At 36.3% G+C, this 72089-nt stretch overlaps 2 protein-coding genes and 5 non-coding genes across 8 annotated transcripts; 5 read left to right on the top strand and 2 right to left on the bottom strand.

The window, feature by feature from the left end:
* Nucleotides 1–9187: 9187 nt before the first annotated feature.
* Nucleotides 9188–10209, bottom strand: LOC111789318 (RPM1-interacting protein 4-like). The gene is made up of 3 exons (XM_023670044.1): nucleotides 10109–10209; nucleotides 9452–10016; nucleotides 9188–9258 (listed from the first exon to the last, which is right to left on the bottom strand). Exons 1-3 carry the CDS (start codon nucleotides 10111–10113, stop codon nucleotides 9232–9234), a joined length of 597 nt encoding a protein of 198 aa, XP_023525812.1. The 5' UTR covers nucleotides 10114–10209; the 3' UTR covers nucleotides 9188–9231.
* Nucleotides 10210–25762: 15553 nt separating this feature from the next.
* TRNAS-CGA lies at nucleotides 25763–25844 on the top strand. Its single transcript has one exon. It is a non-coding gene; the product is annotated as a tRNA-Ser (tRNA).
* Nucleotides 25845–26245: 401 nt separating this feature from the next.
* TRNAS-CGA lies at nucleotides 26246–26327 on the top strand. The gene has a single exon. It is a non-coding gene; the product is annotated as a tRNA-Ser (tRNA).
* Nucleotides 26328–26402: 75 nt separating this feature from the next.
* On the top strand, nucleotides 26403–26484 carry TRNAS-UGA. The gene has a single exon. It is a non-coding gene; the product is annotated as a tRNA-Ser (tRNA).
* Nucleotides 26485–27449: 965 nt separating this feature from the next.
* Nucleotides 27450–27531, top strand: TRNAL-CAA. The gene has a single exon. It is a non-coding gene; the product is annotated as a tRNA-Leu (tRNA).
* Nucleotides 27532–40304: 12773 nt separating this feature from the next.
* LOC111789174 lies at nucleotides 40305–41156 on the bottom strand. Of its 2 annotated transcripts, none has more exons than XM_023669837.1 (2): nucleotides 40767–41156; nucleotides 40305–40554 (listed from the first exon to the last, which is right to left on the bottom strand). In XM_023669837.1, the coding sequence occupies exons 1-2, from the start codon at nucleotides 41128–41130 to the stop codon at nucleotides 40541–40543; spliced, it is 378 nt and encodes a 125-aa protein (XP_023525605.1). In that variant the 5' UTR covers nucleotides 41131–41156; the 3' UTR covers nucleotides 40305–40540. The 2 variants fall into 2 exon arrangements, with proteins under 2 accessions (XP_023525605.1, XP_023525606.1); XM_023669838.1 differs by lacking the exon at nucleotides 40305–40554 and adding an exon at nucleotides 40595–40706 and having other exon boundaries at nucleotides 40777–41156.
* A 22493-nt stretch (nucleotides 41157–63649) lies between these two features.
* On the top strand, nucleotides 63650–63788 carry LOC111789453. Its single transcript, XR_002814351.1, has one exon. It is a non-coding gene; the product is annotated as a small nucleolar RNA Z247 (small nucleolar RNA).
* Nucleotides 63789–72089: the final 8301 nt, after the last annotated feature.

The raw sequence follows: 72089 nt of genomic DNA on the forward strand, positions 1-72089 counted from the left end.
GTCATTCATTAATAAATATATTAATCATAATATGACTTAATTTTTTTAAAAAAATTGAAGTGGAAGAATGAATTATACATGCTATATTTTTTAATTAAATAATTAGAGATGAAATAAATATTTTAATAAATTATTATTGATTTATTAAATCAAACAATTAATTATATTTTTGTTAAATTAATATCAACGACCCTATTTTTACTACTGAAATAGAGTTTTACTACTGAGATTTATCGCTACTACATGCATGTCATGACTACGATGCGCGAAAACATTTTTTAAAATACATTTGTAAATGATGTCATAGACTTAAAAAGTTCAAAATTTGAACTAACGTGAGAGCTACTAAACAGACATAATTGCGACTACTCTACCTTTGGTTTCATGGCTTTCATCGCGACGTCGTCATCCGTACATGGGTGCCTTATTTTTACCTGTAAAATAAGAGTAGCACGTGGTTTGAGTATTTTAAGAAATACTGAGTAGCTAACCTAACTATTAGTGTAGAAAAATGCAAACACATGCAATATGATAAGACATATCCTTCTAAAAACATTATGACATGGTCTTAGGCAACTTTCCAGTTCGGGCAAGATTGAATGTGTGGTACTTCCCTACACATGGCCCAAGCACGTGCACATGAGCTCACACACTGAACTCGCGTACCTCCTGGGCCTGGCTCATCAAACTTGCACACGTTAACGAGTAACCAGATGCACAATAATACTATGAAGATAGTAGATTGTGACTCTCACGTTGAGACAAGCAAAGCGGTGACCCTCAAGTGGTGCCCATCCGACCACGTGAGGACAAAGATAGATGAGTGCCATGATAGAACCGAGGAGGCAATGCATCATTCATGATAAGAATCATGGTGTTCCAAATGTTCCAACTTGACCTATTACACGATCCAAGGCTGATAAGAATCACAGTATTTCAAATGTTCCAACTGGACCTATTACACAATCCAAGGCCAAGAAGCTTCAACAAGCATTCATTCTTCATCTACAAAATTGGATAGACTCGGTTCAACCATCGTTTCATGTGTTACAAGCTGATTCGATTGAGGAAGGACCATTTGGAGCTTTAGAAGTGAATATTTGCACGGTTGAAGTAGTGGATGAAATTGTGAGCATCATCTCATGAGTTGTTAGAAAACTCTATTTATTATTTTTAATTTCATAAAGTTTTTAATGGTCAAGTGGTTAAATTGACTTGTCTTTTGTGGAGATTTAAGGGGATCGAAATTAAATCATGGCCACAAACGTCTTTTCTGGGAGGACTATAAATACTCACAAATTATTAGGTAAAAAGCAGATTTGTGATGAATGAAATTGATCTCTCAAGTTGTGACGTTCCTCCTTAAAAATCCAAGCATCATCTTTGTCATTTCTAAGTTTCATGCAATTCTGAGCCATTTAATAAAGCCTTGATCAAGTTCGATTGTGGAGTGACTCAATCTTCTAGATCGTAACAGGTAACCTAATTCTAGCCTTATCTATTGGTTGATCTGAATTTTGTATAAGGAGGTGTTAATTTCTTTGATTCAAGGGTTCTTGCTTCAACAAAAGCTTGGATCGTTGGGCTGAGGATTAGGGTTTCTTATCAATTCAACACACCATATAGAGTAGGTATTGAAGCTAAGACGAGGCATAAATAAGTAGGGGCAAAGAGTAGACAAGAGTGTCAAAGATAGACTTATTGAAAGGTCGAATAGGGTCCCAGGCTATAACCTTAAAACTTGGACTCGTAATCTACCGCGTGAGTTGGGTCATTCACATATATGTGAAGCATGAATACGTGGAATACGTTATGCACCACGAAGAGAGACAGTGATAGGGTTAAATCTATATGTCACCAGTCCGATTCAATCCAAAATGTTGAAAGGTCTGATAAAGTGTGGGCTTAGCTTGCCCTTTTGTCCGAACCTCAAAATGCCTTTCATCAAGGAGACCTTCAAGAATGCCTCATCGGCTACCTCAAACTCCAAGTTTCTATGTCTCACGTTGGCGTAACTCTTTTGTCTACTCTAGGTCATGCACATTTTTGCCTCGATCTTTTACATGGCCTCATTGATGGTTTGGACCAACTCTCGTCCTAACAGCCGCGTTTGCTTACCTCGTCTCAGAACACGGGGGCCTTCATTAATATTGTTAAAAATGAGTGAATCCAACATTTGGGCATAGGAATCTTATTATTTTGTTACTGGAAAGGTTCACGTAAGTAACATTAGCAAATAAATTTCAACATAACCGAGTATAAACAAATTACTGAGTGAATAATCATACAAAATTTGTATATAATAAAATAACAAAAACTAGAAATAAACGAAATTAAAAGTAAACAACAAATGAGATAGAACCGATCAAGACAAGAATGACATTCTATCTGTTAAAGATATTTAGTAATAAATTATAGTTTATCATATATATTATATTTGATATTTTATTATAAGGCAAGTATTTAAATATTTGTCTTATAGTAGTATCTTTCCATTTAGTGTTATTTCTGTTTATTACTCTTTCCATATCCTTGTAATTTATTTGAATATAAATAAGATAAAGTTCACACCATTTAGGTGGGTGGATTAATCAAACATTCTTATGATATCAGAGCCATTTTGATTTAGCAACCCGGATTCTTTTTTTTCAATGGCTTTTGAAATCTTCTACTGTCCTTCTCCACCACCACTGCTGGCTTTGACGCCGCAGGGGCAGTCGTCATGGCTGCCACATGCAGAGCCGATTGATTACTCTTCGGCTCCACCCTTTTGACCTCCAAATCATCCTTCGCCATGGTACTTACAACCTCACCTTTTCCAACACAATCGATTTTTCCTCAACCAATATAGTCTCTTTCATTTTCTTCCCAATCTTCCCTTCATCCTTCACATAAACCCCTAACCTAAACCTATCAACCTTCTACAGAGATTTACCTTTCAAATCTGCGCGCTGCACTGGCCTCTTCGCCAACCAAGTCGCTGCTACCCTTCTAGCCAAAATTGGCTCCTTCGCCCACTGTGGCGACTCTTCCGGCTTCAACATTGTCTTTATCCCTTGCTCTAGGTTTCCCCTTCTACTTTTTGGGTTGACATATTCTCACTAGAGCCAAGGTAGCATCGTCGGTAAGCGACGATCCCTCTTCATGGGTTAGACATATTCTCGCCGAAGTCAAGGTAGCATCGCCGCTGAGCGATGATCCCTCTATAGTTTTTGATGGCCAAGAAAGTATTTTTCTATGCCTCATCTGAACCAGGTTGTTGACATTTTCACGAAAAGTGTTTCTCAACCTCTTTGAATTTTTCAGATTCAAGCTTCACGTTCATTTAAATCCGACGCTTAGCTTGCGGTGGGGTGTTAAGGATATTTAATACCAAATTATAGTTTACCATATATATTATATTTGATATTTTATTATAAAATAAATATCTAAATATTTGTGTTATTACATAAGTATCTTTCCATTTATTGTTATTTTCTTTTATTACTCTTTCCATATCCTCATAATTTATTTGAATATAAATAAGATAACGTTCATACCATCTAGGTGTGGTGGATTAATCAAACATTCTTACTATCATAATGTTGATCGTAACAAACTTTAAGGAATGTTTCAACATGATATAACTATCTTCCATAGAACTACAACCTTTGACTACACGAATATATATAACTTTTAGATAATTACCTTGACATTGACATTTTCTCCTTTTTCCTTCTTTATTTATTATGTAGTTAGAATTTAAGATGAGGATGATAAATTTTAATCTGTTGGATCTTCGACTATAGCAAGTTCTCTCTCTCTCTCTCTTTTTTTTTTTTTTTTTTTTTTTTTTTTTTTTTTTTTTTTTTTTTTTTTTTTTTTTTTTTTTTTTTTTTTTTTTTTTTTTTCTTTTTTAATTTTAATTTTTTAATTTTTTTTTTAATTTTAATCGAACTTAAAATTGGATTACTTTTTCTAAAAATCTAAAAATCTAATGGGTTAACAAATAATTTATTTTCAAATGTCATTGTAGTATAGTTGTGGGTATTCTTACTTTTCATGAGATCGACCATGATTTGATCCCTAACAACGATTAGTTTAATTTTCCTTTGAGAATTTTAACGGGATTGCTTTTCCTAAAAAATGAACAATAAATCTTCTATGTTAATGAATAATATTTTTTTCAAAGGTTTTGACTCATGTTTAAATTTTATTAACGTGTAGTATAGTTAATATTTTCATAACATGCGTGACTCATGTTCAATCCTTTACAACTAAGTGTAACTCGATTGCTTTTCTAAAATGAATTTTTAACCGGTTATTATAGTATAGTGATGAATATTCCAGCTTGTTACTCAAAAGTTTGATCTCCAACAAAAACAAGTTTATTCTTTTAAAAATTTTAGTTAGACTCGAAATTGAATTACTTTTTGTAAAAGAATGTTCATAAAATCTTGTGTGAACAAATAATATATTTTTTAAAGGTCGATGTAGTATAGTAGAGAGAATTCCCACATGTTATTGAGTTATTCTTTTTCGGAGGTCATTGTAGTATAGTGATGCGTGTTCCCGCTTTGTCACTCGAGAGACCTGAGTTTTAACCCAACCAATAATAAGTTTAATATATTTTCAGAGATCATTGTAGTACAAGGGTGAGTATTTATGCTTGTCAATTGAGTTATTATGTTCCCAACGTTCTACAAGGCTTAGTAGTATTCTCGCTTGTCAAATTTAATTTTGTTTTGACAATTTTAATAAGACTCAAAACTAGATTACTTTTTCTAACGACAATTGATAAATTCTGATGTGTTAACAAATATTATATTTTTTAAAAGTTGTTCTTGTATAGTGGTGATTTTCTCGTGTGTTAACAAATAATATACTTTTCAAAGGTTGGTGTAATACAGTAGTGAGTATTCCCGCTTGTCACTCGAGAGACCTGAGTTTGAACCCCAACAATAATAAGTTTAATTTTCTTTTGACAATTTTCACCGAACTTGAAGTTGGATTACTTGTTCCGAAGACGATTGATAAAATCTAGAGCGTTAACAATGAATTACTTTTTCTAAAGACGATTGATAAAATCTGGAGCGTTAACAAATAATTTATTTTTGATGAGTTGTTGTAGTATAGTGGTGAGTATTCCTGCCTATCACGTAGGTAACCTAGGTTCGATCTCCGGCCCGGTAGTTTCGGTTTGATCCCCAACAAACGGTAGTTTGACGAAAGTCAGAACTGGATTGCTTTTCCTTAAAAGGTGGTTTATGAAATCTCGTGTGTTGACAAAAATAATACATTTTCAGCGGTCGTTGTAGTACCTGGATTGCTTTTCCTTAAAAGGTGGTTTATGAAATCTCGTGTGTCTTTTCCTTAAAAGGTGGTTTATGAAATCTCGTGTGTTGACAAAAATAATACATTTTCAGCGGTCGTTGTAGTGGTACTACAGTGGTGAGTATTTCTACTTGTCACTCGAGATGTTATAGTCCAAAGGTCGTTGTAGTACAAGGGTAAGTATTCCAACTTGTCACTCAAGTGACTTGAGTTTGATTCCTAGCAATAACAAGTTTAATTTTGTTTTGGCAATTTTAATCGGATTACTTATAGTGGTGAGTGTTCTCGCCTGTCACGCGGGTGACCCGAGTCCGATCCTCGGCAGCGACGATTTTAATTTTCTTTTGGATAGTTTTAATTGAATTCAAAATTCGGCAGTGGTGAACCAGATGGTTTGGGTTTATTCCCCCAACAACGAGATTCGAAATTGGACTCCTTTTTCTCTCGTGTGTTAACAAATAATATACTTTTCAGAGGTCGGTGTAATACAGTAGTGAGTATTCCCGCTTGTCACTCGAGAGACCTGAGTTTGAACCCCAACAATAATAAGTTTAATTTTCTTTTGACAATTAGTTGGATTACTTGTTCCGAAGACGATTGATAAAACTTAGAGCGTTAACAATGGATTACTTTTTCTAAAGACGATTGATAAAATTTGGAAAGTTAACAAATAATATTTTTTTGATGAGTTGTTGTAGTATAGTGGTGAGCATTCCTGCCTGTCACACAAATGACCTAGGTTTAATCCCCGGCAACGGCAATTTTAATTTTATTTTGGTAGTTTTAACGAAATTCGAAATTGGACAGCGGTGAACCTGTCATGCCGGTAGTTTGGGTTCGATTCTCAACAACTGTAGGTTGACGAAAGTCGGAACTGGATTTCTTTTCCTAAAAAGTGGTTTATGAAATCTCGTGTGTAGACAAATAATACATTTTCAACAGTACTACAGTGGTGAGTATTTCCACTTGTCACTCGAGTTGTTATGGTCCAGAGGTCGTTGTAGTACAAGGGTGAGTATTCCAGCTTGTCACTCAAGTGACCTGAGTTTGATCCCCAACAATAACAAGTTTAATTTTGTTTTGGCAATTTTAATCGGATTACTTTTTCTAACGACGTGGTGTGTTGACAAATGTTATATTTTTCGAAAGTCGTCGTTGTATAGTGGTGAGTGTTCTCGCCTGTCACGCGGGTGACCCGGGTTGATCCCCCGCAGCGACGATTTTAATTTTGTTTTGGATAGTTTTAATTGAATTCAAAATTCGGCAGTGGTGAACTAGATGGTTTGGGTTTCTTCTCCAAACAACGAGATTCGGAATTGGATTCCTTTTTCTCTCGTGTGTTAACAAATAATATACTTTTCAGAGGTTGATGTAACCAACCCAGTCCAGCTGCAGCGTCCCATGCCGCAAACCCAAACCGTGACCCGCACCCGTTCCGCAACCCAAGTTCTCTCGGCCCAAACCAATCCAGTCCTGTAGCCCAAGTCCAAACTCACCTACGGCCCAGCCCATGAATCGAGGCCTAGCGGCTGTCGATGACCCATGAGTCAACTTGAACCAGTCTTCGACCCGAAGCACCACGTGACGTGGCTCGTCCTACTGCTGCAACGAGGCAACTAGTGGCGCGAGCAGCCCCTTGGCTTGGTGGCGTGGTGTTGACTCTAACGGCTCTCCAGTGACTTTTCCGGCAACTCTCCGGTGACCTTTCTGGCGGCTCCTCTGCTGTTTTCGGCACGACTTGCCATTTTTAGCCCGGTTTCCACTGTTTCGACCCCCTCATATCTATTTTCAGCTTCAATTTAGGTAATTGAGGCCGTTTTAGAGTTGTATTTCACATTGTCAGTTGGATTATTAATTAAAATGTTAAATACTAACGAAAGGTGACTTACTATGCGATAGGAAGTAAACCTCAACAACGTTTGGAGTATCTTTCAAGGAACAGGAGCTTACGTTTAGCTAATTAGTGATTACATCGGTTAAGGCCAACCAAGTAAGTACCTTTACTGTAGGATAGACTAGAATTGTTTGCGTTATAGTTTTATTTACGAGCATGATGATATGAGTATGATGATGTATGATGTTTATGACGATGTATGATGTTTATGACGATGTACAAGTATGACTTGAGTTGTGATGCATGTTGTACATGATTTATTTTTCGATGCATGGCGTACATATTATGTTTGATGCACTTGATGGTTTATTGATGAGTATGATGTTGCATGACATTTTCCTCAATATGATGATGTTTTCGAGCATGCTATATGATGATGATTGCCTTACTGCATCGTGTCGTTAGATCGACCTAAGACACAACCCTAAGAGCATGAAAATGATATTAATATAAATATTCACGAGCATGTGTTACCTAGAGTAACAAAAAGATGAGACTAGAGGGTTGTATCAGAAGAGACGTTATGATGGGGTTTAGAGGAACCTCATGCATGTTGTATGCTCAGAAGCATAGGGGAATCTCCCAGAGATGATAAGTGTGGATGCACACAGTATGATGATGGGAGTGTTCATGAGGCGCATGATACCAGGGGTTCCGCTGACCTCCAGACGTCGCTACAGATTAGCTTGACTAGAGAGGGTCCAAGGGGTGTGCGAGCCCACCTGGGGATTTACACTCACACGTGTGGGCCGTGTGTAGAGAAGTATTACATATCCAATTTGTCCGAGATTGGAGGCCACCCCATTTGCCATATCATCTTTCAGGTAAAGGCAAGACGCAATTGTAAAGATGATGCCGACATCGCGAGCAAAAATTGTGACCCGTTCATAGGATAAACTCATATTTAAATTCCTAGTCCTAAGTTAGAATAGGTTGTTTTGCATTTCATCGTTTTAAATTATTTTGTATTTTTTTTTATTTTCTCTAAATTTCAGCCTTTCGAATTTAAACACATAACACCATGACTGTGTTTTCCACATATCATTTTTCAAGTAAAGGCAAGGCGCACTTGTACAAATGATGCCGACATCGCGAGCAGAAATTGTGACACGTGAATAGGGTAAACTCATATTTAAATTCTTAGTCCTAGGTTAGAATAGGTTGTTTGCATTTCATTGTTTTAAATCATTTTGTATTTATTTTTATTTTCTCTAAATTTCAGCATTTCGTATATAAATACTTAACACCATGACTATGTTTTCCACATAAGAGGATGTTTTAAATGTTTTTGACATTTACGGTATAGATGAATTTTTTTTAAGAGTTATCTTTCCACATTAAAGACAAACACGAGACTTTTGTAATGACTATGAGTATGTAAAAATTTAAGGTCGTTACACTCTCCTTTCAATCGTGACCCGACCATCTTAGAAATTGAAGGTTTACCAGCTTGGACTTCACCATTCAATGAGTAAGATCAATGTTGGGCCAACTAAGCAAACATGGGAACTCTAAAAACTCGGGCGACTCGCAATTTTCCGACGACTACTATTTATTATTTTTTATCTTATTGTTACAAGGACTTTTGGGTTGAGTCAAACGCTTATCCCACACAATTTCTCTCCTGAAATTCTTCCATAGCAAACTCTATTTTATTCTATTTTTGAACATATATGTTTTAATGGGTCGAATATAGACCTAAAAATATACTTTATCCTAAGGACCATTTCCATACAAAGGCAAAACAACAATACACAATTCCTTTCTTCTACATCCAACTATATATAATTATCGGTCACAATACAACACCTACATGAAATAATTTATGGAGCGGGAGGTTCGACCTTAATATACGAATTATTATATTAAAAAGAAGAATCATACACCAATAATATATATTATTTAAATTCCGAGAGACATCTATATCCAAATACAAGAAGAGATGAAATTTTTTGAAAGTGAAAACTATGGAAAATCAGCAAAACACTTCCATGGTTCTATCATCGAGTAGTGATGATAGTGCTTCACTTTGTACGTAAACAACAACATATCTGCATCAATAAATAAATATTTTACTATTTTTAAATCATAAAAATAATAAAACATAAATAATTATTGACAACATGAATAAAAAAATCTCATCAAAATTTATTGCAAAATCGTTTATATTTAAAAAAAAATAATAATCATAAAGTTTAATTTGTTGTAAATTTGATGTATTTAATTTTAATTTTAGGTGGGTACCTTGGAAGCAAATGAAGTGAATCCACTAGTAGTGTTCGTGTGAGCTATGGGTTGCTTGCTTTTGTTCATCAATGGCGGAACTGCCTGAGGATTTGAAGCTGCAATTTGCTTCTCAATCTTCATTTTATTGAAAATCGCCGTATACCCATCTCCCGATTTCGGATCTCTCGCATCCCAGCTTCCAAATTTCGGCACCGACGCCGGGTTTCCGCCATGTCCGGCCACCGCCGGAGCTAATCTACTGATTCCTTCCACTCCATTTTCCTTACTCTTCTTCAGAAGTGCGTAATCGGAGCCGCTTCTCTCGCTGCTCAATTTCTCCGATCCGGAGTTTATTATCGCTCCCCGCTCGCGATTTGGCTGTTGGCGTGGCCGCCGCTGGTGTTCTCCGCCGTCGTGCGCGGCTGGCTTGAAGACCTCCGGCGGGTAGGTGTCGGGATCGTTGGGATCGAAGTTGATGCCGGCGGCTCGGAGTTCTCGGGCGTTTTCGAAACAGATGGTGTAAGGTACGTCGTCGGTGTCCCAATTTCCGAATTTGGGAACGTGAAATGACGAGTTTGCCCCCTACCATATGAATAAAAAAATTAGTTTCTAATAATCTATGAATTAATTTTAGATGAAAAAAAAAAAAAAAAAAAAAAAAAAAAAAAAAAAAANGCCATGATCAGCTGTGGCTCGGTGGTTGCTGCGGCTGTGGACACGGCGGCGACGGCGGAGACGGCAACCCTATCGAAATTTGGAAGAGGGAAGCATGGAGGAAGAAAGCTGAAAGCTAAGATCAAATCATTATTATTATTATTATTATTATTATTTGGAGTTTGAGACAATTTTAGTTTTCGACAGTTCCCAAGTTTGTTTTCGATGTGATTATAGTATTTTGGCTTTTTACTTCCTTTGTCTCTATTGCTGGTTATGAACTCTGGTTCTTTTTCAATAATTGTCCAATTATGATGGTATTTTAACGATTATTATGAATATTAGGAACGGGAATGTTTGGAAAAACACATGTTTAATCATTTAGCTTTCTCGGATTAAAATGAAGATAAAAATATAATGTTGTGACCAGCTATAATAATATCGAATGGACTTAGCCACAATATATTTGATATAATATGAAACATTATATAGTTTGAAGGCAACCGAATAAATTTGGAGGTTTTAGTTTAAAAAAATTTCCTCTCACCATTAAAAGTTTTAGGTACACCAATGTGTAGGAAAAGATGAAAAATAGGGTCTTAATCTCACGATCAAATAATGAAAATTAGTGTTTCTTGATAGATTTTTTACCTTTAAAAGAGTAGAGACGAGAAAAAAATTTAGCATGAGATATTTATTTTCATATCATTAATATTTAATGGTATCAAATACAGTAATAAATATATTTCTTTCTTTTCAATATATCTAATATATTAAATTAATTTCAATCTTCAAATAAAATATATGTTTCTCTATTTATTTAATATATTAAATATTAATTTGAATATTTCAAATTAAATTTATTTTCTCCTTTATATGAGTTCTTCACAATTACATCTGGATCAAAAATATGTTTTATTTCGATAATTACATCTTTAATCTTAAGTACCATTAATTCTCTAATGAGCACTTTGTTTATGATCCAATCATAAATCAAGTTCTCTCGGGCCAATGAGAGGGTGAGGTCCCATTGTTCCAGTCCCAAAATCAGTACTTGATAGAACGAACTCATCTACTTTTTTTTTATGGAAACAAGTGAATTCCATTTCATGATATTATGTTTCCAACTCCCTATTTGGTCAAGTCCCCAAAATGGTAGGCAAATTGAATTGGCTAAAAGAGTCATTTTCACCCATGCAAATGAAAGGACAAGCCCTCACAAGCAGGAGTAACAGGTGGCTCTTGACACACCTCATCTATGGGCTTCTCTAGGACCTTGGTCATCCGTAGTTCATCTTCGTAGGTGGTAGGTTCTATGGCTTCCACCATGCGGCAGATCTCCGAGTCCAAACCCATGATGAACTTCTCAACAATTCTTTTTATCTGTGTTCACTAGTGAAGGTGCGAACCTCTTCAGTCTCATGAATTCTTGGTCTTAACTGTCTACAGGACGTCCACCCTATGTTAGATGAGTTAATTCCTGTTGTTTCTTGAGTCAGGCTACCTTCGGATAATACTGTTTTAAGAATGCCTCCTTAAATCGCGTCCATGGCACAAAACTTCCATCAGGACTGAGAATATCCTTATTATCCATCCACCACAATTTTGCGTCCTTCTTCAGCATGAATGACACGTAAAACACTTTCTGATCGTCCAGATATTCTATTAACTTAAATATTGCCTCCATGGACGAAATCCACATCTGAGCTTCTGTTGGGTCTCTGACTGTTCCACTGAAAGTGCGCGAGTCATACTTATTGAAGTCCTGTAAATACCTCGCTCCTCTGGTAGATTCTGAGCTATTGGCTTATTAAGTGGCTATCATCGTATTCATCATTGTCTAATAATGATTCCCACATCAGGTTTGTAGTGGGATCTATTCTAGCTGCCGATGCTACGAAATGTGGTGTAGCTTTAGGTGACATATTTTGAGGTGGCGCAGCTGTATCTGTCCTAGTCACTGAACCTTGACAAGGTGGTCGTCCCCTAACCTCATCGTCATCTAATAGGGGGTCGTCCCCTTCCTCTTCGTCATCTTCTGTGTCCTCTGGACAACATGGTTCTAAAACCAATATATCATTTTTCTTAAGTCTATAGCTCGCTAACATAAATTGCATCAAACCGCATATAATCACAACATACAATTTAGCAAGCATCACGTATTCATAAACATACACCATTCATGACCCTCGGAAGTGGGCTTGAGAATCTATTAAAAGAAACTAAAATCTACCTCAAAACTTAACAACTTATCTATTTAATCTTTCTTAGCCCAACCTTCCTCATTATAGTTGATTTTCTCATCATTTTCTGTTTTTAGCCCAACCTTCCTCATTATAGTTGATTTTCTCATCATTTTCTGTTTTTCGACAGCAATGACACTCTGTTTTAGTTTTTTTTTAAGTTGTTAAAATCACCAACACCCATTTGAATGTTACTTAAGAACTCACTTAATGTCCAGCAATAAAATTAACCAAAAAGATAGGTTCCCTGTAGAATCATAATTTACTTATTACTTGCTACTTGGAGTTATTCTTGCGAAGTTTTCTAAGATTAGCACGGTACTATAAAAAATTCCTTATATGGAATGAAGCATTTGAGGCAAGCTTCCAAGATCTAAAACAAAGGTTGGTAACAACCCTTATGCTCACCGTACTAGAGAGTTCCGAAGAGTACGTAATTTATAGCTATGCTTCCAAGAAAGGATTGGGATGTGTCTTGATTCAATACGCAAGGTTGTTGCCTACGCATCCCAAAAATTAAAGGAATATGAGAAGAACTAAACCACCCACGATCTAGAGTTGGCCGCGGTAGAGTCAAGACCCAAATTTACATCGACCACAAGACCCAAATTTACATCGACCACAAAATTTTTAAATATTTCTTCACATAGAAAGAGCTGAACATGAGGCAACGAAGATGGTTGGAATTGGTGAGGAATTACAACATAGACATCCAGTATCACCCTGGAAAAGCAAATTTGATCACGGATGACCTATGTCAAAAGACGACACACTCATCGCCCTCATTACTAGAGAGGTATGAGAAAAATGAGATTTTGAGTGAGCTAACATTGTTGTAGTGATCGAGGGAGTCATAGCACAGATGACTCGGCTCACAGTACAACTCACACTCAGACAGAGGATTATTGAGTCCCAACGAGGACCCTACACTAGATTCTGAGTCAGCTAGTAGAGAGTGCAATGGATGGGTTCTCAAAATCTTCAAATGATGGACTTTTGTGTCAAGGATGTCCATGTATTCCAACAATGTATGAGTTAAGGAAGGAGATATTGACGGAAACCTACAACTCGTCATTTTCTATGCATCCAGACAGTACTAAGATTTATCAAGATTTGAAACAACGTTACTGGTGGCGGAGTATGAAGAAAGACGTAACAGAGTTTGTAAGCAAGTGCCTAGTATGTCATCAGGTAAAAGGCGGAGATGTTACAACCCTTGAGTACACTTTAGTGGTGGGAAAATATAGTCATGGACTTCATAGTACAACTACCTAGAAAGCTGAAGGGCTATACCGTAATCTGGATAAACGTCGACAGATTGACAAAGTCGGCACACTTTCTACCAAGAAAGGCAACGTATATAGTGGACAACTGGGTCCAACTATATGCTAAAGAGATAGTAAGGCTGCATGGAGTCCCAGTGTCGATAGTGTCAGATCGAGACCCACGCTTTATATCTGCATTTTGGCGCGGACTTTAGAAAGCGTTGGGTACTCACCTCAATTTTAGAACTATCTACCACCCTCAAACATATGATCAAAAGGAATGTTTGAATCAGATCCTAGAGAACATGCTACGCGCTTGTGTACTAGACTTGAAGGGGAAATGAGATTCTAAATTACACCTGATAGAATTTCGTACAACAACTGCTTCCAGGCAACCATCAGAATGGCACTATTCGAGGCCTTATACGGAAAATGGTGTAGATCCCCGTTATGCTGGGACAAAATAGGCGATAGAAAATTGGTAGGACCCGAGTTGGTTCATGTCACCAATGAGGCGGTACAAAAATTTAGAGCAAGGATGTGTACTGCTCAAAGTAGGCAAAAAAGCTATGCAGATGTGAGGCATAGGAGCCTGGAATTCGAGATAGGGCATATGGTATTCCTGAGAGTGGCACCAATGAAGGGTGTCTTGAGGTTCGAGCGTAAAGGCAAACTAAGTTCTCGATTAATTGGGCCCTTCACAATACTCTAGCGAATCGGACCAGTGACATATATACTAGCCCTACCACCCTCCATCTCAGGTGTACATAATGTACTCCACGTATCAATGGTGAGGAAATACTTGATGGACCCTATATCCATGTAATAGACTACGAGCCCCTTCAGCTAAATGAAGATTTGAGCTACGAGGAGAAGCCTATAAGAATCATAGCTCGTGAAGTGAAAGACCTACGCAACAAGGATATTGCTTTCGTCAAAGTACTATGGCGGAACCATCACACTAAGGAAGCCACGTGGGAGTGGGAGGATGAGAAAAGAGAAAAGAGAAAAGAGAAAAGGGAAAAGAGAAAAATACCTCGTATTGATACAAGAGAATGAGATTTTCGAGGATGAAAGTTCTTTTTAAGAGTATATAATGTAACGTCTAGGAATTAAATATATGTGTGTGTATATATATATATATATATATAGTCATTAAAAAAGACGCAAAAATTCCGGCGAGGCGCCGGAGTTTCCACGCCCCCAACTAAACCACGAAAAATCACCCTCCGACCAAACGCTCCCCTCAGTCGTTTCCCTTCCAAAAGTCACCTACACAAACAAAAAGCGAAATACAAAGATATTATCACGAAGAAGACGAACTATATTTCATTTTTTCCATCAAGAATTGACGCCGACGAGGATAAGGGAAAAACCCAACCGAAAGCAGAATGACAGGCGAGATGCCAAACGTGTTTCTCGGCTAGTGACACTGCGTACGTACACGATAAGCTACTCCCAACTACCTTAACCTTGTTGTATCCGTTCTGCCGTCGGTGCGCTTGGACTTCCATAAAAACCACAAAAACAGAAACTAAACGAATGTATGGTGTAGGTACATCTGAGACGTACAACACTGTGGGAGCGTGAGACGAATCAACCACAACATACAATAAACCGGGATAAACGAGAAACATCAACGAAAACAAAATCGGTGAGTTTTAAAGAAGATAGAGAATCCTTGAGAAATCTCGAAGAAGTCGGGTGGAGAAGCAGAATCAACCGGGTCGGACTCAAACCCGAGTACCTAATGGCTACATACTAGCCCAAGAATACCTTCCAACCCAAAGTTCGCTCCAGTGTTGTCTCCAACTCATCAAAACATTCCCGCCGAGTAACTGAATTTCAGCATTAAACCACTCGGCTGAAATTACAAGTCACTGTTGGGTTTTATGTCCTAAAACTCATAGTTTGTAAACAAAAATATATTCTATTTTCAATAAAGTTATTATTGTTGTTTATTCAGTAAAGATTGTTATTGAATAAAGTGAACTTTACGATCATTAATCTAAATTCAATAAACTAAGAACACTCTGGCTACAGTATGATTACTTGAACTATATGTTGAGACATAAGAGTGGATCAAGTTCAAGTATATATAGTCAAAATGATCTATAGTATAAGGATAAGGCTGAGTACCTTATTCTGGAGACACTATGGATGCGGCCCACTTTTGTCTATGATATAAACAATGTGATCACTAAATTGTACATGGGGAGACATGTGAGTGGGGGCATCCTATGCAATGAGTATTGCATAAGATCGGACCATGAAGAAAACCACTCTCACTTTATAATGTCATTTATTGTTGAGACTGATTTTCTTTTCATTCGATAACCTAGGTAACTCGGTTTTAATCCTGAGCTAACCATGAACTCCTATTTATTTGGAATTATCCTTAGATTTGCATGGGTGAGAGTGGCTCTAGTTCGCCGACTCAATAGGCCTCCCATTTCAGGGGTAAGACTGGGTGAATGGCTGGGGACGTGGGGTGCAAGACGGAATTCACTCCTACCCACTTTTAGGGATAGAAGAGAGGTAGTTCCCTTAAGCACCGACTCCAGGTCTTGAATAAGGGGCCCCACCCTCTCATTAGCCTGAGAGGGATTCGGTTTACTGGTTGGACCACAAACCAATTGTTTATTAGAGGATCAGTGAGACATAAGGAACAAGAAGTAACTTCAGGGGTAAAACGGTAAATTGACCCAGCTCTAGTTACGAACAACCTGTGAAGGATCGACTTACTAATCATGGTTATATCAGATGGACAGAAATATATCTATAGTGAGGGGAGTGCAACTACTAGGCTATAGTGGAGTGTCCTAGTAGTTAACGAATGTTGGTTAACCAGGTTAATGAGTTTAATCGGTTAATCTTGGATCGTTGGAGCCCATGATCTATAGGTCCATTAGGTCCCTCTGCTAGCTCATATCGGACTAAACCATAGAACAGTGTGACGAGTGAGTTCGAAGTGTTCGAATTCAAATTAGGGAATATGCGTTACATATATACGATATATTTAACCGCAATTTTATTTTATTTACGAATTAAACGAAAAGAGAGAATCTGAGATATTTAAATAAGATTTAAATATCTTAATCAATTATGTGTCGGAATTGATTGGGATTGACATTTGAATTAACATTAAATATTAATTAAATAGTTTAATTAATCATTTAATGTTACTTTAATTTGAAATTCATTATTCAAATTAATTGTTGAATTAAAATGAAGAAAGGCAAAATGTTGACTTCGTTTAATGGAAAATTCTATGTTAGTGGAATTTTGAGGTGTCAAAATTTGGTTTAACCAAACTTGCATGCATGCCAAATAAACCTCACAAGTTTGAGTGAAATTTTGAGTGTCAAAATTTTGTTAACTCAAACATGCATGCTTGCCACATAATCTCAAACATTTGAGTGAATTTTAAGTGTCAAAATTTGCATGAACATGCAAACATGACTTTTTAAATAGAGTGATCATGGTACATGGAAAGTCTTCTTCTTGGTGAAAAAGTATAGGTTGAATTTCATTTGCGTTATTAGTATAGGTTAGTATAGGTTGAATTGTAATTGCATTAATAAACTATAGGTTAACATATGGTTTTTAATTCAGCATTGTTTTTCCTTTCTTTCCCTTGTATTTGTTTATTCACGAGGTATGAATTAATGTCGAAACTATAAAGTGTCCATGAAAGCAATTCCGCATTAAATGTAAGGTTAGAAGTATAGGAATGACCTTAGATTAAATGGAGAAAATTCAGGGTCGTTATAGTTGGTATTAGAGCTTTAGGTTACAGATCTTGTAGACTACCCTACGATGTAGGCTTGGCATGTTCCATGGTCCCATTTTCATGCCCCGTCACCGTCGGGTATGTCCTACATAAGATAAAAAAAAAATGTTATTGATTGTTAAAAAAATGTTATTGATTTTTTATGCTAAGATTTCTTCCTATGGTTAAATGCAACTTAACATGAAACTTTATGCCTATTGATATTTTATATTACCAAATTATATGTTTATAATTATATGTATATGGGATGAATGGTATAGAAGTAGTAGACTTCAGAATGGTTACATGTTAGCCTGGAGGGCATGATATAGAACGTTGAGGAAAGGGACGACACCCTATTAAAGAAAGTAGTATTCTCACTAGTATTCGTACTCAAAGCCCTTGTAGCATGACATCAATAGGATTAAAGGAATATGAGGTGTAATTACAAGCCTTATTGGGTAAGGGTTTTATCCGTCATAAATTCCCTCCTTGAGTTGCGCCAACATTAATGGTCAAGTAGAAAGATGACTCCATGTGTCTAGACATCGATCATAGGAAACAGAATATAAGGACCCTAGCTTAAATGAAATTTTGAAGACAAATTAATGGAAGGTTCGGTGGCACATAGACTAGTACTATGTGACAAACCTCATTCATGTAAATAGACTGTGAACCCTGTCAAATTAATAATAACTTAAGTTACAAAGGGAAATCTAGGAAAATCTTAATCTACGAGTTGAAAGCCTTCACAAGAAAGAGATTGTCTTCGTCAAAATATTGAGACGAAACAAGTATATGAAAGTGATCACATTGGAATACGAGATAAGATAAGAGAAAAGTACCCCGATTTAGGATACAAGTTTTACACTTTCGAGGACAAAAGTTCCTTTTAGGGGTATATGATGTAAGGATTCACAAAAAAAAAAAAAAAAAAAAAAAAAAAAAAAAAAAAAAAAAAAAAAAAAAAAAAAAAAAAAAAAAAANCTCGAAATCTGTTGGGCTATGCCTGCGTGCGTAGGTTCAATTTTTAGCTTTATTAAACATTCCTGTACGGCTAACCATGACACATGCACAAGGTAGTCGTATTTATTTTCTTAGACCTAGGCTAGAATAGGACGTTTTTAGTTTAGTACGGGGTAGTCGTATTTATTTTCTTAGACCTATCACATTCCTACTGTTGACGTATTTTTAGCTTTATTTCACATTCCTGTACAGCTAACCATGACACATGCACATGGTAGTCGTATTTATTTTCTTAGACCTAGGCTAGAATAGGACGTTTTTAATTTAAACGTGCATTCCTGTACGAGGTAGTCATATTTATTTTCTTCGACCTAGGCTAGAATAGGACGTTTTTAATTTAAACGTGCATTCATGTACGGCTGACAACGGCATCGCATCTTTACATTTACAATTTTTAGGTTAAGACAAGACATTTCTGTACAATTGACGACGACATCGCAACTTTACATTTTTCAGGTTAAGACAAGGCATTCTTGTACGGCTGACGACGACATCGCAACTCGAGACCATGACACATGCATAGGGTAGTCGTATTTATTTTCTTAGACCTAGGCTAGAATAGGATGTTTTTAATTTAAACGTGCATTCTTGTACAGATGACGACAACATTACAACTTTATATTTTTTAGGTTAAGGTGTGTCAATATGTTCGAGTGGTTAAGGAGACAGGCATGAAATTTGTTGGGCTATGCTTGTGTGTAGGTTCAAATCCTACTGTTGATGAATTTTTAGCTTTATTTCACATTCCTGTACAGCTGACCATGACACATGCACATGATAGTCGTATTTATTTTCTTAGACCTAGGCTAGAATAGCACGTTTTTAATTTAAACGTGCATTCCTATACGTATTTATTTTCTTAGACCTAGGCTAGAATATGACGTTTTTAATTTAAACGTGCATTCCTATACGACTGACAACGACATCGCATCATTACATTTAAATTTTTTAGCTTAAGGCAAGACATTCCTGTACGACTGACGACGACATCGCAACTTTAAATTTTTCAGGTTAAGACAAGGCATTCTTGTACGGCTGACGACAACATCGCAACTCGAGACCATGACACATACATAGGGTAGTCGTATTTATTTTCTTAGACCTAGGCTATAAACGTGCATTCTTGTACAGATGACGACGACATTACAACTTTATATTTTCCAGGTTTAGGCGTGTCAATATGTTCGAGTGGTTAATGAGACAGACTCGAAATCTGTTGGGCTATGCCTGCATATGTTTGAATCCTACTGTTAACGAATTTTTAGCTTTATTTCACATTCCTGTATGGCTAACCATGACACATGCACACTCAAGACCATGACACATGCACAGGGTAGTCGTATTTATTTTCTTAGACCTAGGCTAGAATATGACGTTTTTAATTTAAACGTGCATTCCTGTACGGCTGACAACGACATCGCATTTTTACATTTGTTGGGTTTTATGTCCTAAAACTCATAGTTTGTAAACAAAAACATATTCTATTTTCAATAAAGTTATTATTGTTGTTTATTCAGTAAAGATTGTTATTGAATAAAGTGAACTTTACGATCATTAATCTAAATCCAATAAACTAAGAACACTCTGGCTATAGTATGACTACTTGAACTATATGTAGAGACATAAGAGTGGATCAAGTTCAAGTATATAGTCAAAATGATCTATAGTATAAGGATAAGGCTGAGTACCTTATTCTGGGGACACTATGGATGCGGCCCACTTTTGTATATGATATAAACAATGCGATCACTAAATTGTGCATGTGGAGACATGTGAGTGGGGGCGTCCTATGCAATGAGTATTGCATAAGATCGGACCATGAAGAAAACCACTCTCACTTTATAAAGTCGTTTACTGTTGAGACTGATTTTCTTTTCATTCGATAACCTAGGTAACTCGGTTTTAATCCTGAGCTAACCATGAACTCCTGTTTATTCGGAATTATCCTTAGATTTGCATGGGTGAGAGTGGCTCTAGTTCGCCGACTCAACAGGCCTCCCATTTCAGGGGTAAGACTGGGTGAATGGCTGGGGACGTGGGGTGCAAGACGGAATTCACTCCTACCCACTTTTAGGGATAGAAGAAAGGTAGTTCCCTTAAGCACTGACTCCAGGTCTTGAACAAGGGGCCCCACCCTCTCATTGGCCTGAGAGGGATTCGGTTTACTGGTTGGACCACAAACCAATTGTTTATTAGAGGATCAGTGAGACATAAGGAACAAGAAGTAACTTCAGGGGTAAAACGGTAAATTGACCCAGCTCTAGTTACGAACAACCTGTGAAGGATCGACTTACTAATCATGGTTATATCAGATGGACAGAAATATATCTATAGTGAGGGGAGTGCAACTACTAGGCTATAGTGGAGTGTCCTAGTAGTTAACGAATGTTGGTTAACCAGGTTAATGAGTTTAATCGGTTAATCTTGAATCGTTGGAGCCCATGATCTATAGGTCCATTAGGTCCCTCTGCTAGCTCATATCGGACTAAACCATAGAACAGTGTGACGAGTGAGTTCGAAGTGTTCGAATTCAAATTAGGGAATATGCGTTACATATATACGATATATTTAACCGCAATTTTATTTTATTTACGAAATAAACGAAAAGAGAGAATCTGAGATATTTAAATAAGATTTAAATATCTTAATCAATTATGTGTCGGAATTGACTGGGATTGGCATTTGAATTAATATTAAATATTAATTAAATAGTTTAATTAATTATTTAATGTTACTTTAATTTGAAATTCATTATTCAAATTAATTGTTGAATTAAAATGAAGAAAGTCAAAATGTTGACTTTCATCTAATTAAAATGAAGAAAGTCAAAATGTTGACTTTCATCTAATGGAAAAATCATGTTAGTGGAATTTTGAGGTGTCAAAATTTGGTTTAACCAAACTTGCATGTTTGCCAAATAAACCCCACAAGTTTGAGTGGAATTTTGAGTGTCAAAATTTGGTTAACTCAAACATGCATGCTTGCCACATAATCTCAAACATTTGAGTGGAATTTTAAGTGTCAAGATTTGGTGATCTCAAGTTTGCATGAACATGCAAACTTGACTCTTTAAATAGAGTGATCATGATACTTGGAAGGGATTCTTCATCTTGATGAAAAACCTCTCACAAGCACTCTCTTTCACGTATACAAAATCCCTCCCAAGTTTAGTCACTCACCGGATTCCACAATCCCGTTCTAAGGCCGGAGAATAGTGGAGAAGACACTAGTGGTGGTTCGAAATCGGTTCGTGAGGCAAAAGGAGTTTGAACTACAAAAGGTTAGTATTTAAACTCATTAAGTTTTAATACTTATGAACATGCTAGTCATTTACAATAATTGATGTTCTAAAAGTGCCTAAGATCCAAATTGCTTCCGCATGTGTTATATTAACACCATCAATTGGTATCAGAGCAAGTTTTAGGCACTTTATTTACATTAATTTGATCATGGTGGGTACCATTTCATGCATGAAATTTGTGGTTGCTAAAGTGGATGGTTTTGGTTTTGGCTTTTTTTTTATGCTTCCATTTGATACAATTATTGTAATAAGCCTAAGGTGTATGGGCTTTAATAAATGAAGAAAGGTCTGTAATTTTTATAAAGTCATTAGAGTCCACTTTAGGTTGTAATTGATCGAAAATGGAAGAGATAAGCAAGCTGAACCGAAGAGGATGGAAGAGGCGGTTCGGGTGTTTTTTCTGTCGTTGGGGACCGATTGAACGTTTTTAAGGGTTGGTTGGTCCAGTTCGTGATCGTCGGGAGCGGCTCAAGTTATTTTTAGTTATTAATGTAATAATTTAGTTAATTGCTTGCTTTAAAATGCCAAAACCAACCCACTTTAGTGTGTTTAATTAATTATGCATTATGAATGTATGTTTTAATTAAATAGTAAATGTATATGCATAAAGTATGTCATATAGATTTAAAATCCCACCATAGGCTAAGCATGTTTCATGCATTCCAAGTATGTTATAAGTGTTATAATGTATAGTATGCATGTCTTAGGGTTCCATGAGTGATAGATATAAATTGTTATATTATTGCATGGAATGGATGATTATATAAATTGTTATATAAAGCATGTTATAGGTTATTTTCAACGTCATAAAATGAGGTAGACGTTAAAATCTATAATAAAGATAACAGCATGCTCACTAAGGGTTAAGAACCGAGCACGATCAATTTTAACAGTTAAAAGGGGTCGATGTCTTATAAAATTGCGGTTACGAGAAAGCTCACCTGGCACGATCTTGTCTAAGGCTGAAGGTACTTAAGTTGACGGTTTACGGAACACCTACTACCTGGAGATCGGACCAGTACTTGAGCTTAGTTAGCCGAGTTTTATGAGCATGCTTAAGTGATTTAAGATTTAGAAAAATCACCTAGACTTAAGTTATATTTAATTAGCCGGAATATACTTAAGTAATGAGTATACCCAACCATATAAAATACTTAGTGGGAGGAAAAAGGTGTATAAGATACATCGTTTTCTCTTCACGCTCTCTGTAAAATTCACACAGTGAGATTCATGCTCGGCCTCGTGTCGCCCTGGGAGCGTCCTCCATTCGGAAGGTATTTGCATGAGTCAATAACAAGGGGAATTGAGAAAGTATTTATAGTAAGTGGGAGAAGGAAGTCAACACGTCCTATGGTCTCCACCACTAGGTTGCACCGTGAGATTCCCATGTTCCGCCTGCATGTTGCCCTAGAGCAACTACCCATTCGGAGGGTCGTAACATGGGAGTCGGAACAACGCAAACTCCAGAAATGGATAGGATTTCTTAGGTCCATTCCCAACTTTGGCCTTTTCATTCGATAGCGTTGTTGGGGCCGATTTCTGAGGTCTGAAATTGGTGGGTCACACTTGCGAAGAATTACTAAGAGTTAGTATATTCTTGACCAAAATAGCGATAACTAAAACACTATAGGAACAAGAGTTATTCTGGGATTAGTGTTTATGTCAAGAATGTCTTGGTTTAGTGAATGAGTGATTGACTGCCCCTCGGTAGCAGTTGCTCTAACTCACTAAAGTATCGTTGCAAATTAATAATGATTTGGGTACATTATTACATTTGCTAAAACTGATTGGATTAAACAGGATTAAGTCAAAATCACTAATAGAATTTTCTTTATATCACAGCATGACAAACTCAATAGTACAATTACTCGCTTCTGAGAAATTAAACGGCGACAACTACACAACTTGGAAATCAAACCTAAACACAATACTGGTCATTGATGATTTAAAGTTTGTTTTAACTGAGGAGTGTCCTCCAAACCCAAACTCAAATGCAAACCGAACAGCTCGGGATGCATATGACAGATGGATAAAGGCAAATGACAAAGCCCGAGTGTACATTCTAGCCAGCATATCTGATGTTTTGGCTAAGAAACACGATGTTATGGGTACTGCTAAAGAGATTATGGAATCTCTAAAAGGGATGTTTGGACAACCGTCCTTCTCCCTTAGACATGAAGCCATAAAATACATTTACAACTGCCGTATGAAAGAAGGGACCTCAGTTAGAGAACATGTCCTGGACATGATGGTCCATTTCAATGTGGCAGAAGAAAATGAAGCTGTCATTGATGAGAAGAGTCAAGTCAGTTTTATCATGATGTCTCTTCCGAAGAGCTTCTTCCAGTTCCGCACCAATGTGGTTATGAACAAAATAGAATATAACTTGACTGCTCTTCTCAATGAGCTACAGACTTATCAATCCCTCTTAACAAACAAGGGACAAACAGGAGAAGCAAATGTTGCTATCTCCAAGAAATTACTACGAGGATCGTCCTCCAAAAATAAGTCTGGACCTTCAACTTCTAAAAGTGTTTTGATGAAGAAGAAGGGAAAAGGGAAAAATAAGATTCCTACTAACCGCAAGAACAAGGTTCAAAAAGTAGATAAAGGAAAATGTTTCCATTGCAACGAAAACGGGCACTGGAAGAGAAACTGCCCAAAATACCTTGCAGAGAAGAAAGCCGAAAAGACACAACAAGGTAAATATGATTTACTCGTTGTAGAAATATGTTTAGTAGAGTATGACAACTCAACTTCGATACTAGATTCAGGGGCGACTAATCATATTTGTTCTTTTTACCAAGAAACTAGCTCCTGGAGAATGCTTGCGGACGGTGAGATAACACTCAGGGTTGGAACAGGAGAGGTTGTCTCAGTAAGAATAGGACGTTTTCTTCGACCTACGCTAGAATAGGACGTTTTTCATTTAAACGTGCATTCCTGTACGGCTGACAACGGCATCGCATCTTTACATTTACATTTTTTAGGTTAAGACAAGACATTTCTGTACGACTAATGACGACATCGCAACTTTACATTTTTCAGGTTAAGACAAGGCATTCTTGTACGGCTGACGACGACATCGCAACTCGAGACCATGACACATACATAGGGTGGTCGTATTTATTTTCTTAGACCTAGGCTAGAATAGGATGTTTTAATTTAAACGTGCATTCTTGTACAGATGACGACGACATTACAACTTTATATTTTTTAGGTTAAGACGTGTTAGTATGTCTGAGTGGTTAAGGAGATAGACTCGAAATCTGTTAGGCTATGCCTGCATAGGTTCAAATGCTATTGTTGATGAATTTTTAGCTTTATTTCACATTCCTGTACAGCTAACCATGACACATGCACATGGTAGTCGTATTTATTTTCTTAGACCTAGGCTAGAATAGGACGTTTTTAATTTAAACGTGCATTCCTGTACGGGTGACAACGACATCGCATCATTACATTTAAATTTTTTAGGTTAAGGCAAGACATTACATTTAAATTTTTTAGGTTAAAGCAAGACATTCCGGTACGACCGACGACGACATCGCAACTTTACATTTTTCACATTTAAATTTTTTAGGTTAAGGCAAGACATTACATTTAAATTTTTTAGGTTAAAGCAAGACATTCCTGTACGACTGACGACGACATCGCAACTTTACATTTTTCACATTTAAATTTTTTAGGTTAAGGCAAGACATTACATTTAAATTTTTTAGGTTAAAGCAAGACATTCCTGTACGACTGACGACGACATCGCAACTTTACATTTTTCACATTTAAATTTTTTAGGTTAAGGCAAGACATTACATTTAAATTTTTTAGGTTAAAGCAAGACATTCCTGTACGACTGACGACGACATCGCAACTTTACATTTTTCAGGTTAAGGCAAGGCATTCTTGTACGGCTGACGACGACAACGCAACTTGAGACCGTGATACATGCATAGGGTACTCGTATTTATTTTCTTAGACCTAGGCTAGAATAGGATGTTTTTAATTTAAACGTGCATTCTTGCACAGATGACGACGACATTACAACTTTATATTTTTTATGTTAAGCGTGTCAATATGTCCGAGTGGTTAAGGAGACAGACTCGAAATTTGTTGGGCTATGCCTGCGTAGGTTTAAATCCTACTATTGACGAAATTTTAGCTTTATTTCACATTCCTGTACGGCTAACCATGACACATGCACACTCGAGACCATGACACATGCACAGGGTAGTCGTATTTATTTTCTTAGACCTAGGCTAGAATAGGACGTTTTTAATTTAAACGTGCATTCCTGTACGTCTGACAACGACATCGCATCTTTACATTTTTTCGGTTAAGGCAGACATTCCTCAACTTTACATTTTTCAGGTTAAGACAAGGCATTCTTGTACGGCTGACGACGACATCGCAACTTGAGACTATGACACATGCATGGGGTAGTCGTATTTATTTTCTTAAACCTAGGCTAGAATAGGATGTTTTTAATTTAAACGTGCATTCTTGTACAGATGAAGACGACACTACAACTTTAAATTTTTTAGGTTTAGGTGTGTTAATATGTCCGAGTGGTTAAGGAGATAGACTCGAAATTTATTGGTCTATGCCTGTGTAGGTTCGAATCCTACTGTTGATGAATTTTTAGCTTTTATTCACATTCCTGTACGGCTGACGACGACATTACAACTTTATATTTTTTATGTTAAGGTGTGTCAATATGTCTGAGTGGTTAAGGAGACAGACTTGAAATCTGTTGGGCTATGCTTGCGTAGGTTCGAATTCTACTATTGACGAATTTTTAGCTTTATTTCACATTCCTGTACGGCTAACCATGACACATGCACTAGTCGTCTTTATTTTCTTAGACCTAGCTAGAATAGGATGTTTTTAATTTAAACGTACATTCTTGTACAGATGACGACAACACTACAACATTCCTGTACGGCTAACCATGACACATGCACTAGTCGTCTTTATTTTCTTAGACCTAGCTAGAATAGGATGTTTTTAATTTAAACGTACATTCTTGTACAGATGACGACAACACTACAACTTTAAATTTTTTAGGTTTAGGTGTGTCAATATGTTAGTGGTTAAGGAGATAGACTCAAAATTTATTGGTCTATGCCTGCGTAGGTTTGAATCCTACTGTTGATGAATTTTTAGCTTTTACCTAGGCTAGAATATGATGTTTTTAATTTAAACGTGCATTCTTGCACAGATGACGACGACATTACAACTTTATATTTTTTATGTTAAGGCGTGTCAATATGTCCGAGTGGTTAAGGAGACAGACTCGAAATCTACTGGGCTAGCCTGCAGAGGTTCAAATCCTACTGTTGACGAATTTTTAGCTTTATTTCACATTCATGTACGACACATGCACACTCGAGACCATGACACATGCACAGGGTAGTCGTCTTTATTTTCTTAGACCTAGGCTAGAATAGGACGTTTTTAATTTAAACGTGCATTCCTGTACGGCTGACAACGACATCGCATCTTTACATTTTTTAGGTTAAGGCAAGACATTCCTGTACGACTGACGTTGACATCGCAACTTTACATTTTTCAGGTTAAGACAAGGCATTCTTGTACGGCTGACGACGACATCGCAACTCGAGACCATGATACATGCATGGGGTAGTCGTATTTATTTTCTTAGACCTAGGCTAGAATAGGTTGTTTTTAATTTAAACGTGCATTCTTGTACAGATGACGACGACACTACAACTTTAAATTTTTTAGGTTTATGTGTGTCAATATGTCCGAGTGGTTAAGGAGATAGACTCAAAATTTATTGGGCTATGCCTGCGTAGGTTCGTATCCTACTGTTGATGAATTTTTTTAGCTTTTTTCCATATTCCTGTACGACTGACGATGACATCGCAACTTGAGACCGTGATACATGCATATGGTACTCGTATTTATTTTCTTAGACCTAGGCTAGAATAGGATGTTTTTAATTTAAACGTGCATTCTTGTACAGATGACGACGACATTACAACTTTCTATTTTTTAAGTTAAGGTGTGTCAATATGTTCGAGTGGTTAAGGAGACAGACTCGAAATCTGTTGGGCTATTCCTTCGTACGTTCGAATCCTAGTGTTGACGAAATTTTAGCATTATATCACATTCCTGTACGGCTAACCATGACACATGCATAGGGTAGTCAGGCTAGAATAGGACGTTTTTAATTTAAACGTGCATTCCTGTGGGCTGACAACGGCATCACATCTTTACATTTTTTAGGTTAAAGTAAGACATTCCTGCCTGTACGACTGACGACGACATCGCAACTCGAGACCATGACACGTGCATAGCTTTACATTTTTTAGGTTAAGGCAAGACATTCCTATACGACTGACGACAACATCGCAACTCGAGACCATGACACGTGCATAGAGTAGTCGTATTTATTTTCTTAGACCTAGGCTAGAATAGGATGTTTTTAATTTAAACGTGCATTCTTGTACAGATGACGACGACATTACAACTTTCTATTTTTTAAGTTAAGGTGTGTCAATATGTTCGAGTGGTTAAGGAGACAGACTCGAAATCTGTTGGGCTATTCCTTCGTACGTTCGAATCCTAGTGTTGACGAAATTTTAGCATTATATCACATTCCTGTACGGCTAACCATGACACATGCATAGGGTAGTCAGGCTAGAATAGGACGTTTTTAATTTAAACGTGCATTCCTGTGGGCTGACAACGGCATCACATCTTTACATTTTTTAGGTTAAAGTAAGACATTCCTGCCTGTACGACTGACGACGACATCGCAACTCGAGACCATGACACGTGCATAGCTTTACATTTTTTAGGTTAAGGCAAGACATTCCTATACGACTGACGACAACATCGCAACTCGAGACCATGACACGTGCATAGAGTAGTCGTATTTATTTTCTTAGACCTAGGCTAGAATAGGATGTTTTTAATTTAAACGTGCATTCTTGTACAGATGACGACGACATTAGAACTTTATATTTTTTAGGTTACAGTGTGTCAATATGTTTGAGTGGTTAAGGAGACAGACTTGAAATTTGTTGGGTTATGCTTGCATAGGTTCGAATCTTATTGTTGACGAAGTTTTAGCTTTATTTCACATTCTTGTATTGCTAACCATGACACATGCACAGATTGTTGCCGAAGTTTTTGTATTTATTTTCTTAGACCTAGGCTAGAATAGGACGTTTTTAATTTAAACGTGCATTCTGTACGATTGACAACGACATCGCAACTTTACATTTTTCTCACAAGGCATTCTTGTACGGCTGACGACGACATTACAACTGAAGACCCTTGTACGGCTGACGACGACATCGCAACTCAAGACCATGACACATGCATAGGGTAGTCGTATTTATTTTCTTAGACCTAGGCTAGAATAGGATGTTTTTAGTTTAAACGTGCATTCTTGTACAGATGACGACGACATTGCAACTTTATATTTTTTAGGATAAGGCAAGGCATTCCTTTACGACTAACGACATCATCGCAACTCGAGACCATAACACATGCATAGGGTAGTCGTATTTATTTTCTTAGACCTAGGCTAGAATAGGATGTTTTTAATTGAAACGTGCATTCCTGTACAGCTGACGACGACATTACAATTTTACATTTTTTTAGGTTAAGTCAAGGCATTCCTGATGACGACGATATTGCAACTTTATATTTTTTAGGTTAAGGCAAGGCATTCCTATACGACTGACGACATCATCGCAACTCGAGACCATAACACATGCATAGGGTAGTCGTATTTATTTTCTTAGACCTAGGCTAGAATAGGATGTTTTTAATTTAAACGTGCATTCCTGTACAGCTGACGACGACATTACAATTTTACATTTTTTTAGGTTAAGTCAAGGCATTCCTGATGACGACGATATTGCAACTTTATATTTTTTAGGTTAAGGCAAGGCATTCCTATACGACTGACGACATCATCGCAACTCGAGACCATAACACATGCATAGGGTAGTCGTATTTATTTTCTTAGACCTAGGCTAGAATAGGATGTTTTTAATTTAAACGTGCATTCCTGTACAGCTGACGACGACATCACAATTTTACATTTTTTAGGTTAAGTCAAGGCATTCCTGTATGGCTGACGACAACATCATATCTTTACATTTTTCAGGTTAAGGCACGACATTCCTGTACGGTTGACGACGACATCACAACTTTACATTTTTTAGGTAAGTCAAGGCATTCCTGTACGACTAACGACAACATCACATCTTTACATTTTTTTAGGTTAAGGCAAGGCATTCCTGTACGGCTGACGACGACATTACAACTTTATATTTTTCAGGTTAAGACAAGGCATTCTTGTATGGCTGACGACGACATCGCAACTTGAGACCATGACACATGTATAGGGTAGTTGTATTTATTTTCTTAGACCGAGGCTGGAATATGATGTTTTTAATTTAAACGTGTATTCATGTACCACTGACGACGAGGCATTCCTGTACGGTTGACGACGACATCGCAACTTTACATTTTTCAGGTTAAGACAAGACATTCCTGTATGGCTGACGACGACATCGCAACTCGAGACCATGACACATATATAGGGTAGTTGTATTTATTTTCTTAGACCTAGGCTGGAATAGGATGTTTTTAATTTAAACGTGTATTCATGTACCGCTGACGACGACATTTACATTTTTCAGGTTAAAGCAAGGCATTCCTGTACGGTTGACGATGACATCACAACTATACATTTTTCAGGTGAAGGCAAGACATTCCTGCACGACTAACGACGACATCGCAACTCGAAAACATGGCACATGCATAGGATAGTTGTATTTATTTTCTTAGACGGTTGTAAACACACGAACTAAAGCTTTGAAATCAATTGCATTGACAAACAGATCAACTTGGTTGGCTTTTATAGCCTTACAGACTAACAACTTTAGAAATCATAAAATTAGTCAACTCTAAAAATAGGAAAAGCAACCACCCACTAATTAATTTAGTGGTTCTTTCCTAGAGAAGTAGATAGAGAAAAGGTATAGTATGACTGTGGACATCAACCCTAGAGAAAAGGTATAGTATGATCATCTTTAACAATTTCTCCCTTAAACGGATTGCAGGGATGCTTTCAGTTTACTTGTGGTACTACACACATACCCATTGACTCACGTACTCTTCTTGTAGCTTGCAAATGCAACTCTGTTGGACTTGCCATAAATCTACTCATTAGAGACACTACATACATTAAATCCGGCCTTGTTGCAGTTAGATACATAAGGCTTCCAATCAATTGTTTATACATGGTAGCATTGAACTTGGCTCCTTCTTCATCCTTTGTTAGTCTAACCCCAGAAACAATAGGGTTTTTCACACTATTACTTTTTTCCATCCTAAACTTCTCCAAAACTTCTTTTGCATAGTTTCTCTGACTAATATAAACGCCTTCAGGATTTTGTAAAATCTCTACACCAGAAAATATTTCATTTTTTCCAAATCAGTCATTTAAAATTCAAGTTTCATAGAATTCTTGAACTTAATAAACATGCTCTCATCATTACTAGTAAAAATTAGATCGTCAACATATAGGCTAACAATCAAAATTTTACCTCCATCTCCTGTTTGTATGAATAAAGTATGGTCACAGTTGCACCTCTCAAATCCTCCTTTGACAAAATGTGCTTCAATTCGAATATACCATGCATGTGGGGCTTGTTTAAAGCCATATAATGCCTTCTTCAATTTGTATATCTTGTTTCTTGACCTTTTTTCTCATAACCTTGTGGTTGCCCAACAAAGGCGACTTCTTTTAATTTTCCATATAAGAAAGCACTTTTCACGTCAAGCTGATACACGTTCCAACTATTATGAGCTGCTAAAGCAATTATCATTCGAATAGTATCCCACCTAGCCACAGGTGCAAACACCTCGGTATAGTCTATACCATGTTGTTGTGCATAACCTTTTGCTACCAACCTAGCCTTATACTTGTCAACTTCGTCATTTTCGTTGAGTTTGGTTTTGAAAACCCACTTTACTCCAATCTTCTTCATTCCTTTAGGCAAATCTGTCAACTCCCAAGTCTCATTTCGTTCGATGGCTTCTATCTCCAAGTCCATTGCAGCTCTCCATTTTGAACTTTGAACAACTTCTTCAAAGGTAGTCAGATTTGTAGTTGAGGTTAATAGAATTAAATTGTTGTGCTCAGCTTCTTTAGAAAATTCTCCCCCGCTCACATAATCTTCCATCCAGAAAGATGTTCTTCTGTTCCTCACTTCGGGAGTGCTTTCTTTAGATATTGAGGAATTTGATTTAGATTACTCACTGGAAGATATACTAACTTCTCCTTCTTCTTCTGCTATCGTCTCCTCTTCAGATTCTTCCTCACTTTGGTCATGTTCGCTTCTTTCTATATTACTATCTTCCCATTCGAGGGTATCAAGTCTAGCTTCTTCATTAGTTTTCCCCCAATTCCAGCATTTGTTTTCTTCAAAAATCACATCTTAGCTTTCAACTATCTTCTTGGACACTGGATCATAGAGTCTATATGCTTTAGACTCTTCACTCATCCCTAGAAGCACACACTGAAAACTTTTATCATCTAACTTCTTTCTCTTATCGTCTGATATATGAACATGCCCAATGCATCCAAAAACTCGAAAATAATCAACATTAGGTTTTACGCCACTCCAAGCCTCCTCAGGAGTCATATCTTTCACTATCACTGTAAGACTTCTATCGAGCACATGCATTGTTCAGTTTACTACTTCTGGCCAGAAATTCTTTGGAACTTGCTTCTCTGATAATATACTTCTAACCATGTTTATAATTCTTCTGTTCTTGTGCTTAGCTACACCATTTTGTTGGGGAGTGTAGGCTGCAGTAAGTTGTTTACTGATACCATTAGTTTTGCAAAAATTGTTGAACTCATGAGAGGTGAACTCTCCACCCCTGTCTGTGCGTAGACAACGAATAAAATCTCTAGTCTCTTTCTCAACAAGATTTTTGAAATTCTTGAAGATGATAAAGGCTTCAAACTTTTCAGCAAGAAAATATATCCACACCTTGCAGCTGTAATCATCAATAAAACTTATAAAATACCTCTTCTTTCTGTTGGAAAGAGGTTTGATGGGTCCACAAATGTCTGCATGTACCAGTTGTCGTCTTTATGTTGCTCTCCATAAATTTCTCTTTGGAAATGCATCCCTATGTTGCTTTCCCACCATGCAATTAGTGCATATTTTAGACGATGCTTTCAATTGGGGTAACCCTCTCACCATTTACTTATGTTGCAATGTTCTCAAACATTTGAAGCCTAGGTGCCCATATTTGCGGTGCCAAAGATGAGTATTGTCTTCTATAATTGTTTGGAAGCAAGTGGTGGTTTGTGGCATGATTCTTGCAAGTATTATGAACATCCTATTTGCAGACATTGTTGTTTGCATAATAAGCCCCTTCTTGGGATGATAGATTTTGCCTCTCCATGTTGTATCAAAATAGATACACCTCTTTCTTGCAATTGTCCAAGACTTAGAAGATTGTTTTTCAACTCAAGTATATAGAAAACATCAGTGATTACCTGAGTTACTCCAGCAACTTGCAATCTAATGTTACCTTTTCCCAACACTGCCATCTTGAAATTATTTTCAAGCTTCACAGATTGTCGGAATTTCTCGTCAAAATCTGAGAACCATTCCTTGTTTGCACACATATGATTGCTACACCCCGAATCAAGGAACCAAACATCTTCCCTCCTTGATTGATTGAGCTCCACATATGACATCAACAAGATCTCTTCTTCATCCTCAAGCTCAGCATAATTTGCTTCCTTTTCCCATTGAGAACACTCATATCTAAAGTGTCCTAACTGATGACACTTATAACATTCAACGGTAGTTTTGTTGAAAGGATGTCTACCTCTTCTTCTTCCTCTACCTTTTCCTCGAAAAACTTTACGAGCTCGATCAACTCCTCTTCCACCGAATCTGGTATCATATGTCACCTTTAGTGCTTGTTCATCACTTGCACGTCCATTCAGTCTTTGCTCATGTACCATTTGTTAGACTCTTCAATCGAACATATAACATAGTCAAATATTGAGGTAATTGATCTCAAGATTTTTTCAATAATCACCACCTGTTTCATGTTCTCGCCATAGAATTTTCATCTTGTTTGCAATGGTGAGAGTTCGATCAAAATATGCATCAACACTCTCACCTTCTTTCATCGGTAGGACTTCAAACTCTTTCTTAAGAGCTTAGAGTTGAGCTCTTTTGACTCTTGTGGAACCCTGGTACTTCTGCTTCATAGAGTCCCAAATTTGTTTTGCAGTATCTCTATTAAGGATCATTTCCATAATAGTTCGATCAATGGCTTGAAACAAATAATTCTTGACCTTCAAGTCTTTCAACTTCTGGTCTGCAATTGTTTTTTGTTGTGCTTTGGGAACAAATAATCACCACTCCTTCTGCTGCGACAGGGATTCCGGTCTCCACCAAAGACCAATATTCCTTTGAATGAAGAAAATTTTTCATAAGCATAGACCAATGATCATAATGGCCATCAAACTTAGGAATTGCCGGTTGAACAAAATTGCTTTTAGCTACCATATTTTGAATCTCTTTCAGCTCACTCTTTAAAGAAAAAAACTGCAGTTTCTTCTTCCACAATCAGGCATTGCGATGTGGCTCTGATATCAAATGTTGTAAACACACAAACTAAAGCTGTGAAATCAATTGCATTGACATACAGATCAACTTGCCTTTTATAGTCTTACAGACTAACAACTTCAGAAAGCATTGACATACAGACTGAAAATATAGGAAAAACAACCACCCATTAATTAATTTAGTGGTTCTACCATTCCTATAGGAGTGAACATCAACCCTAGAGAGAAGGTCTAGCATGACCCTCTTTAACATAGACCTAGGCTAGAATAGGATGTTTTTAATTTAAACGTTTATTTATTTTATTTAGTCTTTTGTGGCGTTGTTTTTAAAGGTGTTTTCAAAACAGTCCATGGCTGTGTTTTAAGTTGAAGGTTATGTTTTATAAAAGTTTAAGTGAAGTATCTCCGCATCCAATATTCATGATATGTATGCAGTAACAACCTTAACTTAAGTAGAAAATTTCACGCCTAAATTTATAATTTCAACACTTCAAAAACGAAATCTAACAACATTTGTAACCTTGCCAAATCAGAAGATAGAAAACTAGATTTTGTGGTTCCTTCTTTCATGATATTCTTGTTGGCAACCATTTAGGTTTATTTATTTATTTTATAGTGGTTCTTATACATTTAGATTAAAAAAAATTGTTAAAATTTTCACTAATTGATTTTCTTGGTATATGGTGTCCCTATGATTTTCGTAGAAGAAATGAAAGTTATTTTAATTATATTTTTCTTAAATTTTGTTTGATTGAGAGTAAAGTAAAATTTGTTCGTTGGTTTAAAATTGAAATTTACCAAACACTAATGATCTCCTAAAAGTATAACGGTCTGCGATCCCAAACACACGAACTTGGTTTATCTTTTTTACAATTTTTGTTCGAATATTTGAGGCCGGCAAGAACAATTTGTATAACCTATTGTCCTTCGTTTGGTTTATTAGGTATAATGTTATATAAAAGTGATGCCTTTTTTTGGCTAATGATATTAAGAAAGGAGGTGGAAGAGGGCACGTGAATATTGACATGGTCTTCTTAACATTTCTTCTTTGTTTTATACATTACACATAGAATAAACTTGTGAACATTCCTTTTCATTATGGACAAACCTAATATTTTAGTTTATTTCTCACCTTTTTCATTTGAATAGATATTAATTTTAAAAGAAGACTGTATTTGTCATTTATGTTAAGAAGGTTGACTAATTAGGTTTTAATTAGTTTAACTATTAATTAACAAGATCTATCAAGGAGACTAACCTGCATGGTGTAAGTGTGGTTAGACATTAGTATCTCTCTCCTTGTAAGTTTTAGATTCAAATCATGTATTGAAGAATCAAATGTTAAAGACTTTAAATTTCGAATCATGAGAAAAGATAAAAGTAAATAAAAGCAAAATTAGAAATAAAAGCAAAAGTATAAAAAGAATGAAAATAATTACATGCAAATTAAGAACATACAATACCATAGAAGAAGAAGAAGAAGAAGAAGAAGAAGAAGAAGAAGAAGAAGAAGAAGAAGATATCATCTACTTCCCATTAGCTTTTCTTAGGGTCTAGAAACTTCTTCAATGATATCATCTACTTCTCTAGTCTCTCGCTCCTTACGAAGGCAAGTTTGTCCTATGCACAATAGTGTCTCCTCAAGTTGTCTACTCCTCATGTAATCTCTTGTCCCATCTCAAGGCGGGTTTACATTTGACACAGTAGCAATTTCTCATATCACCTACTCATGTAGTCCCTTGTCCCCTCTCAAGGGGTTTACATCTACATAGCCGTAATTTCTCATATCACCAACTCATGTAGTCCCTTGTCCCCTTTCAAAGTGAGTTTACGGGTATTCACTACTAGTTTCTATATACAGTAGTAGTTTCTTATGTCGCCTAACTCATGTAGTCCCTCCTTCCTTTTCAAGGTGAGTTTACGGGCATGACCCTTTTTTATATCGTGGGGATTCCTTAAATGGAAATTGTTTATGCTGCTAGCGGTCTCATAAGTTCTCTTTAGGTTCCTTGCATGTCATGGAAGTTTACTAGGTTCTTAAGAAATCTAGAAAGTTTCAATCTCGCTTAACGTTTCCCGGATTTCCAAAGTTAGCTCATTGTGACAAAACCAACCACTGGGTGCACTCAGGTTTAGAAATCTAATCGTTATGCTCGATCTTAAGTTGCTTGATCTACTGGAACGTTCTGACTTAGGTCAACATGTAAACCGCTCTAGTCCTAGTGCCCTAACCTTAGCTTGTTTTTCTCATGTATGCTTTACTAGGGGAATATTCCTATCAATCACATAAAGTATGGAAAGCATATGCTATTCATTTATACATGTCTATTAGGGAGATATTCCACTCATTCACCTAATGGACGAAAATTCTAAATCATAAATTATACATTCAAGCAAGCTCCCTACGGTGATCACATTCATTAGTTAAACTGAAAATCACAATATCTCATCCTCCAATCTAATACAATGAAAAACATTAAAATAGGCACGTAACTCAATTTATGATCCAAGAGGCATTTTTGTAATTTTTCATATCATACATATCGTTCTCATCCAAAATTGCTCAATTTGAGTCCTAATCATGTATATTCTAACCACCTAGGGCAAAATACGCTTGCATGCTAGACTATCCTAGTGATCCCTACAAGTATTACTTGAGTTTGTGAGGTTACGTACCAAGATGAAGCATGCCTTATCAAAATTGTTTTTTTTTTTTTTTTTTTTTTTTTTGGNAAGTTTCTGAACATTCACGGGTAGGTCCCCGTCCTATTTCAAGGTCAATATAAAAAATGGGGTAAAAACAGTTGAACGGAGGTTGAACCGGACGAAAATGAGCTTACCACATGCGCAGAGCCATGCACGACTGAGGATGGGTAAACGCATCCTGGGACTGACATGCGGCAGACACTGATTGCAGTGTGTTTAGGAATCGGGTCAGATCGGTTGTAGAGTGGTTCGACATGGATGCAAATCTTAGACGTGCATTCAGGTTTGTCGTTGGTATTTTGAGGCGTTGCGCCATTGGTTGGTTGACGTGTGTTGCCTTTTATAACTTCTTGCACAAAACTTGACTCAACCTAGTTTATTTATTTATTTAATTTATTATTATTATTTTTTTTTTAAATTTATTTCAAAGTTCATTCAATTATTTATCTGGTAATTTTTTAATCAAATAAAATAACATATAATTGAATCCAAAATCGGTTAAAAATTCTATACTTACGGTTCTTGACAAACGCCAGAACTTCTACCTCTAGACTAATTAGACTTCCAATTCCTCCATGAACAACATTTATACTAAAATCTCCAAACTTAATTCCTCAAAAATCTTACCGATCGAGAGAAAGTCTGAGAAAGGAAACGCGAAGAACTTACCTAGTATTATTCTAATAGTTTTGGATGATTTCCGAGTCTAGAGGGCTTCTCCTCTAACCCATGAGCAATTTTTACTACGTTCTTTTATATCTTGTTGAGTTCTTGTATTTGTTTTTAAAGTATTTTTCTCATCAACCTGATTTATAAATTTAACCTCTAAGACTTTATCCTGGGAGTTTGAACATAAAAGAACAAATTGAGTATTTAATTCTTCCAGGCTCGAGTGCTACATTTATGTTTTTTATTTTACTTACTAAATTCACTCAAAGGTTTTTTTTTTTTTTCTTTTTTTTTGTAATGATCCAACTTTTTACACGTACAGATTGGAGTTGATAGAAAATGCTTAAAACAGGTAATTTAATTAAAAGACTTTAGAAGGCATACATTTAATATGTGGAATTATGGGTATGGAATGAAAGCTTAAATGTATACTATTATATTTGGTTGATTGGTTTGGAAAGAGTAACGGAAAAAATAAAAACACAAAATAAAGTTCCCATTATATTTATTGAGTTGTCAATTTGATCAACGGTGTAGCTTCAATTACTACCACCTTATATATCAAATTAAATTAATGAAACAATGTATAAATAGTTTCGACACAATTAATGAATAGTTCGTGAACATTAAAGTGATGGAAACCAATCTTTTGTAGGAGAAGGAAAGCAAGGTTGTCATGCTCCACTTCTTCTACGTCTGTTCGTTCTCGAAAGGGCTTATTAGGTACAACCGTCATTAGCAGGAACGCTTTGTTGTAGAAAGTACTCGAGTCATCAATTCGATTCTTCTCCACTAATCTCTCAAACTTTTATTCTCTATCAGAGATTTCAAATTTCATACTGTCACTAAAAAGACAAGACAATAGTAAACGAATGAGAAAAAAAAAAAAAAAAGTAAAATTTTGTGTGTTTTAAAAGCTTACAATGCCTTGGTAATAAATCTAAAATTCAAAAGGAAAATAATACAATCCCTGACGCAATATCTACCACTCAAAAGTGTGCATAGATATGAAAATATTATTACTCAACCAAAGAATACAGATTTAAGAATGAGAAAAAGAATTGGGATCAAATGTTCAATCTTCATTCATATTCACGACCTTTAAATAGGATACAAGATACTAAATAATATCTACCAAGAAAATATAAACTAACTAAATCCTGATAATAAAATAAAATATACTACTATTCAAATTCAACTGATTACGATATCTAAGATATATTTCCTAACTAATATATTCGGGAAGATTACGAATATCATATATTCCATAACTAATTTAAACTAAAATAAGTTGCACTAAATTGTGACAGCCTCCCTTAGTGCAAGCTTATTTCTCAATAACTCCGAGAGCTTCTACGAAAAACTTCAAACTTCACTTTGGCAAGTGCCTTAGTAAATATGTCTGCAACTTGCTCATTAGTATGTATTTCCTGCAATTCAACATCCTGCGTTAACACGTTCTCTCGAACAAAATAATCTACGAAGAATTTCTTCCAGTTAGGCTTGCGTATGGACTTCTTAGGCACGCCACCACCTGAATAAGACACTGACACATCATGTTCAATGATTTCCTTCTTAATAAGTTCCACATCGCAGCGATTCAATTCTAATGAGAAAGAGTAATAATTCATCTCAACTTGTGCAGACTCAGCATACTCCATACACCGGTGAATTACATCACTGGTAGACTGCAAAAGCTCTTGATCTGCAGAAGCTTTATATCCTTGGTCAAGGTCCAAGTCATCCTTACTATGATCATCAAGGGCATGCTTGAGCTTTTGAGCAAGGGACTCATCTTCTTCAGCGACCCAACCATCACGCTCATCACAAGCACTGTCACCGTTGTCACTAGATGCATAGTCCTGACTTAAGAGGGTATCAAATCGATCATCCAAAAGCTGTCGAGTTCGTGGCTTATCAACATCATCCTCCACATGGTCAACATCTGCATCCTCAAAAATGTCATTGCCAAAAGATTTGTTATTAATAATATTCTGGCTTCCTGTCCCTTCTCAGAATCCTTAGCCACACTAAACTTATTATCCATTGAACCATCCTCCCCCAAGTCCTCAACATCAGAACCAAATTGTGACAAATCATCATCATCAAGCAGTGCAGCTATTTCTGGGTCAAGCTGGGGCGGAGCATCAGTAGCCGAATCCTGCGAATTGGTAGTTTGATCTAAATTCTCCAAGATGAGAAAATCGTTAGCCTCAGAGGGGAGGTAAAGACCGTTAAGATCGTCAAACGTTAGCTCGACAACTTCATTTTCGTCGAATCTCAAATCCAAGGCCGTGGAGTAAACAGAAGGGTCATTAGGGGCAATAGAATTGATATCGGAGAAAAAGAGAGAGTCCATATGCGAAATTTGGAGAGAATCAAACTCAGAAGCGTAAGTAGTGGAATTAGAATTTTGATCACCTGTAGAAACATCATCTTGATATACAGCTGAAGTCACGTTTGTTGGCTGGTCAAGAACCTCAGTGGTTAAGCAATATTCCCAAATTGGATCTTGAGAACTTTTATTTTCATGTACCGCATTTGCTTCTGATTCCTGCATCTTGACTCGACAATTTGGTTTAATATGGCCTGGCTTTCGGCAATGATCACACACCACTTTCGCCTGACAATCTCGTTTAAAGTGGCCTGGTTTTCCACACCTGTAACAAGCTTTAAATGGCTTCTTTGACGACTCGTCACTTCTGAATTGATTCTCATTGCTAGATGAAGGCCTTGAGTGAAAATTCTGTCTCCTTTGATCTTTGACATACAACACACCTTCTAACTTTGGGGAAAACTCGTTGCTGCTAGTCATTTGCTTAATCAAGGCTTCCTGATTGGAAAGAAGATTCTCCAATTCAATTACTGTAGGTTGATTTGCCCACCCTTGTATTGAGGAAACAAAGGGCATAAACTCTTTTCGTAATCCACGAATAAGATAACGCCGTAATCGAGCCTCACTCACTGGCTCCTCAGCATCTAATTCTGAAATTTCAGAACACAGATTTTTCACTTTAAAAAAATATTCTTCAACAGAAAAATTACCTTGAGTTACCATAGCTAGTTCATTCTCTAGAAATTGCAGTCGAGCGATATTTTTCTTAGTGAACAACTTTTGAAGTGTATCCCATACTTGCTTTGGTGACTTTAAATCACGAACATGATCAATATACTCCTTGCTAATCAAAGTTCGCAAGGTAAATAAGGCTTTTCCGCACTTGATCTTCCATTGTTGACGTAATTTTGCATTTTGTGGAGTATCGGCTAGAATTTCTGTGTCATCACCTTCAATTAAATCCCATAAATCTTGCCCTTGTAGATAAGCTTCCATGCATAACTTCCAATAACTATAGTTATTGCCAACCAGCTTTTCCATAGCTACACCCATAGAAACACTCCCACTATTCATCTCGTTGAGTAATAATATTAAACCGTACCAACTTGGCTCTGATACCAACTGACGCAATATCTACCACTCAAAAGTGTGCATAGATATGAAAATATTATTACTCAACGAAAGAATACAGATTTAAGAATGAGAAAAAGAATTGGGATCAAATGTTCAATCTTCATTGATATTCACGACCTCTAAATAGTATACAAGATACTAAATAATATCTACCAAGAAAATATAAACTAACTAAAAATCCTGATAATAAAATAAAATATACTACTATTCAAACTCAACTGATTACGATATCTAAGATATATTTCCTAACTAATATATTCTAGAAGATTACGAATATCATATATTCCATAACTAATTCAAACTAAAATAAGTTGCACTAAATTGTGACAATCCCGATGTTATTCAAGTTATTTACACCTGGGAAACAAGAGTGGGGATATAAAATGAATACAAATGACAACCCACAAAATAAAAATTAAACTGACGCATTGGGTCGAGCCGCCTCTATGATAACGTAGGTCTCAAGCACTCCCCGACTTCGATTGATACCTGTGATCATCTTAAAAAAAAAAAAAAAAAGTGAGTATAAACGTGCTAAGTAAGCAACCTACTTTGTAGGCTCTCATTGCATCTTTAACTTAGTAAGTAAGTATCCACACGCTTTACTCTAGGCTCTAGAAAGATTAGGCTCTAGAAAGATTGAACATAATCTCTACTGTTGTCTAAGCATCTTGGGAGACCTCAGAGTTTTTTAGGGCACTATAGCTACCTGCGGACCCACTCTAATTCAGAGGTCATGGTTCAGCATTTTCTGTCATTATGGATCTATCAAGCGACAAATCCCATCTCTGGGTGAACTATCTTTCTGTTCTGACTTAGGATAGCTTCCTTTATTTATGCGGTGGGAGGCCGGTGTCCTAGGTTGAGGCACTACCTCATAAAGATTTAATGGGACAATATGGTGTGTTGCAATCTAAACATCATCCATGAAAGGTCGGTTGGTAGACCTTCCCATGAGACCCTAAGTAACAAAAGTTTGGAGCCTCAAACACTAAATCCTAGTACAGTTCGTTGTTAAAAGAGAAGGTTGAAGCTCAAAAATCCAATCCAAGCTTACACGCAAATTTTTCGAGTAAAATCAATCTCATTCGATTTCTGCACCTTCAAGAAACATTTCTATAAAAAACCACGAAGGCTAACTAGTCCCGGTGCGTGCCCAATTGAAGAAAGTCAATTTTGAGTTCAAATTGGGGTAAGGATCGATTCCCATCTACCATCCATTTTTTTCTTAAAATTGAGCACTCCATTAGCTTAAGAGGATTGAAATGAGTAACTTTGATGAAGACATCAAGAGCTAAAACGTCCAAGAAGAAACTGTCCAAGAAAACGAAAATGTGTGTTTTTAGGTAAGTTACAGACTGAGGATAATTTCTCAAAATTTAGGCTACACGCTTAAAGACGTTCCACCAAAAAAAAATCCTTTAGCTAGAAGGATGAATAAGGAATACGTTTCATGAAGAAACCAAGCCCTGAAAACCTCTAGAAATGGTTGTCCAATAAGATTTTTTTGGGTTGAGCTCCGGCGAGGAAAACAATTTTCGACAACTTTGGAGGCGAATAACTTAGCCTACAATCAAAGAAAATGTATGCAATTAATCACTAGTTCTTCCTTGTAACACCATCTTTAAGTTTCATGAAGAAATCGATAAGAGAAACTAGTAAATGGAGCTGGAGAGGCGAAGTTACAGGCAGCGGAGACACTGCTCACACTCATCTTCTTCCTTCCAGAGCAAGAAGACGATGACGTGGACCAGCCATGTCAAACCAAATCGTGATTCTCCCTTGGTTTTTTTCAACTTTAAACTTCTTCTAGACCAATTCTCATGAAAAACTTTATGGCTAAAAAATCTAGCCACTAAGTTTCTGTCAAAGAAATTTTGAAGAAATTCAAATACTATAACTCGAGAACAGAGGTCCTGAACGTCAACGACGAGGTAAGTAGCCATCTTGGACTTTTCTTAAGAAATACTTGTGAATCAGTTGGATTTGTGTATAAACTTTAAACCAGGTAAGAATTAAGAAAATATGAAAGAAAAATACCAAGAACGGAGAGTTAGGATCATAACTAATCAATTTGTTCATGATTTAAGTAACATTAAAATGACCAACTAAATGAACTCTGTTTCCAATAAAATTTTAATGTATAGCATGTTATGACATGTTAAGATTAAATGAAATTTTGTGGTCATTAGACAAGGTTAAGTAGCTAAACCAAGTAACGGTTTAAAATAACCATAATGCCGCTAAGTTAACTTATCTTCGGTTCATGATCTAAATGACATCTAAATGCTATGAAACTTTTTAATCGGTCTTATTTTATGATAATTGATGATATGGTAAAGTTTGAAAGCCATTGGAACACGTTTAGAGGTTAAACCAAGAATTAGTGGGTAAAATTACCAAAATGCCCCTAAGACCTTTTAAGGGAAACACCCTCAAAATGACTTGCTACTTTTTATAAGGCATATTCAAAATTTCAAGTTGACAAGTGTAAGTAACTCTTACCCAAGATCGAAGACTGTTCTAGAATGACTCATGCATGTTACTATAAGTTATGTGGAGCTTAAGAATGCATGTTCTGACTTATGCTACAAAAAAAATTAAGAATCCTAAGAATCCTAAGAATTATAGAATAAGAACTAAGAACAATACTGTCTATTAAGATAAGAAGAATGTTAGGTACCCCTCAAGGATAAAGAACCAAGATCCCCAAACTCAGAAAACACAAGAAACTCCTAAACCTCCCACTGTACAACATGTTCACGACTCAGACTATGTCCCTTGGAACTTATGAAGCTTTGGGTATAGGTATTCTGGACGCGGGATCAAATTATATCACTTGAAACGTAAGAAGCCTTGGATGTAGGTCTTCAGACTATGGTGCTTGAAACGTCAGAAGCCTTGAGCGTAGGTAGTGTCTTGGAAAACGAAACAAGAATAGAAAAATAATATAAAAAGTGATCAAGAACGAGACAATGATTAAGGACTAGAACATGGATCAACATCTGAGTTCTAAAGACAAGAACCCAGAACCACAGTAGTAAGGCCCTTAGATCTCAGGCCTCCGAATCCAAGGACCAAGGTTCTCATGATAGAACATGACAAGAACTCACAAGTCAAGAATAAAACCAAAGGGCTTAAGTACTTACGACAAGAACCAGAACAAGACAAGGAGTGTGGTACCCTATCATATTAAGGACACTATTAAGAGCCTACAAATAGACTACTTACTATGACTTTGTACTCACTCCATGTTTTCTATATTTTTCAGGTAAATAAGGAGCTGGTCGAGGTCAGAAGTAAACTCTAGATCAGGTGCCATAGACAAGCCTCACCCGTTTTCTCAACCCTTCTGTTTTAAATATTTTGTGTCCTACAATTTTCGACCCTCCTAAAGTCATTTTTTATCTTATTAAGGGCAATTGAGGTCAGTAATACTCCGTTTACTCAATTTTAGATAGTTTTAGGATTTATATTGGAAATAATCACTATGTTTGGCTAGACTAAGTTATTGATATGTCCTAAGAATGTGATATGGATTGATATAGGTGAAGTTAAACGTTTCATCATAGTTTAGAAACATCTATTAAGTAGTTAGGGACTTTGGAAGGCCAACCAAGTAAGTGATCTTACTGTTGGAGTTAGATAATTGAATGATGAATGATGGTGCATGCCCCGAGGCCCCTGCATGCACCATATTATTTATGTTATGTATGTGTGTTCTATGTAATGACATATGATGTTATGTTATATATGCATGTGATATCCATTACACCATGTTGTGAATGAAATGAAATACTATTTAAGTCATGTTATTTCTTGTCATATAAAGATATGTGATAGATTATGTGATGAATGTCATGTATACATGATGCATATATGTACTATGTCATTGATGAAATTAGAAAGAAAATGATGTTAATGTTATGCTATGAATGTAAATCATGGGTTCCTCATGCATGTATGTCATGTGCATCGAGATACTACTCCGTTATGTTACATTAGTACGAACGCGTACCTTCAATATTTATGTTCGCCATGATATCATGTGAGCTTTTCCTTCTTAGTTGTGTCCGGTGATGCGTTAGTCATTGTGTCTGACTAAGTCAGACCCAGGTGGTATGTATATGAGCCCGCTTGGTGGGTCCATGTATGGTGCGTTGGTCGTGTGTGGGTAAGTACCACATATCCAACCCTGCCTGAAACTGGAAAGAGTCCAAGGTCATGTACAGTTTTAAAAGATAGATCGCATGATTATATGTATGTGATTGCATTACTAACCCCAACAGTAAGGTGACTTATTGAGTATTTCTTAAAATACTCAAGTCATGTGCTACTTTTATATTTTCCAGGTAAAGGTAATGCGCCCCTACACGATGATGGTGAATACTAGAATGGCTATGGAAGTCATGATAGGGTAGTAGTATGCATTGGTTTTCATTTTAGTAGTTGATAGGTGGATTTTTATATTTCGTGTTCAATGACTATGTTATTTCTAATTTCTTAATTTAAATTAAGTGTGTAAGTGCATGACTTTATTTGAAAATGTTTTATTTTAAGTTTGTGCATATGTTATTTAAGGCATGCATGTGGTAACGTCACTAATTAGGTAAGAAAAATCAGGGGCGTTACAGGTTATTAGTGTAATCTTAAACATTATGTGGTTGACATACAAGAGAATCATGTTTAAGTAATAACCTAAGGAATCTATATTATATGGATAACGTTGGGTGTCTTATTTTGATAACACTATAGATACGACCCACTTTATCATTGACAAATGATTTGATACAAATAGTTCATGTGGAAATATATAAATGGGATATCTTATACAATGAGTCTATATAAGATTTGATCACGGAATATTTAATTTTTCTTTATAAATTTGTTAATTGATAGGATGATCATATATTATTCCATCTTAATTTTGTGAACTCCGCCGGGGAAGACTTATGTTTTAATTTAAATGAGAATGGTAGCCCATTGGGTAACGGTTGAAGAAAAAAAAATCAGTGATCTCCCACCTTCTCCTTTAAAACTACCCCAATTCCAGTACACTACACAATGTGCCATTGTAATCTGAAAGCGTAAAAATACCCAGAGAAGTCGAGGCAGACGAAGGAATATCAACGGATTAACTTTTCGGCGAGATTGAGAGACTCGAACTTAGCAAATTGAAGCAAACGTTACACACGGGGTGGAAGTCTACCAACGATTCTTGACATCCTAGTGGTAAGTACATTGTATATTGAGGCTACTTTACCGTCTAAAAATTTTGCCGACGAGGATGGGTTTAAGGAAAGACATAACGTCGAAAAATCACATTTTTTATAGGTGTATACAAGCGTTACAACACCGTGGGTGAAGAGGAAGAGACTAGAGGTGCAAACTAACCCATACCTAGAGAGAACGCTCACAAGAAAACACCGTAAAAAACTCTCGAAAAGAGAGAGAAATGCAACCGATCGTTTCAAAGAAGTCGGGCGAAGATGACACTATTTCAGGTCGGATTTGAATACCCATCTGTAACCCAATCCTCAGGTCAGATACAAGTTAACGGTCATCTTGAACTTTTATTAAGAATTATTTGGATTTAATTATGAAGATTAAAATAAGTATGAATTAACAAAGATGAAGAAAAAAAAAACTTAATAAGAGTGAGTTAAGTCCGTGAGCCAATCAAATTGCTCAAAATTTAAGTAACGTTAAAATGACACACTAAATGATCTCAATTACCTATGAAATTTTATCGAATTGTTCAAAATTTAAGTAATGTTAAAATGACCTACTAAATGATCTCGGTTGCCTATGAAATTTTAATGCAAACCATATCTATCTTCTCCTCGTTCACTCTTCTCATTCCAACCTTTTCTTTTTCAACTTTAATCCACAATTGTTCTTCTTTCTCCTCTTTATTTTCCTCACCTTTGTCTTCTCCCTCTCCCTCCATAACTTGAGTACCCGATAGAAAATATTATATAATCTAGTTTGAAGTTTAAAATGATCATTTATGGGATGAATAGTCTAATAAAGTGCCTTTTAACACGTGTATATATATCAAAAAGTTACTCGAAAAAATAAGATCATCCATTTTAGTCATCTAGACTAAAAGTTATGACTTATACTTAGATCATTTTAGCTTTTAAAGGCATTTAAAGCAAAAATACTTTAAAATTTACTTAGTTATATGCTTGGTTGGAAGGAACACGAAAAAAATGTATGAATACGAGTAGTCATATGATCTTTACGTGCTATATAGGATCTATCCTAGATTCTATTGTTATTAGCATCTAAAGTTTTTTTTTTGGTAACTCAAATGTAAAAATATAATTTCACTTTTGAAAAGGTTAAGAAAACTACTTTTATAAAGCTAATCACTCCTTATAACATTTTTTTGAAAGGTTAGCTTCAGAAATTTCCGATTTCAGAATTTGAGGGTGTACGAGTTTTGAAATTATATATGACTTAGTTCTTTCATATTTAATATTAACAAACGACAAAAGCGTACGTGCCACCACTCTCACCTTTTGTTTACCATTTACTTTCCTTCCTTCCGTCAATCTCCCTTAGAGCCTGAGATCAATTTGGACTCTGAATTTACCCAAATTATGGGTAAATTTCAACAATCATAGATCGATCACCACTCTTGTTTACTTTCCTTTATTGGTTCTTTTCATTACCGTAATCTCTCACAGCATGAGATCAGTTTGGACACGAGTTGACCCAGTAAATTTAAACAATTATATATCGGTTAGCACTCTTGCTTCATTGATTAATCTCTTCACACAGCAATTTCTTTCATCCATAAGATCAATTTGGACTCGAGTCTACCCAAATTATGGGTAAATTTGAACAATCATACGTGATATGTTAGCACTCCTGATTGCTTTTCTTAGTTATCATAAGATCAATTTGGACTCGAGTCTACCCAAATTATGGGTAAATTTGAACAATCATACGTGATATGTTAGCACTCCCGATTACTTTTGTTAGTTATAGGGTTCTTAGTCTCTTTATTCTGTCCATTTATTAGAACTCTGGTTTGTATATAGTATATACAAACTCTTATATCTACCTTTATATTTAGTTTGGATGTTTTATCTTCTTACAATCTCTTATCATCTACCTAGTTTGGATGTTTTATCTCCTTACATTGAATTAGAATTCAAATTAAAACTCTTTATAAATATGGTTAAGTAAATAAGACACTCGCAGACCTTCTTCGTTAAATATGTTTTAAGTTTTGTATAGTTTTGAATTTATTGATGAAACGGTCACATATCTCTTTCATTTTTTTGTTTAAAAGTTAGACAATAGGTTAAAAATTAAATTTAAATCAATTCTCAACAAAACACCCACCTAACAAAAAAGTTTGAAAGTATTATATTTCAAAATTATATAAAAATAATTGAATATTAATATTAATTTCAAAACAGAGACAAAAATGATAGGTTAAATTAAAAAAAGAAAAAACCGTTTACCAAAATTCAAAATAACATACAAACCCCTTCCATTTTTTCAACTCGAGTGGTAGTTACAATGTTAGGTATGGTGACAAGGCAACCCTAGTCCTCAGCCCAACGATCCAAGCTTTTGTTTAAGCAAGAACCCGTGAATAATTAACACCTCCTTATACGAAATTTGGATCAACCAAGAGATAAGGTTAGAACTAGATTACCTCCTACGATCGATCGAAGATCTAGAAGTAAGATTTGGAGCCTTGTTCTAAATTGAGTCACTCCATAATCTAACTTGATCAAGGCTTGATTGAATGGCTCGGGTGCAATTCTACTACAAGAAACTTAGAAATGACAAATATGATGCTCGGGTTTCTAAGGAAAACATCTCAACTTGAGATTTGAATTACATTCATCCACGAATCTCAATTTTACCTAACATATTGTAGGTATTTATAGTCTCCCGACAAAAGACGTTTGTGGACAGGATTTATTCCCGATCCCCCTAATCTCCATAGAAGAATAAGTCAATTTGACCCTTTTACTTTTACATAATTTATGAAAATAGTTCTTTCTAACCAATGTTGATGTGCTTGAATGACTAATGCGACAGGTTTGAAATCAATTGAGCTCTCGGTGTGTAGGTTCGAATTCTGTTGTTGACATTTCTGAATCTTCATGACATTTTTTTGAGCTCTCGGTGTGTAGGTTCGAATTTTGTTGTTGACATTTTTGAATTTTCGTGACATTTTTTTGAATCCTGATGTCACTCGCGTTTCAATGCTCACTCTAACACCTACAGGCGGTTACGATGATAGTAAATACAATTTATCGACCTGGCCTGGTCGGGACGCAACTTGCAACTTGATCCCCGAATTGATGAGGTTCACGTTGGAAAATAGGTGAGAGAAAATGAATGACGTAACTGGAAGAAAATGAAAAAGGGTAAAAATAACCTAGAGAAGAAAACTTTATTTTAAAGTTTCTTTCTCATTAATTAGAAAGATTAAAAATGAGAAGAAAATTGTATTTGAAAGTTTGTTTCTTGATTGGGAAGAAAAACTTAAAGTTTGTTTGTTAGAAAGCATAAAAATAACCTAGGAAGAAAATTTGTATTTGAAAGTGTGTTTCTCGTGTAAAAATAACTTGGGAAGAAAATTGTGTTTGAAAGTTTGTTTAACTTTTGTAACAAAATTGTATTTGAAAGTTTGTTTACATTGATTTACTCATTTAAATGAAAAGGGAGGAAACTTGTATTTGAAAGTTTGTTTCTCATTAATTCACTTATTTAAATAAATAAAGACAATGGGTGAGCGTACAAATAAGTTGTTGACATTTTTGAATCTTCATGATATTTTTTTGAATCCGGATGTCACTCGCGTTTCAATGCTCACTCTAACACCTACAGGCGGTTACGATGATAGTAAATACAATTTATCGACCTGGCTTGGTCGAGGTCAACTTGCAACTTGATCCCCGGATTGATGAGGTTCACGTCGTAAAATGGGTGAGAGAAAATCAATGACGTAATTCGAAGAAAATCAAAACAGGAAGGGTAAAAATAACCTAGAGAAGAAAACTTGTATTTGAAAGTTTGTTTCTCATTAATTAGAAAGCGTTAAAAATAACGTAGGAAGAAAACTTGTATTTGAAAGTTTGTTTCTGTCGTGGGGAAGAAAACTTGTATTTGAAAGTTTATTTCTCGAGTAAAAATAACCTGGGAAGAAAATTGTATTTGAAAGTTTGTTTAACATTCATTCACTTGTTAAAGTTTGTTTAACATTCATTCACTTGTTTAGATGAAAAATGAAGGAAAACTTGTATTTGAAAGTTTGTTTCTCATTAAATAAATAAAGACAATGGGTGAGAAGAAATCAATGACCGAACCGTAAAAAAATGAAAATAGAAAGTGTAAAAATAACCTAATTTTGTTGTTGACATTTTTTAATCTTCGTGATATTTTTTTGAATCCTGATGTCACTCACGTTTCAATGCTCACTCTAACACCTACAGGTGGTTACAATGACAGTAAATACAATTTATCGACCTGGCCTGGTCGGGACGCAATTTGCAACTTGATCCCTGGATTGATGAGGTTCACGTCGGAAAATGGGTGAGAGGAAATCAATGACGGAACTGGAAGAAAATGAAAACAGAAAGGGTAAAAATAAACCTAGGGAAGAAAACGTCACACCCCAAAATTTAAATCCCGAAATCAAGGGCTGGACCAACTATGCAATGAAATCGTGTAAAAGCAAATAGAGAAGACGAGATTACAAAAAAAAAAACTTTAGCAATTATGTAAAAGGTTTGAAATCCGAAACAAGGTGTTCAAGCATGAAAAGTATGTAAACGGTTTACAAAACAATGCATGACAAATCTAAACAAAATTATGCACAGACTTCTAGACGACCCAGGACACTCCTCTGTGGCATCAAGATTCAGCATGCATTCCCGCCTCGATCCATGCCATCACTCACCTGAAAAAAAAGAGTAGAAAGGAATGAGTATAAAAATACTCAATAAGCAGCCTACTTGTAGGCTATTTTCGCATCCTTATCTTAGTAGGTAAGCACGGTCTTTCTCGGGTTTATAAGGAGAGTGATCTAAGCTGCAACTCTCTTTTCTGTATCTTACGAGGCTTGCCCATCTTAAACACTGAAATGATCAGTGTCCTGAGGTGAGGAGCGACCTCATAAGTAAATCTGAGGGGATTGTATGACTGGATCTGAATACGTGACTCTCTCTCTGAACATCATCCGTGGAGGTTAACTGACGACCCTCACATGGGACCATACATCCACTAAACGGGGTGCGACCCCCTGTGTGCCGGTCAGCTACTGAGTCATCCTAAGTGGCTCCACGTCCCCCGCTTAGGGACGGGTTTCTACGGTCAAGGAGTCCTGTTCAGAAGACTTCTTAGCTATCACCATTAGGTCTGGGCACCTGTCACACTTCCCTATCCGGATCTGCAGAGCTCAACGATCACCGTACCGGAGCTCTGTCTCGACGGTACGATATCAAAGGAGCGAGGGAAGTGGAGGTTCTTATGACACTATCTACACTGCTCAACTCTAGCGGGCTACCTACAGTTACCGTGGTGACCTGTTATTCTTTCTAGGGTGAGACTTGGTGGCTTAGACTTGGTTTCATGTATCTCTAGGATTCTCGTGCCTGGTCTCACAAACCTATCGGGTTTGGAATTCTGGGCTCTGGATCTGCCGGTAATCATTTCGCGGGTCTAATTGCACAGTATTCTAGAGGTCCCCCAATCTAGGGTCTCATGTAGCCTACTTAGTCACAAGCACCTTAATCTAAGCTCAAAATTTCTTCCTATTCATCAAGAAAGACCTCAATCTAGGGTCTCAGGTAGCCTACTTAGTCACAAGCACCTTAATCTAAGCTCAAAATTTCTTCCTATTCATCAAGAAAGATAACACAAGCAATCATCATGCATAAGAGTTAACACGTAGCAGTTCATGCAATATTAACAAACATGCTCAACGGGAAGATAACGTCCATTTTTACCCGGAGCGCAGATTTCACAAGTTTTCCATCCTCCTCATGCATACATACTTTTTCAAAATCTCAATCAAACAGATTTAATATACATTTCATATCTAGCTTTCCTTAATCATTCCATTTTCGCAGTTTCCATACAAATATACTAGATCCGGCTAGCTAAGTTAATGGGTGATAGCATGCATGCTCGTTCTTAGCGGTTCCTACAAGTACTGCTCGTGGGAATCCAAATGGCTACTTACTTGGTTCACGCGTGCCTTCCCGAGTTCGAGTTTTCTTGACGGAATGGATTCCAACAATTCTGGAATTTCCTTAACCGGTCCTAATTTACATAATAATAGGGTCAGCATCAAAATCGGGTCGGAAAACAAGCAAACAGAGACCGAATGGAAAGAAAAAATAGTGCCTCACGTGCCCCCATGCACGTCACACGCGCCCTAGAGGTTTCTACGCGCGATTCCTACATGCGCGTGCCCACGCGCGGCTTTCGAGCAGGCACGGGTCAGGGCAACGGTTCGGGCGGTTCGCGTGCGGTGCGGGTCGGGCCGGCCGGATCTGCGTGCCTGACGCGTGTCCGCTGTCGGGTGAGGACGCGCCTCACCAGCCGGTGATCGACACGTTTCGATCACCGATTCTGCCGCGCTCCTCCGCACGTCGGCCGACGCGTGGCAGCTCTCCACCCTCTCTCCTACGTTTTTTCCATTTTCCAGGCCTCTTTCACGTTTCGATTTATTTTCTTTCAATTTTTTTATCTTCCAATTCGTAATCCGATTCAACAAATTTTCTTCACTAACATTGTAGATCTCATGTTCTACTCCTTCGAAATAATTTTCTTATATTTTTCTGATAATCACAGATCATAATATTTGAGTTCGAATTCGAAGAAAAACACGAGTTCTTACCGAAAATCACGTTTTCTTGCAACTCTGATTCGAACACCAATCTTGGCCGCCTTCACTCTAGAACTTAACCAGATAACGCTGTTGAGGGTAAGAGTCCAAGGATCAACACAAAACGTCGCTACACACGAAAATCTTAATGACTTCTCGATCTAGACACTCATGCACTAACCTAAAGTTCTTGGACGTTTTAACGAAATAGGAAGGTGCGATTCGTGAGAGCACCTTGCCACGGACTGTTGATGGTTTAGATTGGGAACTCCGATCTTTGGCGTCGGTTTTGATCCGATTCTCCTCCTCCTACCTTAGAAACCCTAATCTTTCTTCCCTCTTCTTTCTTCTCTTTCTCTCCCCTCTTCTTTCTATTTTTCGAATTATGACTCAACCAAATCAGACCCCTCGAGGATTATAACTCGGGCGCTACAATCCTCCCCACCTTAGGAACTTTCGTCCTCGAAAGTTGATCCTCCCCGGAAGAGTTCGGGGTAAGATCTCCTCATGTCATCCTCACATTCCCAGATGGCCTCGTTGTCTCGATGGTTTTCCCATAAAACCTTGACTAAGGGAATCTCCCTTCTTCGTAGTCTCCTCACATCACGTGCCCTTATCCCTATGGGTTTCTCCTCATATGATAGGTCCTTCCGGATGGGAAGCGTCTCGTGACCAATGATGTGAGTGGGATATGGGGTGTACTTTCTCAACATCGATACATGGAATACGTTGTGCGCAGCGGTACAGAAAATCAAACAGAGGATACTCTCTGCACAAAGTCGACAGAAGAGTTATGCAGATTCTCATAGGAAAGACCTCGAGTTTACAGTGGGTGATCACGTCTTCCTGAAAGTAGCCACCATGAAAGGAGTGCTGAGATTCGGGAAAAATGACTTGTATTTGGAAGTTTGTTTCTCATTAATTAGAAAGCATAAAAATAACCTAGAGAAGAAAACTTTATTTGAAAGTTTGTTTCTCATTCATTAGAAAGCGTAAAAATAACCAAGAAAACTTTATTTGAAAGTTTGTTTGTCATCCATTCCCTCATTTAAATAAATATTCTATCCTACAACACCAACTAAATGTGTCACTTCCGTACAACCACCTAAAAATGGTAATTCATTTGTGAAAAGGTCAATTCAATCAACTCACTAAAAACATATAAAGGATAAATAAAGAAATCTCACGTTTTTATCTAACAATCCCCTCTTCAAACATGAAAACTTGATTAGATTTTTGATTCGGGAGATCATACCTTTGTTGTCCACGCAAAGTATTGGTGAATCGCTTTCTTTTCTGATGAGTTCTTCCATCAGTCGCGCAAGCTAGACCCTCTGTGTTGCTGCCGTCGAAGCGGCAATATACTCTGCTTCGCAAGAAGATAAAAGCTTAGTTGATTGCCAGCAGATTGCACCACCTGAGTGGAAGTAAATCATCCCGCTAGTGCTTTTACGATCATCAACGTCACCGGCCATGTCACTATCACTGTAGCTGACCAGATCAAGCTTCTCATTTCCTCTCCCTGCGCAGTATCTCACACTCCAGCCTCTGGTTCCGACCACATAACACAGGATACGCTTGATAGCCACAAGATGCTCCTCCCTAGGTGCTTCAATAAACCTACTCACGTATCCAACGAAATAAACAAGGTCAGGGCGTGTGTTAACCAAATAGCGGAGCCTTCTGACAATGCTGCGGTAATTGGTGGAATCGACTGCCGTTGTAGTGCCGGCTTTCCTCAATTGGAGTCAGGCTTCCATTGGCGTCCTTGTAGGGTTATTGTTCGCTAGCCCAGTTGTGTCCAATAGCTTTTTTGCGTATCCACCTTGACAGATGGTGATGCCGGCAGTACTCACGTGCCTACATGCGCCTACACGCGCCATGGAGGGCTTCTTACGCGATCGTTCCACGTGCGACTTCCCGCACAGTCGTGGGCAGCAGCCAGGTCGGAGAATCGGTTTAGTTCGTGCGTTCCTTGATCACGTGTAGAAAAAAACACATGAAAAACAAAGGTATTTCAAATTGGGCTAAATATCACATGATTTTATTTTTTATTTGGGATATTTAAATAACAATACATCGTAAAAATGGAGAGAGTGTCAACTTAATTAAAGTAAATCCATTCGACCATATTCCACCCACCTCAATTGCGCTGCTAGAGTACCACTTCAATTGGGCTGCTTTAGACTAACCTCAATTGTGCTGTAAATATTTGGAATGACTTTTAAACTAAAATAGGATTTATCTAACCAAGATTATTGTGGGCTGAAATAGAACTCGACCTGAAAAAGAAACATCAAACAGATGAACATTTTAAAGAAAACGACTAGAACTTTACATGAAGAGAGATTTTGAACGCGTTTAACTTGACGAAGCACTTTCTTGGCGGTCTCTTGATCGAGAGAAGATTCTCCATGATCGGAATGCCTATAAAATTGTTGAGAATGTTTGATTAATCCACTCCACCTAAATGGTGTGAAAGTTAACTTATTTATAATCAAATAAATTAGAATGATATGGAAATAGTAATAAATAGAAATAATAATAAATGGAAAGATACCTATGGTAACCTTATAATAAAATATCAAATATAATATATATGTAAACTATAATTTATTACTAAATATCCATAACAATTGTAATTCGTTGTCTGTCTGCTCGGTAATTGCTAAGCACATTGTTCTTCTTCTCTTTTTTTTCACTGTTGTCTCCTCCCTCTCCCACCATACTCTACTGAGACTTAAGTACCACATTGTAGAAAAATATTATGTAATCGAGAGGTTCAAAATGATCCTTTCTAGGATAATGGTCTTAATAACCTGCCTTCTACCATATATGTCAAAAAGTTACTCGAGAAAATAAAATTCATCTATTTTGGTCATTTGAGCTCAAATTTGTGACTTATACTTGGATCATTTTGACTTTGAGAGGCATTAAAATACAAAATGCTTACAAATTTGCTTATGGTTGGAAAGAACACAAAAAATGTAGGAATACTAGTGGTCATTTATCTAAAATATATAGGCTTATATGGAGCATAATAGGACTAAAATATGATCTTAATCTGCTTTCAATTGTATAATTCGGTCTACAATTTATCCTAGATTGTGTTGATCGAGTGCACACTAAAGATCATATATGGTCATATCTCCCTCGATACAAGTTTATTTCAGCTAAATGACCACTCATTCTATGTTTTTCATGTTCTTTCCAATCATGAATACAAGTTCAAACAAAATCTTAAATCATTTGTATTTTTAATGCCATGAAATTGGAAAGGGAGGAAGTTTAAGTCCTAAATTTGAGCTTAATGGACCCAATCAAATAAAAATATTTTTACAAAGCATGAGACGCACTACGAAACGAACATGAGCGTGAATTAGATGAGGTAGACAATATGATATGAACCAAGAGACATCAATCATACAATATGCTTCAATGAAGATGTGAAGAAAATGTTTTTGAAATTATCTAAAGATATTTCAATTCATACCACATGGAAGAAGAATGAAGTTTCATGTTTTAAATTTTGGGGGATTACAATTTAGAGTTATTGTATTTCATTAATGTAGTTTAAGACTTTTAATTTACTTTAGGTTACAATTACATAATGGTTAATTATGGCCATTAAGTATGAATGTTACAATTCTTGGAATGACTTTAGTAGTTTCATCTTGAGGCTATATAAAAGCCATGTATGTTGTATTTGTAAGAAGACTTGTAAAATATATTAAAAGAAGCATTTGTGCTTTTCTTTAGCCAATGGCTAAGTTTCTTTGCAATTCTATGTAGTTTAGATTGCATGTAGAATCATTCAAGCTCGACATGATCAATCTTGCTTGTGGAGTGATTCGAATCTCAATCAAGTATTCTTGCCTTGAGATATTCGATCAACAAGGTAATCCGAATCTTATTCCCCTTGTATTGATTCCTTATCTTATCACAATATGTGAAAAGAAGAACAATATTAAGTTACAGAGCATGCAGCACAGTGGAAGTTGAAGTCCTATTTTTGTGTGCTTTTCCTTCTGTCATTTAAACTTTAACATGATATTTTAGTTCCTAAACTTTAAAACCTTTTATTTTAGTCTCTAAACACTGTCGGTCTATTTTTATGGAACAATAGTCACATCGAGAACCTAATCAAACAGAATGATTTTGCCGATTATATTTCCTGCGCCGAAGAGAAATTCAAGAAACCATTAGAACCAGGTTGTACAAAACTTACACAAAACGTCCCAAAGATCTTGTTCGATGCTGACCCTGAGCTGTTTGAGGAATGTTTGCTTAAATTTCAAGAAGAAGAGACACACGAGAAGGATACGAAATCTAAGCGCGAGGCTAAGGAAACAAAATCATTAATGAAGCATTCTTGTCTCTCCTTACGAGCACCATCTGGCTAGCTAGCTAACAAGACAACTTCAAATGGTATGTGGCTAGCACGAGTGGGTTCGAGTGGGTTCCAGTTCGAAAATTTTAGTTTTAGTTAAGAGTATAATTAGTTAAAAGTATAATTTAAATCAGTTTTTCAATAAGTTTACAAATATTATATTTAAAGTAGTTTCTGATCAGAAGAAAAGTTTCAATAATATATTTAAAAATAAATAAATAAAATAGTTTTACCTTCCTAGATTTTAAATATTAATATAAATTTTAAAACTAAAAATATTGTATTTAAAAATGAAAATAAAATTCATTTTTTCTTTTAAAAAACTAAGGACATTGAATATTAATATTAATTTTAAAACTGAAAATAAAAAAATATTATATTTAAAAATTAATAATAATATTATTAATTTTTTAAGATGAGACCGAATATTAATAGTAATTTTAAAACTGAAAACAAAAAAAAAATATTATATTTAAAAATTATAATTTTTTTTAGAATATTTGAATATTAATATTAATTTTAAAACTTGAAACAAAATTTAGGTTAAATTAAAAAAAAAAATAGTTTACCAAAATTCAAAATAATACAGAAACCTCCCATTTTTTTTAATTCTTTTGTCATGGCGGCCTAGCCGGAACGCAACTTGCAACTCGATACATGGATTGATGAGGTTCACATGGATATAACCGGTTGTTCATAGTCATTTACGTTTAAATGCTAGTACTTACCGACGATTACGATGACAATGAGTAATTGATGTCACTGTGTTGGTAAGGATGATATTCAGGTTTCAATGCTCATCGTAACACCTACCTACCGGCAGTTACGATAACAGTAAATACTCTTTATCGACTGATGTCACTGTTTTGACAGAGATCACAATAAAATTAGGATTTGACTTATGCATAGAAGTGCATGTTTCAATGGTCGATCTAACACTTACAGAAGGTAACGCTAACGGTGAGCATTCTTTATCGATCTGATGTCACTGTTTTGGTAGGGATGACATTCACGTTTCAATGCTCGCTCTAATACCTACCAGCAGTTACGATGAACACTTTATGATGTTATTGGGGAGGATGACCAGCTGATGTCACTATTTTTGGCAAGGATGACCAAAAAAAACTACGGATTAAACCAAGTGGATTAAACTAGTTTTTATTTTATTTTAAATGATAGCAAATACTAAGTGGATTAGACTAAGTGGATTAAACTGTGGATTAAACTAGTTTTTTTTTTTTTACATAAAATGATAGCAATGGTACATGTGTTTGTGCAGTTTTTTCTAAGACAGATGTCATCTCGATCAAATAATTTTATTAATTCCGAACATTGAAAAAATTATGTGCATGTTCAATACATAAATTATGAGAAAAAGAGAACAAATCTACGTGAACCTAAGATTAATTTGATATAAAAATATCTTCGTTTACGTTACATTTAAAGATTAATTTGATATAAAAATATCTTCGTTTATGTTACATTTTTTTAATAGATAATGAAATAGATAACATTTGAGAATGTACACAATGTTATCTCAAAATCGACTGGTGGATTGTCAAACGTTTTACAAAAGTTATCCCTCCCTATCTTCAAAAGCCTTTCACTTTATTATACATCTACTAAATCATTAAAAAAAATATATTTAAGAGAAAAAAAAAAATAAGAGAAGTTAAAATAGTTATATTGTCAGGAAAAAAAATAAGAGAGGTTAAAAGTTATATTGTCTTGAAATCTAAAGAATAAACAAAAGTTTGGAGCTAAGATTTTTTATATTCAAATCTTTGTTTACATTACATTCATGTTAACGGTTATTAAAATCAATAACATTTGAGAAGGTACACACTTACACTTATTTACTGTGATATCAATTTCTATCTCCAAAAATCTCTTAACATAACAAATGAATCTAACTCCATTATAAAACAAACTAATCTAAATTTATTATGGAAGATTGTTGGACTTAGATTTGGATTTGATGTCCAATTTCATTATAACATTATGTTTGCAACGGGTAGATAACTGTGCTTTGACAGAACAACACAAAAGATAATATTAAATACACATTAAAATTAATGCATTCTATGCATTAAGCGTCAAAGAACAGTTGCATGTGATCATTAATTAATATTGTCCTAAAGTCCAAAGTTCGTAACAATCAAAGTTTAGACAAATCTATCCACTGTCTAAACCTAAAATTAGTTTAATATTTAAATATTTTTGTTTAAATTACAATTTTTTTTTTGTTAATAGATAATGAAATTGATAATATTTGAGAATGCATACAATGTTATCTCATGGCCTTCATAAGTTGTCAATCTATTAAAGATATCACTCCCTGTCTTCAAAAGTCTTTAAATAAACAGCAAATGAATTGCATTTTCATACAATATTTTTCAATGGTAGCATTTGGATTCAGTCCCATGCAAGCAGAAATAGGAGAGCTTTTATTCGAAAGCCCAAAAGGCCGGGACGGACCGTGTGACGAAAGAACATCACCAAAAGATAATATTAATTTAATCTATTTAAGCATATAAAAAAATAGTTATATGTGATCATTAATTAACGTTGGCTTGAAATACAAAGCATAGCAATAAAAAGTTTGAAACAAAGATAAGGCCACCCTAATCGAAGCTTTTGTTCGAGCAAGAACCCCGAATCAAAGTAATTAACACCTCCTTATACAAAATTTGGATCAACTAAGAGAGAAGACTAGAATTAGATTACCTCTTCTGATCGAAGATCTAGAAACAAGATTTGGAACTTTGTTATAAATTGAGTCACTTGACAATGCTTCAATTGAAGAGGTTGGATGCAATTCTACCACAAGAATTGTTTGAAACTTATAGATGACAATATTGATGCTCCAATTTCTAAGGAAAACGTCTCAATTCAAAATCTCAATTTCATTCATCCACCAATCTCAATTTCACATAACATATTGTGGATATTTATAGTCTCCCGACAAGAGACGTTTGTGGTCGGGATTTAATCCCAATCCCCTTTAATCTCCGCAATATGTGATGGGAGTAACAAAAGATAATATTAAATACTCATCAAAATTAATGCACGAAATCGACTTTTGATAGATTATCTATCGATCTATTAAAGATATCACTTCTATAAAAAAAAATGAATCGACTTTATTATACAATATTTTTAAACAGTAATATTTGAATTTAGTGACACATTTTATTTGGATTTAGTAACACATCTTTTGAAATTATTGAAAAACATGTTTGAGAGAAAAAATAAATTAATAGGGAGCTTTGATTTGAAAGCCCAAAAGGGTCGAGACGAGACGAAACAACATCACCAAAAACATAATATTAACCCAATCTATTTAAGCTTAAAAACAGTTTTATATGATTAATGTTGTCTTAAAGTCCAAAGCATAACAATAAAAGTCGGAACAAAGACAAATTTATATGAACATAAGATTAATTTGATATTCAAATATATTTGTTTACGTTACATTGTTGTTAATAGGCAATAAAATCAATAACATTTAAGAATGTACACAATGTTTTTTTCAAAATCGAATGTACACAATGTTTTTTTCAAAATCGATTGATGATAGATTTTAGATGATCTATCAACTATATCAATTTCTATCTTCAAAAATCTTTGAAAAAGTTATCAAAGCATCACATTAATTTACATCGGTAAACGAATATGGGAGTATGGGAATATCATAATTGTGTAGGTCTATTTGTGACAGCCTTCCAATTTCATCTTGTCATTGCATTTGTGTCCAATTTTTGGAAATCATGGGAGAACATCGTAACATCGTAACTTTGTTTTGAAAATTCAAAAGGCGAGACGAGCGGTGTGACGAAAGGAACAACACCAAAATATAATATTAGATACACATATTAAAATTAATGCAATCTATTTAAGCATCAAAGATTAGTTCTAAGTGATCATTATTAATGTTGTGTTGAAATCAAAAGTTCGTAAAATCTACTTTATGTGTGAACCTATATTACTTTGATATTCAAATATCTTTGTTTAAATTACCATTTTTGTTAACTGATAATGAAATCGATAACATTTGAGAAGTTACATAATATTATCTCAAAATCTGAGTTGGATGGATTTTGAATACATTTATTAAAAGATATCACTCCCTATAATAAAAAACCTTTCGAGCAAATGAATATGACTTTATTATACAATATTTTTCAATGATAGCATTTGCCTTGAGTGACAAATTTTTTGAAACAGTTGTATATGATTATTAATTAATGTTGTTTGAAGTCAAAAGCATATCAATAAAAGTTCTCAATAAAAACAAATCTAATGCCTAAGATTAATATGATATTCAAATATTATTTTGGTTAATAGGCAAGAAAATCCATAACATTTGAGAATGTACCCAATGTTTTTTTAAAATCCCCTGCCTATTCATTGTCACACCATCTATCATCAACAATATCAATTTCTATCTTTAAAAAAATCTTTCAAAAAATTACCAAAACCCTCCCTCCAACTAAATGAAATGTGATTCCATCACATTAATTTAGAAGGAATATGGGAATATGGGAGGAATTGTATAGGTATATTTGATGTACATAACCTTCCAATTTCACTACAAATCAGCCTTCATCTCATTCAGTGTCAACTTTTGGAAATCATGTTTGCGACTAAAAAACACTTGTTTGCAGATAGCTTTGCTTTGAAAGTCCAAAAAGCGGGATGAGTCGTGTCATGGAAAAACAACACCAAAATATAATATTAAATACACATATTAAAAGTAATGCAATCTATTTAAGCATAAAAAATTATGTGATCCTTATTAATGTTGTCTTGAAGTCAAAATTTCGTAATAAAAGTTCTTCAAATGTATTGATGTGTGTGTTGTGCGCCGGAAGCGGAACAAATGTACTCACAACACCAATGAACAGAATCACATAAAGAGACACCAAGATATTTACGTGGTTCGGAGAGAAGAAGTTCCCCTACATCCACTGGTAGCAATCAATCACTAAAAAACCCAAGTGTTACAAGTGAATACCTCACTATCACACTACAAAGTCTCTCACCAATGTGTCACCCAACAATAGGATGTGACACCCAAAACTCTCCCAACTCCCGAATCCCACTTGTTGTCAATCGATATCTGGAATGGAGGGAGAACTCTCTCATTATATAGCATTACAAATAAAATCTCTGACTGAGACTAAATCTAATTCAAATAAACCAATCCAATCTAATTCTAATTCAAATCCAAAAACCAAATCAAATCTAATCTTATGACAATTTAAAACAGTGTGAGCCTAAAATTAGTTTGGTGTTTGAAATTTGTTTATTTAAATTACATTTTTTATTAACAGATAATGAAATCGATAACATTTGAGAATGTACAGGTTAAACGTAGAATAGATCATTGTATATAATAACATAATCTAGTGATTTACTAGTTTGTTACCAAATCTAAGATTTACTGGTTTTGTTACCAAATCTATGATTTGATGGTTGGTTACCAAATCTTTGTTACCAAATCTAAGATTTACTGGTTTTGTTACCAAATCTATGATTTCATGGTTGGTTACCAATTCTATTTTAGGATGTAATCTTTATTATACACCTCTATAAATACATGAGGTCGTGACCCTAGATCATTGCGCCATTCAATCTAACATAGTATCAGAGCAAGGTTTATTTTTTAAATGTCTACCCTATCTTCTTTCTCCTCTCCATCCACCATCTCCAACACCGTCTCAATTACCATGGCGACCTTTGGCCCAATCCCTCTACATCATGCTGTCACAATTCGTCTAACCAAAAACAACTTCATCATATGGCGCGCCCAGCTCCTCCCCTACCTACGGAGTACGAAGCTTATGGGCTACCTCGATGGCACCAATGCCGCACCTGCCAAGCTGGTCCCTTCCTCAACTGCTGCTGGTGCTGACCTGGTCTCTAATCCGGCCTATAATCAGTGGTATGATCAGGATCAACAGGTCCTTAGTGGTCTTCTCTCCACCATGTCCGAGGAGATTCTTCACGATGTGGTTGCTGCTACTACGTCCAAGGAGGCGTGGGATACCCTGCAGCGAATGTTTTCGTCATCAACTCGTGCTCGCACTATTCAGATCCGTGTTGAGCTCGCCACGTCCAAGAAACGAGATCAATCTGCTGCAAATTATTTTCGCAAGATCAAAGGGTTGGCCACTAAGTTGGCCGCCGCCGGCTCTGCCTTGCAGGATGATGATGTGATCGCTTATCTTCTCGCTGGTCTTGGCCCTGACTATGATCCCTTCGTCACCTCAATGACTACCAAGAGTGAAGCCCTCACGCTTGATGATGTGTTTGCACATCTAATGACGTTTGATCGCCAACTACAACACCAGGCTGAACTTCAGTTAAATCCGAGATCTTCTGCCAATTATACTGGTCGTGCTGAACTTCAATTAAATCCTTCTGCCAATTATGCTGGTCATGATGGTCAGGAGAAGAATCGTGGGCGTAGGGATTGTAGTCGTGGTCGTTCTCAAGGCTATGCACCCTCTCGTTCTGCTGGTGTTCGTCGTGGCCCTTCTGCTCATCCTTCCTGCCAGATCTGCGGCAAAGTGGGGCATACTGCTATCCGCTGTTGGCATAGGATGGATGAGTCCTATCAAGATGAACCTTCTTCTGCTCCTCCTACGGCACTGGCGGCTACTTCCTGTCACAAGGTTGACCCAAATTGGTACAGCGACACAGGCACTACGGATCATATCACCAGTGGCCTGGATCGTCTCACTGTGCGTGAACGCTATCATGGAGGTGAACAAGTTCAAGTCGGCAATGGAGCAGGTTTGCGTATTTTGCATACTGGTGATTCTCTAATTAATACTGCTACTCGTTCTCTTGCATTGCATAATACTTTGCATGTACCTGAAATTTCCAAACATCTTCTTTCCGTTCATAAATTTTCTCGTGATAATGACGTATTTTTTAAATTCCATCCGTGGCATTTTTCTATTAAGGATCGACGGTCGAGGGAAAGTATTCTAGATGGGAGGTGTTGTTAAGGATATTCAGTAATAAATTATAGTTTACCGTATATATTATATTTGATATTTTATTATAAGACAAATATCTAATATTTGGGTGAGGTATCTTTCCATTTATTGTTATTTCCATATCCCTGTAATTTATTTGATTATAAATAAGATAACTTTCGCACCACTTAGGTGCGCGGTGTATTAAGCAAACATTCTCATGGTATCAGAGCCATTTTGGTTTAGCAACTCGGATCCTTTCTTTTCAATGGCTTTTGAAATCTTCTACTATTCTTCTCCACCACCACTGCTGGCTTTGACGTCGCAAGGGCAGTCGTCATGGGTGCCATATGAAGAGCCGATTGATTACTCTTCGGCTCCACCCTTTTGACCTCTAAATCATCCTTTGCCATACTTTGTACATACAACCTCACATTTTCCAAACATAGTCTCTTTCATTTTCTTCCCGATTTTTCCTTCATCCTTCATCCTTCACAGAAACCCCAATCTTAGGATCTTCATCAGCATTCTCTTTGGAAATATACAGAATCTCGATAAGCCCATCGACCTTATGCAGAGATTTACCTTTGGAATCTTGGCGCCGCACTGGCCTCTTCGCCAACCAAGTTGCCGCCGCCCTTCTCGCCAAAATTGGCTCTTTTGCCCAATGTGGCGACTCTTCCGGCTTCAACATCGGCTTTGTCCCTAGCTCTAGGTTTCCCCTTCTACTTCTTGGGGTTTGACATATTCTCACCAGAGTCAAGGTAGCATCGTCGCTAAGCGACAATCCCTCATCATGGGTTAGACATATTATCGCTGAAGCCAAGGCAGCATCGCCGTTGAGCGGCGATCCCTCTGCAATTTTCGATGGCCAAGAAAGTGTTTCTCTATGCCTTCTCTAAACCAGGTCGTTGACATCTTCACAAAAAGTGTTTCTCAACCTCTTTGAATTTTTCAGATCCAAGCTTCACGTTCGTTCAAATCCAACGCTCAGCTTGCAGTGGGGTGTTAAGGATATATAGTAATAAATTATAGTTTACCATATATATTATATTTGATATTTTATTATAAGGTAAATATCTAATATTTGTGAGGTATATTCACATTTATTGTTATTTCCATTTATTACTATTTCCATATCCCTGTAATTTATTTGATTATAAATAAGATAACTTTCGCACCATTTAGGTATGGTGGATTCAGCAAACATTCACATGTGTGAATCTGGTCTTTATCCTATTAAGCCATCCGATGTCGATGATCTCAAGCATGCCTTGGTGAGCAGATCTTCATCTCAAGTAGTTAAATCAATTTTGCGTCTCAATAATATTTCGTGTGTTAGTGAGTCACCTTTGTCAGTTTGTAATGCGTGTCAGTCAGCAAAAAGTCATCAGTTACCATATACTAGTTCTTCCCATAGGTCTTCGTCACCTTTGGAACTTATTTTTTCGGATGTTTGGGGCCGTGCACCTCCATCTGTTGGGGGTTTTAAATATTATATTAGCTTCATTGATGATTTTAGTACATTTTCGTGGATCTATTTGATGCATGATCGTACAGAAGCTCCTCGTATATTTTTGCAATTCCAAGCTCATGTTGAGCGCCTCCTAGATACTAAAATTAAGTGGGTCCAATCTGATTGGGGTGGGGAATATCAGAAAATTCATAACACATTTTTTCGATCCCTTGGAATTGCTCATCGTGTTTCGTGCCCTCACACACATCAACAAAATGGGTCTGCTGAACGCAAGCACCGTCATACTGTTGAAACTGGCCTAGCCCTTCTAGCTCATGCTCATGTACCTATTAAATTTTGGGACGACGCGTTTCTTACAACCACATATCTCATCAATCGTCTTCCTACTCGTGTCATCGATAACAAATGCCCCTTAGAGCATCTTTTTCATACCCCATCAAATTACTCCTTGTTAAAAAAATTTGGGTGTGCTTGTTGGCCTCATCTTTGTCCTTATAACAAACAAAAGCTCTCTTTTCGATCAAAGGAATGTGTCTTTCTAGGCTACAGTTCTTTACATAAAGGGTATAAGTGTCTTGACACCGATTCTGGTCGTGTCTATATGTCTAGAGACGTCATATTTGATGAAAATGTTTTTCCATTCAAGAGAGCCCCACCTAATTCTTCTCCAATCATGCAGTCGACGCATAATGCCCCTGATTTGTGCACCTTGCATTTGGGTAATAGCAGTACTAATCACCTAATTCTTCCCCAATCATGCAGTCGACGCATAATGCCCCTGATTTGTGCACCTTGCATTTGGGTAATAGCAGTACTAATTTGGAGAATGATCACATGCATATGTCTGTGCCTACTAACTCTTTGGATGCAGAAAATTTGGTGTCTACATCAGCTTTGGAATTGTCGTAGCAATCCTCCGCGTCGCTGCCCCGCGAATCGGCGTTGGTTGTTCCGCCAATGATTGGGGCCTCGACTCCTTCGCCAGCAGATGATATTGCGCAATGCCCGGTCGAATCCTCGGCCACTGGTCAACCAACTACTGTAGCATCGGTTGCTCCCCTCACAACGGATGATATGGCTGTCCCCTCAAATGTGGATCCTGCACCTACTACTCATCCGTATGGTACTCGATTGAAGCACAATATCAAGAAACCCAAGGTGCGTACAAATGGAACAATAACATATTCTGTAGTTCGGTCTTCTGCCTCTAAACCTACTTCACATATTACTGCTATGGAGCATCCCCTCTGGCGTCAGGCAATGAATGATGAATTTCAGGCACTTCAAAAAAATAAGACATGGCACTTAGTTCCTCCTCGTGCTGGTCTTAACGTTATTGATTGCAAATGGGTTTTCAAACTCAAGCAAAAGCCAGATGGCTCTATTGATCGCTACAAAGCACGCCTGGTTGCTAAAGGTTTTAAACAGCAGTATGGCGTTGATTATGATGATACCTTTAGTCCAGTTGTTAAGCCCACTACCATTCGGCTCTTATTATCTCTTGCTATTTCTCGTGGTTGGGCTATTCGGCAGATTGATATTCAAAATGCTTTTCTTCATGGCCTTCTTAATGAAGATGTTTATATGAAGCAGCCCCCTGGATTTGTGGATTCTCAACACCCTGGTTATCTCTGCAAGCTGGATAAGTCGCTTTATGGCCTTAAACAAGCTCCGCGTGCCTGGTTTTCTCGCCTTAGCTCCAAACTATTACAGCTGGATTTTACACCTTCAAAGGCTGATGTCTCTCTTTTTATTTTTAACAAAACGGGCATTCAGATGTATATCCTCATCTACGTTGATGATATTATTATCATCAGCTCATCTTCTACGGCTACTGAGAAACTTCTTACACAGCTTCAGGATGATTTTGCCGTCAAGGATCTTGGTATTTTGAGTTATTTTCTTGGGATTGAGGTCCGCCATACTTCTAGTGGACTTATTCTGACACAACATAAATACATTCGAGATTTATTAGCCAGAACCAATATGCTCACCTCCAAAGGTGTGCCCACACCTATGCTTCCCAGTGAGAAGTTGTTATTGAATGGTGGTGAAAAGCTCTCACCTGAGGATACTACTCGCTATCGAAGTGTCGTTGGTGCTCTCCAATATTTGTCTCTGACACGTCCTGATATATCCTTCTGTGTCAACAGAGTGTGTCAGTTCATGTCCTCTCCGACTTCTATACATTGGGCGGCAGTCAAACGAATTCTCCGTTATCTACATGACACTATTGATATGGGTTTGTGTCTTACAAAGTCCAGCACTGATTTGTTGAGTGCCTTTTCAGATGCTGATTGGGCTGGGAATCCTGATGATCGTCGAAGCACTGGAGGCTATGTGATCTTCTTTGGTGGCAATCTTATCTCTTGGAGTTCGAGGAAACAATCGACAGTTTCTCGTTCTAGTACGGAGGCCGAATACAAGGAGGTTGCTGATGCCACTGCCGAATTAATTTGGATCCAAGTTCTCTTGCGTGAGCTTGGGATCTCGCAAGCGCGAGCGCCTAGCTTGTGATGTGACAACATTGGTGCCACCTACCTATCCGCCAATCCAATCTTTCATCGACGGACGAAGCATGTTGAGGTTGATTATCACTTCGTTCGTGAATGAGTATCGACTCGTCAGCTTGATGTTCGACTCATTTCTTCCAAGGACCTGTCCGCCAATCCAATCTTTCATCGACGGACGAAGCATGTTGAGGTTGATTATCACTTCGTTCATGAACGAGTATCGACTCGTCAGCTTGATGTTCGACTCATTTCTTCCAAGGATCAGCTCGTCGATATCATGACAAAGTCATTGCCAGCTCCTTCTTTTAGCAATTTTAGGCGCAAGTCTAAGATTTCATGGTTTGTTACCAAATCTATGATTTCATGGTTTGTTACCAAATCTATGTTTTAGAATGTAATCTTTATTATACACATTTATAAATACATGAGGTCGTGACTCTAGGTCATTGCGCCATTCAATCTAATACACAATGTTATCTCACAATTCGGGGTTGATGGATTGTCCATTGATTCACTCGAAATATTGGTTTCTATAATCAAAAGCCTTTCAAAAATAGCAAATAAATATAACTTTATTATACAATATTTTTTTAATGATAGCATTTGCCTCGGTGCCAAATTTTCAGAAATAAATTGAAAAACAAACATGTTTGCAAGCAAGCAAGCAAAAAAAAAAAAAAAAAAAAAAAAAAAAAAAAAAAAAANGATTTGAAAGCAAAGGCATGGACCAGTGTGATAGAAAAACTCACCCAAAATAATATTAATGTAATCATCCAAAAGTTTGGAACAGGGACAAATCTACTCGATATGAACCAATTTGATATTCAAATATCTTTGTTATATTACCTTCCTCATAACCAGCAATGAAATCGATAAAATTTGAGATGTACATCGTGCTATCTCAAAATGGAAGTTCATAAATTGTCAATGAGTATCACTTTCTAATCTTCAAAGGCCTGGAGAGGAGAGCAAATGAATATGAATGTATTATACAAAATTTTTCCATGGCAGCATTTGAATTCACTGCAAAATTTTTGGAAATCACTCATGCAATAAATTTTTTTTTTTAAAAAAAAGAAAAAAGCTTTGATTTGAAAGCCCAAAGAGCGGGGACGGGCCGTGATGGAAGAACATCACTACAAGACAATATTAATTGAATCTATTTAGGCATAAGAAAACAGTTCTATGTGATCATTAATTAATATCGTCTTGAAGTCCAAAGCATAACAATAAAAATTCGAACCAAGACAAAATCTATTTGATACGAACCTAAGATTACTTTAATATTCAAATATCTTTGTTTACGTTACATTTAACCGGATATGAAATCGATAACATTTGAGAATGTATACCATGTTATCTCAAAATCAACTACTGATGGATTGTCAGACGATCTATGAACGATGTTAATTTCTATCTTCAAAAATCTATCAAAAAGAGCAAATGAATCTGACTTTATTATAAACTAAAAGATTTTTCAAGGTAGCATTTGCATTCGGTGTTTAATTTTGGTAAACCATTGATGAACATCATAACATCATGTTTGCGACCAAAAAATATTTGTTCGCAGATAGCTTTGCTTTAAAATCTAGAGTTAAGATCCTGAACGGATCGATTTGCTTGAGATTTAAGTAAGTTAAAATGACCAGCTAAATGAACTCTGCTGTGCATGAAATAAATTTTAATTGTGATATATTATGGTATGTTAAGATTATATATATGAAATTGGTTAATAATTAAACAAGGTTGGGTAGCTAAACCGAGTAACAGAATAATGTGACCATAATGCCCTTAAGGTAACTTATCTTCGGTTCATGATCTAAATAACATCCAATGCTATGAAACTTTTTAATAGGCCTTATTTTATAATGAGTGATGACGTCCTAAAGTTCGAAAGTTATTGGAACACATTTAGAAGTTAAACCAAGAAGTAGTGGGTAAAATGACTAAATTGCCCTTAGGACCTTTAAAGATATTTCAACGTCTAAACATCTAAATGACTTTTTATGAGACCCATTTCTAACAACATAAAGATATATTCAAGATTTTAAGATCAGTGCAATTAAATCAAATTAGAACCTAGGAAACACACCTCAAGTAACTTTTATCCAATTATCTAAAGAATACATTACGAATGATTCGTGCATATTATGGTAAGTTATGTTATTGTAAGTTACGTGGAACTTAAGAATGGATGTTATGATTTGAGCAACCAGAAATTAAAAACCTAAGAATTATAGAATAAGAACCAAGAATAATAACTCACAAGCTTTACATCTATCAAGATAAGAAGAATGCTAGGTATCACTCAAGAATAATGAACCAAGCTCCCCAAACAGAGAAAACTCAAAAAACTCATAGACCTCTCATGCAACCACATGTTCATGACTCGTACCACATCGTTTGGAACATAAGAAGCTTTGAAGGTAGGTTTTCAGAATATGCTATTTTGAATATATGAAGCCTTAAGCGTAGGTATTCAAACTATGCTACTTTAAATGTATGAAGCTTTGAGCATAGGTATCTAGGTTGTATCGCAGGGAATGCATGAAGCACTGGACGTGAGATCAGACTACATCACTTGGAACGTAAGAAGCCTTGGAGGTAGGTTTTTAGACTACACTGATTGAAACTTAAGAAGCCTTGAGCGTAGGTAGTGTCTTGGAGAATAAAGGAATGATAGAACAAGAACATAGATAGTAACTAAGAACAAGACAACGATCAATGACTAAAACATGGATCAAGATCTGAGCTCTAAAGACAAGAACCAAAACCAGTACTGAGTCCCTTAGATCTCAGAATAAAACTAAAGGGCCTAAGTACTTACCACAAGAACTAGAATAAGACAAAAAGAAGTGTGGTACCCTAGCACACTAAGCTACAAATAGGCTACGTACAAAGTCTTTGTACTCACTCCATGTTTTTCATGTTTTTCAAGTAAATAAGGAAGTAGTCGAGGTCAGGAAGGAACACGCTTTGGATTAGGTGCCATAGACCAGCCTCACTCACTGTCCTCAAACCTTTTGTTTTAAATATTTTGTATTTGTTTTATTTTTTGTTTTAACTATTAGTTTGTGGTTTAACTACTTACGCGTGAACTCTACTTTAATGTAATATAAATAAATTGTATATCATGTTTTAAATTCTCCTTGTTTTATTTTGTAAAAAATTTACGTGTCTTTTTACACCATCTCGAGTCAGCCAAAGTTGCATCATCCGTGCCCTACAATTTTCGAGCCTCCTAAAGCCATTTTTTATCTTATTAAGGGAAATTGAGGTTAGTAAGACTCTTGTTTACTCAACTTTAGATAGTTTTAGGATTTATATTAGAAGTAATCACTATGTTCGGCTAGACTAAGTTATTGATATATCCTAAGAATGTGATACAGATTGAAATAGGTGAAGTTAAATGTTGCAGCATAGTTTCGAAGCAGCTATTAAATAGTTAGGGACTTCGGCCAACATCAATCAAGTGATCTTACTGTTGGAGTTAGATAATTGAATGATGTATGATGATGCATGCCTCGTGGCCCCTGCATGCACCATATTATTTATGTTATGTGTATGTGTTGTATGTTATGACATATGATGCTATGATATGCATGCATGTGATATCCATTACGCCATGTTGTGAATGAAATGAAATACTATGTAAGTCATG

Source organism: Cucurbita pepo, chromosome LG02, assembly GCF_002806865.2.
Source record: "Cucurbita pepo subsp. pepo cultivar mu-cu-16 chromosome LG02, ASM280686v2, whole genome shotgun sequence".
Classification (NCBI taxonomy): Eukaryota; Viridiplantae; Streptophyta; class Magnoliopsida; order Cucurbitales; family Cucurbitaceae; genus Cucurbita; species Cucurbita pepo.

Excerpts from the sequence above, each read along its gene's own strand:
- LOC111789174 (XM_023669837.1), bottom strand. The coding sequence starts at position 41,130 with ATGAATAGTGGGAGTGTTTCTATGGGTGTAGCTATGGAAAAGCTGGTT.
- LOC111789318 (XM_023670044.1), bottom strand. Across the intron at positions 9,259-9,451 it reads TCACTTCATTTGCTTCCAAG|ATATGTTGTTGTTTACGTAC; the intron begins GTACCCACCTAA and ends TTATTGATGCAG.